The sequence below is a fragment of the Urtica dioica genome, chromosome 4, assembly GCF_054948205.1.
Source record: "Urtica dioica subsp. dioica isolate 48M chromosome 4, U.dioica_male_clone48M_v1_H2, whole genome shotgun sequence".
Taxonomy (NCBI): Eukaryota; Viridiplantae; Streptophyta; class Magnoliopsida; order Rosales; family Urticaceae; genus Urtica; species Urtica dioica.
Window position 1 is genome coordinate 34,563,818 of NC_142759.1, and position 71,502 is coordinate 34,635,319.

At 50.5% G+C, this 71,502-nt stretch overlaps 1 protein-coding gene and 1 long non-coding RNA gene across 5 annotated transcripts; both read left to right on the forward strand.

Annotated features, from left to right (window-relative positions):
- Positions 1 to 30,848: 30,848 nt before the first annotated feature.
- LOC149401509 (uncharacterized) lies at positions 30,849 to 36,740 on the forward strand. 3 transcript variants are annotated; one of them, XR_016296428.1, is made up of 4 exons: positions 30,849 to 31,308; positions 32,650 to 32,773; positions 33,830 to 36,037; positions 36,345 to 36,740. XR_016296428.1 is itself a non-coding variant. In XM_089611233.1 (2 exons), exon 2 carries the CDS (start codon positions 34,381 to 34,383, stop codon positions 34,972 to 34,974), a length of 594 nt encoding a protein of 197 aa, XP_089467359.1. In that variant the 5' UTR covers positions 30,849 to 31,308; positions 33,830 to 34,380; the 3' UTR covers positions 34,975 to 36,032. The 3 variants fall into 3 exon arrangements, 1 of the variants encoding a protein (XP_089467359.1); XR_016296429.1 differs by having other exon boundaries at positions 36,361 to 36,740; XM_089611233.1 differs by lacking the exons at positions 32,650 to 32,773; positions 36,345 to 36,740 and having other exon boundaries at positions 33,830 to 36,032.
- A 2,897-nt stretch (positions 36,741 to 39,637) lies between these two features.
- Positions 39,638 to 43,369, forward strand: LOC149401510 (uncharacterized). Of its 2 annotated transcripts, XR_016296706.1 has the most exons (3): positions 40,209 to 40,757; positions 42,088 to 42,211; positions 43,268 to 43,369. It is a non-coding gene; the product is annotated as an uncharacterized LOC149401510 (long non-coding RNA). The 2 variants fall into 2 exon arrangements; XR_016296707.1 differs by lacking the exons at positions 42,088 to 42,211; positions 43,268 to 43,369 and adding an exon at positions 41,065 to 41,460 and having other exon boundaries at positions 39,638 to 40,757.
- Positions 43,370 to 71,502: the final 28,133 nt, after the last annotated feature.

Sequence of the window (71,502 nt, forward strand, 5' to 3'; positions counted from 1 at the left end):
GGCCCAGTTCACTCGGCCATTGGCCGAGGCAAAGTTTCAGTCGGCCAATGGCCGACCCAAGGGTCTCACTCGGCCATTGGCCGAGGCAAAGCTTCAGCCGGCCAATGGCCGGCCCAGTTCACTCGGCCATTGGCCGAGGCAAGGCTTCAGTCGGCCAATGGCCGACCCAAGGGTCTCCCTCGGCCATTGGCCGAGGCAAAGCTTCAGCCGGCCAATGGCCGGCCCAGTTCACTCGGCCATTGGCCGAGGCAAAGCTTCAGTCGGCCAATGGCCGACCCATGGGTCTCACTCGGCCATTGGCCGAGGCAAAGCTTCAGCCGGCCAATGGCCGGCCCAGTTCACTCGGCCATTGACCGAGACAAAGCTTCAGTCGGCCAATGGCCGACCCAACATGCTCACTCGGCCATTGGCCGGCCCAACCCTTCAGCCGGCCAATGGCCGACCCAACCTTGCTCACTCGGCCAAGGGGTCTTCAAACCACCCCTTGGCTGCCTATAAATACAAGGGTCCTTCCCTTGACCCAGGTAATCCGAATTTGAGTACTGAAACGCTGTCGAACTCGTACCTCGCTCGTTTCTCTCAAGTCTCGACCCCTAAACACTAAACCCTCTACAAACCGCCTCAATCCTACTAATGTTGAGCGTCGGAGAGGTAAACAGAGGCAACCCCTCTGTTTCCCCTTTGTAGTTCACACCTTTCTGTTCACATTTCAGGTGCTTGGACGAGATAGAGACCATCTACAGCTAAGGGACGGCTTGGGATACCAAGCCCGACACGCTCGAGTCGAGACGAGACCACTTGGTCCGGCCTTGGGTCTAACCGTCTACGACTCCTAAATCGTTGTCCGAAAAATTGCGACAACACTCTACATGACTCCTCGAGTTGAGTTCACTTCTCGAGTTGAGTCTCGAGTCTACGAGTCGACTAACTAGTCCTTGTGCTGACTCTACACATGACTCCTCGAGTTGAGTTCACTCCTCGAGTTGAGTCCCGAGTCCACGAGTCGACTAACTAGTCCTCGTGCAGACACTATACATGACTCCTCGAGTTGAGTTCACTCCTCGAGTTGAGCTCCGAATCCAAGAGTCGACTAACTAGTCCTCGTGCTGACTCTACACCTGACTCGTCGAGTGGAGTTCACTCCTCGATTTGAGTCCCGAGTCCACGAGTCGACCGATAAGTCCTCGTGCCGACTCTACATGACTCCTCGAGTTGAGTTCACTCCTCGAGTTGAGTCCCGAGTCCATGAGTCGACTAACTAGTCCTCGTGCTGACTCTACACATGACTCCTCGAGTTGAGTTCATTCCTCGAGTTGAAGTCCGAGTCCACGAGTCGACTAACTACTCCTCGTGCCGACTCCACATGACTCCTCGAGTTGAGTTCATTCCTCGAGTTGAAGTCCGAGTTCACGAGTCAACTAACTACTCCTCGTGCCGACTTTACATGACTCCTCGAGTTGAGTTCACTCGTCGTGTTGAATCTTGAGTCCACGAGTTGACTAAGTAGTCCTCATGTTGACTCTACACATGACTCCTCGAGTAGAGTTCACTCCTCGAGTTGAGTCCCGAGTCCACGAGTCGACCGATAATTCCTCGTGCCGACTCTACACATGACTCCTCGAGTTGAGTTCACACTCCTCGAGTTGAGTCCCGAGTCCAAGAGTCGACTAACTAGTCCTCGTGCTGACTCTACACATGATTCCTCGAATTGAGTTCACTCCTCGAGTTGAGTCCCGAGTCCACGAGTCGACCGATAAGTCCTCGTGCCGACTCTACATGACTCCTAGAGTTGAGTTCACTTCTCGAGTTGAGTCCCGAGTCCACGACTCGACCGATAAGTCCTCGTGCCGACTCTACATGACTCCTCAAGTTGACTTCACCTCTCGAGTTGAGTCACGAGTCCACGAGTCGACTAACTAGTCCTTGTGCTGACTCTACACACGACTCCTCGAGTTGAGTCCCGAGTCCACAAGTCGACTAACTAGTCCTCGTGCTAACTCTACATATGATTCCTCGAATTGAGTTCACTCCTCGAGTTGAGTCCCGAGTCCAGGAGTCGACCGATAAGTCCTCGTGCCGACTCTACATGACTCCTCGAGTTGAGTTCACTCCTCGAGTTGAGTCCCGAGTCCACGAGTCGACCGATAAGCCCTCGTGCCGACTCTACATGACTCCTCGAGTTGAGTTCACTCCTCGAGTTGAGTCCCGAGTCTACGAGTCGACTAACTAGTCCTTGTGCTGACTCTACACATGACTCCTCGAGTTGAGTTCACTCCTCGAGTTGAGTCCCGAGTCCACGAGTCGACTAACTAGTCCTCGTGCTGACTCTATACATGACTCCTCGAGTTGAGTTCACTCCTCGAGTTGAGTCCCGAATCCAAGAGTCGACTAACTAGTCCTCGTGCTGACTCTACGCCTGACTCGTCGAGTGGAGTTCACTCCTCGATTTGAGTCCCGAGTCCACGAGTCGACCGATAAGTCCTCATGCCGTATCTACATGACTCCTCGAGTTGAGTTCACTCCTCGAGTTGAGTCCCGAGTCCATGAGTTGACTAACTAGTCCTCGTGCTGACTCTACACATGACTCCTCGAGTTGAGTTCATTCCTCGAGTTGAAGTCCGAGTCCACGAGTCGACTAACTACTCCTCGTGCCGACTCCACATGACTCCTCGAGTTGAGTTCATTCCTCGAGTTGAAGTCCGAGCTCACGAGTCAACTAACTACTCCTCGTGCCGACTCTACATGACTCCTCGAGTTGAGTTCACTCCTCGAGTTGAATCTTGAGTCCACGAGTTGACTAACTAGTCCTCGTGTTGACTCTACACATGACTCCTTGAGTAGAGTTCACTCCTCGAGTTGAGTCCCGAGTCCACGAGTCGACCGATAATTCCTCGTGCCGACTCTACACATGACTCCTCGAGTTGAGTTCACACTCCTCGAGTTGAGTCCCGAGTCCAAGAGTCGACTAATTAGTCCTCGTGCTGACTCTACACATGATTCCTCGAATTGAGTTCACTCCTCGAGTTGAGTCCCGAGTCCACGAGTCGACCGATAAGTCCTCGTGCCGACTCTACATGACTCCTAGAGTTGAGTTCACTTCTCGAGTTGAGTCCCGAGTCCACGACTCGACCGATAAGTCCTCGTGCCGACTCTACATGACTCCTCGAGTTGACTTCACCTCTCGAGTTGAGTCACGAGTCCACGAGTCGACTAACTAGTCCTTGTGCTGACTCTACACACGACTCCTCGAGTTGAGTCCCGAGTCCACAAGTCGACTAACTAGTCCTCGTGCTGACTCTACACATGACTCCTCGAGTTGAGTTCACTCCTCGAGTTGAGTCCTTAGTCCACGAGTCGACCGATAAGTCCTCGCGCCGACTCTACACGTAACTCCTCGAGTTAATTTCACTCCTCGAATTGAGATCCGAGTCCACGAGTCGACTGATAAGTCCTCGTGCCGACGCTACACATGACTCCTCAAGTCGAGCCTATTCCTCAAGTTGAGCCCTAAAACCCACGAATCGACTTGAAATTCCTCGTGCCGACTCTACAGGACTCCTCGAATTGAGTCCCGAGTCCACGAGTCGACCGATATGTCGTCGTGCCGACTCTACATGAGTCCTCGAGTTTAGTTCACTCCTCGACTTGAGTCCCGAGTCCACGAGTCGACTAACTAGTCCTTGTGCTGACTCTACACATGATTCCTCGAGTTGAGTTCACTCTTCGAGTTGAGTCCCGAGTCGACGAGTCGACCGATAAGTCCTCGTGCCGACTCTACACGAGTCCTCCAGTTGAGTTCACTCCTCGAGTTGAGTCCCGAGTCCACGAGTCGACCGATGAGCCCTCGTGCCGACTATACATGACTCCTCGAGTTGAGTCCCGAGAACACGAGTCGACTAACTAGTCCTTGTGCTGACTCTACACATGACTCCTCGAGTTGAGTTCATTCCTCGAGTTGAAAGTCCGAGTCCACGAGTCGACTAACTACTCTTCGTGCCGACTCCACATGACTCCTCGAGGTGAGTTCATTCCTCGATTTGAAGTCCGAGTTCACGAGTCGACTAACTACTCCTCGTGCCGACTCTACACGACTCCTCGAGTTGAGTTCACTCCTCGAGTTGAGTCCCCAGTCCACGAGTCGACTAACTAGTCCTCGTGTTGACTCTACACATGACTCCTCAAGTAGAGTTCACTCCTCGAGTTGAGTTCCGAGTCCACGAGTCGACCGATAATTCCTCGTGACGACTCTACACATGACTCCTCAAGTTGAGTTCACTCCTCGAGTTGAGTCTCGAGTCCACGAGTCGACTAACTAGTCTTCGTGCTGAATCTACACCTGACTCCTCGAGTTGAGTTGACTCCTCGATTTGAGTCCCGAGTCCACGAGTCGACATATAAGTCCTCGTGCTGACTCTACCTGACTCCTCGAATTGAGTTCACTGCTCGAGTTGTGTCCCGAGTCCACGAGTCGACTAACTAGTCCTCGTGCTAACTCTACACATGACTCCTCGAGTTGAGTTCATTCCTCGAGTTGAAATCCGAGTCCACGAGTCGACTAACTACTCCTCGTGCCGACTCCACATGACTCCTCGAGTTGAGTTCATTCCTCGAGTTGAAGTCCGAGTTCACGAGTCGACTAACTACTCCTCGTGCCGACTCTACATGACTCCTCGAGTTGAGTTCACTCCTCGAGTTGAGTCCCGAGTCTAAGAGTCAACTTACTAGTCCTCGTGTTGACTCTACACATGACTCCTCGACTAGAGTTCACTCCTCGAGTTGAGTCCCGAATCCACGAGTCGACCGATAATTCCTCGTGCCGACTCTACACATGACTCCTCGAGTTGAGTTCACACTCCTCGAGTTGAGTCCCGAGTCCAAGAGTCGACTAACTAGTCCTCGTGCTGACTCTACACATGACTCCTCGAGTTGAGTCCCGAGTCGACTAACTAGTCCTCGTGCTGACTCTATACATGACTCCTCGAGTTGAGTTCACTCCTCGAGTTGAGTCCCGAGTCCATGAGTCGACTAACTAGTCCTCGTGCTGACTCTACACCTGACTCCTCGAGTTTCGTTCACTCCTCGAGTTGAGTCCCGAGTCCACGAGTCAACCGATAAGTCCTCATGCCGACTCTACATGACTCCTCGAGTTGAGTTTACCCCTCGAGTTGAGTCCCGAGTCCACGAATCAACTAACTAAGCCTCGTGCTGAGTCTACACATGACTCCTCGAGTTGAGTTCATTCCTCGAGTTTAATTCCGAGTCCACGAGTCGACTAACTACTCCTCGTGCCGACTCCACATGACTCCTAGAATTGAGTTCATTCCTGGAGTTGAAGTCCGAGTTCACGAGTCGCCTAACTACTCCTCGTGCCGACTCTACATGACTCCTCGAGTTGAGTTCACTCCACGTGTTGAGTCCCGAGTCCACGAGTCAACTAACTAGTCCTCGTGTTGACTCTACACATGACTCCTCGAGCAGAGTTCAGTCCTCGAGTTGAGTCCCGAGTCCACGAGTCGACCGATAATTCCTCGTGCCGACTCTACACAATACTCCTCGAGTTGAGGTCACTCCTCGAGTTGAGTCCCGAGTCCACGAGAAGACTAACTAGTCCACGTGCTGACTCTACATATGATTCCTCGAATTGAGTTCACTCCTCGAGTTGAGTCCCGAGCCCACGAGTCGACCGATAAGTCCTCGTGCCGACTCTACATGACTCCTCGAGTTGGGTTCACTCCTCAAGTTGAGTCCCGAGTCCACGAGTCGACCGATAAGCCCTTGTGCCGACTCTACATGACTCCTCGAGTTGAGTTCATTCCTTGAGTTGTGTCCCGAGTCTACGAGTCGACTAACTAGTCCTTGTGCTGACTCTACACATGACTCCTCGAGATGAGTTCACTCCTCGATTTGAGTCCCGAGTCCACGAGTCGACCGATAAGTCCTCGTGCCGACTCTACATGACTCCTCGAGTTGAGTTCACTGCTCGAGTTGTGTCCCGAGTCCACGGGTCGACTAACTAGTCCTCGTGCTAACTCTACACATGACTCCTCGGGTTGAGTTCATTCCTCGAGTTGAAATCCGAGTCCACTAGTCGACTAACTATTCCTCGTGCCGATTCCACATGACTCCTCGGGTTGAGTTCATTCCTCGAGTTGAAGTCCGAGTTCACGAGTCGAATAACTACTCCTCGTGCCGACTCTACATGACTCCTCGAGTTGAGTTCACTCCTCGAGTTGAGTCCCGAGTCCAAGAGTCAACTAACTAGTCCTCGTGTTGACTCTACACATGACTCCTCGACTAGAGTTCACTCCTCGAGTTGAGTCCCGAATCCACGAGTCGACCGATAATTCCTCGTGCCGACTTTACACATGACTCCTCGAGTTGAGTTCACTCCTCGTGTTTAGTCCCGAGTCCACGAGTCAACTAACTAGTCCTCGTGTTGACTCTACACATGACTCCTCGAGCAGAGTTCACTCCTCGAGTTGTGTCCCGAGTCCACGAGTCGACCGATAATTCCTCGTGCCGACTCTACATGACTCTTCGAGTTGAGTTCACTCCTCAAGTTGAGTCCCGAGTCCACGAGTCGACCGATAAGCCTTCGTGCCGACTCTACATGACTCCTCGAGTTGAGTTCACTCCTCGAGTTGAGTCCCGAGTCTACGAGTCGACTAACTAGTCCTTATGCTGACTCTACACATGACTCCTCGAGTTGAGTTCACTCCTCGAGTTGAGTCCCGAGAACACGAGTCGACTAACTAGTCCTCGTGCTGACTCTACACATGACTCCTCGACTAGAGTTCACTCCTCGAGTTGAGTCCCGAATCCACGAGTCGACCGATAATTCCTCGTGCCGACTCTACACATGACTCCTCGAGTTGAGTTCACACTCCTCGAGTTGAGTCCCGAGTCCAATAGTCGACTAACTAGTCCTCGTGCTGACTCTACACATGACTCCTCGAGTTGAGTTCACTCTTCGAGTTGAGTCCCGAGTCGACTAACTAGTCCTCGTGCTGACTCTATACATGACTCCTCGAGTTGAGTTCACTCCTCGAGTTGACTCCCGAGTCCATGAGTCGACTAACTAGTCCTCGTGCTGACTCTACACCTGACTCCTCGAGTTTCGTTCACTCCTCGAGTTGAGTCCCGAGTCCACGAGTCGACCGATAAGTTCTCATGCCGACTCTACATGACTCCTCGAGTTGAGTTTACCCCTCGAGTTGAGTCCCGAGTCCACGAATCAACTAACTAAGACTCGTGCTGACTCTACACATGACTCCTCGAGTTGAGTTCATTCCTCGAGTTGAATTCCGAGTCCACGAGTCGACTAACTACTCCTCGTGCCGACTCCACATGACTCCTCGAATTGAGTTCATTCCTGGAGTTGAAGTCCGAGTTCACGAGTCGCCTAACTACTCCTCGTGCCGACTCTACATGACTCCTCGAGTTGAGTTCACTCCTCGTGTTGAGTCCCGAGTCCACGAGTCAACTAACTAGTCCTCGTGTTGACTCTACACATGACTCCTCGAGCAGAGTTCAGTCCTCGAGTTGAGTCCCGAGTCCACGAGTCGACCGATAATTCCTCGTGCCGACTCTACACAATACTCCTCGAGTTGAGGTCACTCCTCGAGTTGAGTCCCGAGTCCACGAGAAGACTAACTAGTCCACGTGCTGACTCTACATATGATTCCTCGAATTGAGTTCACTCCTCGAGTTGAGTCCCGAGCCCACGAGTCGACCGATAAGTCCTCGTGCCGACTCTACATGACTCCTCGAGTTGGGTTCACTCCTCAAGTTGAGTCCCGAGTCCACGAGTCGACCGATAAGCCCTTGTGCCGACTCTACATGACTCCTCGAGTTGAGTTCATTCCTCGAGTTGTGTCCCGAGTCTACGAGTCGACTAACTAGTCCTTGTGCTGACTCTACACATGACTCCTCGATATGAGTTCACTCCTCGATTTGAGTCCCGAGTCCACGAGTCGACCGATAAGTCCTCGAGCCGACTCTACATGACTCCTCGAGTTGAGTTCACTGCTCGAGTTGTGTCCCGAGTCCACGGGTCGACTAACTAGTCCTCGTGCTAACTCTACACATGACTCCTCGGGTTGAGTTCATTCCTCGAGTTGAAATCCGAGTCCACGAGTCAACTAACTACTCCTCGTGCCGATTCCACATGACTCCTCGAGTTGAGTTCATTCCTCGAGTTGAAGTCCGAGTTCACGAGTCGAATAACTACTCCTCGTGCCGACTCTACATGACTCCTCGAGTTGAGTTCACTCCTCGAGTTGAGTCCCGAGTCCAAGAGTCAACTAACTAGTCCTCGTGTTGACTCTACACATGACTCCTCGACTAGAGTTCACTCCTCGAGTTGAGTCCCGAATCCACGAGTCGACCGATAATTCCTCGTGCCGACTTTACACATGACTCCTCGAGTTGAGTTCACTCCTCGTGTTTAGTCCCGAGTCCACGAGTCAACTAACTAGTCCTCGTGTTGACTCTACACATGACTCCTCGAGCAGAGTTCACTCCTCGAGTTGTGTCCCGAGTCCACGAGTCGACCGATAATTCCTCGTGCCGACTCTACATGACTCTTCGAGTTGAGTTCACTCCTCAAGTTGAGTCCCGAGTCCACGAGTCGACCGATAAGCCTTCGTGCCGACTCTACATGACTCCTCGAGTTGAGTTCACTCCTCGAGTTGAGTCCCGAGTCTACGAGTCGACTAACTAGTCCTTATGCTGACTCTACACATGACTCCTCGAGTTGAGTTCACTCCTCGAGTTGAGTCCCGAGAACACGAGTCGACTAACTAGTCCTCGTGCTGACTCTACACATGACTCCTCGACTAGAGTTCACTCCTCGAGTTGAGTCCCGAATCCACGAGTCGACCGATAATTCCTCGTGCCGACTCTACACATGACTCCTCGAGTTGAGTTCACACTCCTCGAGTTGAGTCCCGAGTCCAATAGTCGACTAACTAGTCCTCGTGCTGACTCTACACATGACTCCTCGAGTTGAGTTCACTCTTCGAGTTGAGTCCCGAGTCGACTAACTAGTCCTCGTGCTGACTCTATACATGACTCCTCGAGTTGAGTTCACTCCTCGAGTTGACTCCCGAGTCCATGAGTCGACTAACTAGTCCTCGTGCTGACTCTACACCTGACTCCTCGAGTTTCGTTCACTCCTCGAGTTGAGTCCCGAGTCCACGAGTCGACCGATAAGTTCTCATGCCGACTCTACATGACTCCTCGAGTTGAGTTTACCCCTCGAGTTGAGTCCCGAGTCCACGAATCAACTAACTAAGACTCGTGCTGACTCTACACATGACTCCTCGAGTTGAGTTCATTCCTCGAGTTGAATTCCGAGTCCACGAGTCGACTAACTACTCCTCGTGCCGACTCCACATGACTCCTCGAATTGAGTTCATTCCTGGAGTTGAAGTCCGAGTTCACGAGTCGCCTAACTACTCCTCGTGCCGACTCTACATGACTCCTCGAGTTGAGTTCACTCCTCGTGTTGAGTCCCGAGTCCACGAGTCAACTAACTAGTCCTCGTGTTGACTCTACACATGACTCCTCGAGCAGAGTTCAGTCCTCGAGTTGAGTCCCGAGTCCACGAGTCGACCGATAATTCCTCGTGCCGACTCTACACAATACTCCTCGAGTTGAGGTCACTCCTCGAGTTGAGTCCCGAGTCCACGAGAAGACTAACTAGTCCACGTGCTGACTCTACATATGATTCCTCGAATTGAGTTCACTCCTCGAGTTGAGTCCCGAGCCCACGAGTCGACCGATAAGTCCTCATGCCGACTCTACATGACTCCTCGAGTTGGGTTCACTCCTCAAGTTGAGTCCCGAGTCCACGAGTCGACCGATAAGCCCTTGTGCCGACTCTACATGACTCCTCGAGTTGAGTTCATTCCTCGAGTTGTGTCCCGAGTCTACGAGTCGACTAACTAGTCCTTGTGCTGACTCTACACATGACTCCTCGATATGAGTTCACTCCTCGATTTGAGTCCCGAGTCCACGAGTCGACCGATAAGTCCTCGAGCCGACTCTACATGACTCCTCGAGTTGAGTTCACTGCTCGAGTTGTGTCCCGAGTCCACGGGTCGACTAACTAGTCCTCGTGCTAACTCTACACATGACTCCTCGGGTTGAGTTCATTCCTCGAGTTGAAATCCGAGTCCACGAGTCAACTAACTACTCCTCGTGCCGATTCCACATGACTCCTCGAGTTGAGTTCATTCCTCGAGTTGAAGTCCGAGTTCACGAGTCGAATAACTACTCCTCGTGCCGACTCTACATGACTCCTCGAGTTGAGTTCACTCCTCGAGTTGATTCCCGAGTCCAAGAGTCAACTAACTAGTCCTCGTGTTGACTCTACACATGACTCCTCGACTAGAGTTCACTCCTCGAGTTGAGTCCCGAATCCACGAGTCGACCGATAATTCCTCGTGCCGACTTTACACATGACTCCTCGAGTTGAGTTCACTCCTCGTGTTTAGTCCCGAGTCCACGAGTCAACTAACTAGTCCTCGTGTTGACTCTACACATGACTCCTCGAGCAGAGTTCACTCCTCGAGTTGTGTCCCGAGTCCACGAGTCGACCGATAAGTCCTCGTGCCGACTCTACATGACTCCTAGAGTTGAGTTCACTTCTCGAGTTGTGTCCCGAGTCCACGAGTCGACCGATAAGTCCTCGTGCCGACTCTACATGACTCCTTGAGTTGAGTTCACTCCTCAAGTTGAGTCCTGAGTCCACGAGTCGACTAACTAGTCCTTGTGCTGACTCTACACATGACTCCTCAAGCTGAGTTCACTCCTCGAGTTGAGTCCCGCGTCCAAGAGTCGGCTAACTAGTCTTCGTGCTGCCTCTACACGTGACTCCTCGAGATGAGTTCACTCCTCGATTTGAGTCCTGAGTCCACGAGTCAACCGATAAGTCCTCGTGCCGAATCTACATGACTCCTTGAGTTGAGTTCACTCCTCGAGTTGAGTCCCGAGTCCACGAGTCGACTAACTAGTCCTTGTGCTGACTCTATACATGACTCCTCGAGTTGAGTTCACTCCTCGAGTTGAGTCCCGCGTTCAAGAGTCGGCTAACTAGTCTTCGTGCTGACTCTACACCTGACTCCTCGAGATGAGTTCACTCCTTGATTTGATTCCCGAGTCCACGAGTCGACCGATAAGTCCTCGTGCCGACTCTACATGACTCCTTGAGTTGAGTTCACTCCTCGAGTTGAGTCCCGAGTCCACGAGTCGACTGACTAGTCCTCGTGCTGACTCTACACATGACTCCTCGAGTTGAGTTCATTCCTAGAGTTGAAGTCCGAGTCCAAGACTCGACTAACTACTCCTCGTGCCGACTCGACATGACTCCTCGAGTTGAGTTCATTCCTCGACTTGAAGTCCGAGTTCACGAGTCAACTAACTACTCCTCGTACTGACTCTACATGACTCCTCGAGTTGAGTTCACTCCTCGAGTTGAGTCCCGAGTCCACGAGTCGACTAACTAGTCCTCGTGTTGACTCTACACATGACTCCTCGAGTAGAGTTCACTCCTCGAGTTGAGTCCCGAGTCCACGAGTCGACCGATAATTCCTCGTGCCGACTCTACACATGACTCCTCGAGTTGAGTTCACACTCCTCGAGTTGAGTCCCGAGTCCAAGAGTCGACTAACTAGTCCTCGTGCTGACTCTACACATGATTCCTCGAATTGAGTTCACTCCTCGAGTTGAGTCCCGAGTCCACGAGTCGACCGATAAGTCCTCGTGCCGACTCTACATGACTCCTAGAGTTGAGTTCACTTCTCGAGTTGTGTCCCGAGTCCACGAGTCGACCGATAAGTCCTCGTGCCGACTCTACATGACTCCTTGAGTTGAGGTCACTCCTCAAGTTGAGTCCTGAGTCCACGAGTCGACTAACTAGTCCTTGTGCTGACTCTACACATGACTCCTCAAGTTGAGTTCACTCCTCGAGTTGAGTCCCGCGTCCAAGAGTCGGCTAACTAGTCTTCGTGCTGACTCTACACCTGACTCCTCGAGATGAGTTCACTCCTCGATTTGAGTCCTGAGTCCACGAGTCGACCGATAAGTCCTCGTGCCGACTCTACATGACTCCTTGAGTTGAGTTCACTCCTCGAGTTGAGTCCCGAGTCCATGAGTCGACTAACTAGTCCTCGTGCTGACTCTACACATGACTCCTCGAGTTGAGTTCATTCCTCGAGATGAAGTCCGAGTCCACGAGTCGACTAACTACTCCTCGTGCCGACTCCACATGACTCCTCGAGTTGAGTTCATTCCTCGATTTGAAGTCCGAGTTCACGAGTCAACTAACTACTCCTCGTGCTGACTCTACATGACTCCTCGAGTTGAGTTCACTCCTCGAGTTGAGTTCACTCCTCGAGTTGAGTCCCGAGTCCACGAGTCGACTAACTAGTCCTCGTGTTGACTCTACACATCACTCCTCGAGTAGAGTTCACTCCTCGAGTTGAGTCCCGAGTCCACGAGTCGGCCGATAATTCCTCGTGCCGACTCTACACATGACTCCTCGAGTTGAGTTCACACTCCTCGAGTTGAGTCCTGAGTCCAAGAGTCGACTAACTAGTCCTCGTGCTGACTCTACACATGATTCCTCGTATTGAGTTCACTCCTCGAGTTGAGTCCCGAGTCCACGAGTCGACCGATGAGTCCTCGTGCCGACTCTACATGACTCCTAGAGTTGAGTTCACTTCTCGAGTTGTGTCCCGAGTCCACGAGTCGACCGATAAGTCCTCGTGCCGGCTCTACATGACTCCTCGAGTTGAGTCTTGAGTCCACGAGTCGACTAACTAGTCCTTGTGCTGACTCTACACACTACTCCTCGAGTTGAGTCCCGAGTCCACGAGTCGACTAACTAGTCCTCGTGCTAACTATACACATGACTCCTCGAGTTGAGTCCTTAGTCCGCGAGTCGATCGATAAGTCCTCGCGCCGACTCTACAGTAACTCCTCGAGTTAATTTCACTCCTCGAACAGAGATCCGAGTCCACGAGTGGACTGATAAGTCCTCGTGCCGACGCTACACATGACTCCTCAAGTCGAGCCTATTCCTCAAGTTGAGCCCTAAAACCCACGAATCGAATTGAAATTCCTCGTGCCGACTCTACATGACTCCTCGAGTTGAGTTCAGTCCTCGAGTCGACCGATAAGACATCGTGCCGACTATACATGACTCCTCGAGTTGAGTTCACTCCTCGAATTGAGTCCCGAGTCCACGAGTCGACTAACTAGTCCTTGTGCTGACTCTACACATGACTCCTCGAGTTAAGTTCACTCCTCGAGTTGAGTCCCGCGTCCACGAGTCGACTAACTAGTCCTCGTGCTGACTCTACACATGACTCCTCGAGTTGAGTTCACTCCTCGAGTTGAGTCCCGAGTCCATGAGTCGACTGATAAGTCCTCGTACCGACTCTACATCACTCCTTGAGTTGAGTTCACTCCTTGAGTTGAGTCCCGAGTCCATGAGTCGACCGATATGTCCTCGTGGCGACTCTACATGACTCATTGAGTTGAGTTCACTCCTCGACTTGAGTCCAGAGTCCACGAGTCGACTAACTAGTCCTTGTGCTGACTCTACACATGACTCCTCGAGTTGAGTTCACTCTTCGAGTTGAGTCCCGAGTCCACGAGTTGACTAACTAGTCCTCGTCCTGACTCTACACATGACTCCTCGAGTTGAGTTCACTCCTCGAGTTGAGTTCACTCCTCGAGTTGAGTCCCGAGTCCACGAGTCGACCGATAAGTCCTCGTGCCGATTCTACATGAGTCCTCGAGTTGAGTTCACTCCTCGAGTTGAGTCCCGAGTCCACGAGTCGACTACCTAGTCCTCGTGCTGACTCTACACATGACTCCTCGAGTTGAGTTCATTCCTCGAGTTGAAGTCCGAGTCCACGAGTCGACTAACTACTCTTCGTGCCGACTCCACATGACTCCTCGAGTTGAGTTCATTCCTCGAGTTGAAGTCCGAGTTCACGAGTCGACTAACTACTCCTCGTGCCGACTCTACATGACTCCTCGAGTTGAATCCCCAGTCCACGAGTCGACTAACTAGTCCTCGTGTTGACTCTACACATGACTCCTCGAGTAGAGTTCACTCCTCGAGTTGAGTTCCGAGTCCACGAGTCGACCGATAATTCCTCGTGCCGACTCTACACATGACTCCTCGAGTTGAGTTCACTCCTCGAGTTGAGTCCCGAGTCCAAGAGTCGACTAACTAGCCCTCGTGCTGACTCTACACCCGACTCCTCGAGTTGAGTTCACTCCTCGATTTGAGTCCCGAGTCCACGAGTCGACCGATAAGTCCTCGTGCCGACTCTACATGACTCCTCGAGTTGAGTTCACTCCTCGAGTTGTGTCCCGAGTCCACAAGTCGACTAACTAGTCCTCGTGCTGACTCTACACATGACTCCTCGAGTTGAGTTCATTCCTCGAGTTGAAATCCGAGTCCACGGGTCGACTAACTACTCCTCGTGCCGACTCCACAGGACTCCTCGAGTTGAGTTCATTCCTCGAGTTGAAGTCCGAGTTCACGAGTCGACTAACTACTCCTCGTGCCGACTCTACATGACTCCTCGAGTTTAGTTCACTCCTCGAGTTGAGTCCCGAGTCCACGAGTCAACTAACTAGTCCTCGTGTTGACTCTACACATGACTCCTCGACTAGAGTTCACTCCTCGAGTTGAGTCCCGAGTCCACGAGTCGACCGATAATTTCTCGTGCTGACTCTACACATGACTCCTCGAGTTGAGTTCTGTTGGAATCGATCTAGGGTTTGAGAAAATAATTAACGCTTCGGTAAGCGGCGGAATTTTAAAAATTTTCTTTTACAAGTAAAACAGTTTTTACTAACCTTGACAAGTGCAAGTACATGTAATTAAAAACCAATATGAGCTAAGAGTTTACTAACCTTTCTTGAAGCTTGAACTTTGAAGAAGCTTTTGGAAAGTTCGCAACGCTTGTCTCCCCTCGCAGCACGTCTCTCTTTCTTTCCTCGGCACCTCGAGCATGTTGGAATTGATCTAGGGTTTAAGAAAAAGATTAAACGCTTCGGGAAGCGGCGGAATTTTAAAAAATTTATTTTCAAGTAAAAACAGTTTTTACTAACCTAGACAAAGAGCAAGTACATGTAATTAAAACCTATTATGAGTATAGAAGTTTACTAACCTTTCTTGAAGCTTGAACTTTGTAGAAGCTTTTGGAAAGTTTGCAACGCTCGTCTCCTCGCAGCAAGTCTCTCTTTCTTTCCTCGGCACCTCGAGCAACCACGAAAGTTTCTATCACTAAATCACTCGAAAAGAAGGAATCAGTGAGTGGGCAATTTTAAACACTACGACTTAAGAACGAGTCTCGAAGTCGCAGAGCTAAACACTAGGTCGAGTGAGGACCTAGGTGCCAAGACAAGAAAATATCGAAAATAAACTAGAGAGAGAGAGAGAGGATTTTCGGCCAAGTTCTAGAGAGAGAGTCTCTCAAATCTCTTAAACTTGGATGAATGAAATGTGAGGAATGAGGCTCCTATTTATAGGAGGAGGATTTCCTTCAAAAGGTAGTTTCCTCTTTTCCTATTGCCTTGCACGTCCAACATGCCTCATGAAGGCTTAGGATTTGTTTCCTCATTTGATTTCCTCTTAGTTGGCCGAAAATGCACTTTCCTTCTTAAGGAAATTTGTTTCCCCTTTTTCTTTTGGCAAGTATCTTTATACATCAATGCACAAAATAAACTCTCTTTCCCACTATGGCATGAAAGAAATTCAGCCTTATTTTCCTTGGGTTGGACGAAATTTGAGCTTCTAGAAGGAGCTTCTAGATGTTTCTTCATTTGTTCATGACAACATAAGAAAAGCTCATTAAGAATTTTCAAGTAAAATTCTATGAAATGAAATTAATCCTCAAGGCCCAATTACACTAATATGGCTGAGTAATATTTATTTCATTTGTCATCATATGACAATGTCAAAAAAATTTATTGACATTTTTTTCGTCCTATGTCCAAAAAGACAAAAATACCCTTTTGACAATTTTCGTAAAACTGTCTCGTTCTTGTTTTGACTTAGCTTTCAGTTTAACTATTCCTACTCGATGTGATTTGTGACAGTGACCTCATGGACCCAAATGAACAAAGCTTGATCTAAACACTTGGACTCAAAAGTTCACAAACCTTTTCCAAGTTTAGCTTAATGCCAACTGACTCCACTAAAGAGTTGACACTGAAAATCTCTCGGTTCAAATGAATTTATTTTCTACTCAAGAATTCACCTAATTATAATGAGCGGATCCACTGAATATTATCTATGTTTACCCTTCATGAATGTCATCAACTAGTCGGGATTTACTAAATTACCATTTTACCCTTCTAGCTGTTATTTCCTCAACACCTTTGTCGCTTGTGAATAAGTTAGAAACAATGTATTGACGAGGAGCTAACAAGTCACATTGTTTCATCCAAAAAAGTCAGGACTCAATTTGGACACTGGCCAGTTCATTTATTCACACTCCAAGGAACAAAGCATGAGGTGACATACATTGCATTTCAGCAATCTTGTACATGAATTCCATATCTATGAGAACTTCACAAAGTTACTCATGACAGACTCACAACTTAGTACTTCACCAATAGGCCTTGTTCGGAATCACATAGTGAGTCCGAACTTTGACTTTCTCAAATGAGAATACTAAAAATGAGAATACTAAGGTGTGAAATGGCATGTCTCATTTCAGGATTAAGGTAAGCATGATGCAATTCATACATAGTGACTTCGAGACATAAGAGGTTAAATGGTTTGTTCTTATATTGTCTCTATAAGTGCACTGGTCAATTCAGTACCTTCGGAAGATACCTAGAAGAACTATAGAGTCCCCAACTCTCAATGCCTCATAACCAGACATCATAGATTCTTCTAACAATCATACTGAGGTCAATAGTCCTTTGACCCTAAGATTGCGAATATATCGTTTTAAGCAAACTACGAAGAGTTTGTTCATGCAAATATACATTTGTCTCTTCGTAAGTTGTTAAGTTTGTTTATGGACTAAAAGACTAAGGTTTTATCATAAAGCTTCAAACAAAGAAAGAATGAATGAACGTTTCAACTTTATTAATGAATAGATAGGCAATTACAAGCAAGAGTCTTCATGAGACTTTATTACATCAAATGTACAAAATAAAGACTACAACTCTTCTTGTGGGCACCATTGACAACAAACTCCCACTTGACTCAAAGAAGGTGTGTGTAGTCCTTCATGCCTAATCCCTCACGATGTTGGTCGAAGACCTTGTTCGCTAGGGCCTTGGTGAATGGATCTGTGAGGTTGTCCACCGTTGAGATCTTCTTCACTTCCACGTCTCCGCGCTGCATGATCTCTCGAATCAAATGGTATTTCCTATCAATATGCTTAGAGCGCTTATGGCTTCTAGGTTCCTTTGAGTTAGCGACAGCCCCACTATTATCACAATAAAGGGTCACGGGCTCGTCGACGTTTGGAACAACTTCCAAATACTTAAGGAACTTTTTAAGCCATACAGCCTCTTTGGATGCTTCACAAGCAGCCACATATTCTGCTTCCATTGTGGAGTCAGCAATGCAAGATTGCTTAATACTTCTCCACACAACAGCTCCACCATTAAGGATGAACACAGATCCCGAAGTGGATTTCCTGGAATCCTTATCCGCTTGAAAATCGGAGTCGGTATATCCCGTCATAGTCAGGTCAATACCTGAGTATGTAAGCATCAAGTTCCTAGTTCTTCGAAGATACTTAAGAACATGCTTAACAGCAATCCAGTGCTCGGGTCCAGGGTTGGATTGGAAACGGCTAACTACGCCAACGGCGAAACATATATCAGGTCTAGTGCAAAGCATAGCATACATGAGGCTTCCTGCGGCAGAGGCGTAAGGAATCTTCCTCATGTCTTCAATCTCTTGTGCAGTCTTGGGAGACTGGTCCTTAGAGAGTGAAACTCCATGCCTAAAGGGTGTTTGACCCCTCTTGCAGTCTTGCATCGAGAATCGATCCATCACCTTATCAATATAAGATGGTTGAGAGAGCGACAGGGTCCGGTTTTTCCTATCTCGAAAGATTTGGATTCCCAGAATGTATGCGGCTTCTCCTACATCCTTCATATCGAATTGCTTTGCCAGCCAGACCTTAACCTCAGATAACTTACCCACGTCATTACCAATGAGTAGTATATCATTGACATATAGTACCAGAAACACAACTGTTGTCGGTCCGTCTCGGACCGACGGGGACTAAGGCGTCACTACGACCCACGCGACCGATGCAAGGCCTCGAGGGGCGAACCCTTGCCTCGGCCTTTGGCCGGCCCAAACCAATGGCCGGGCCGAGGGTCAGTCGGCCATGTCCAAGGCCGGCCCTCCTCCATGGCCGGCTCTCCATGGCCGGCACTCCAAGGCCGGCCCTCCTCCATGGCCGGCCGGCTCTCCAAGGCCGGCACTCCAAGGCCGGCCCTCGCCCAAGGTCGGCCCTCCATGGCCGGCACTCCGAGGCCGGCCCTCCTCCATGGCCGGCCGGCTCTCCATGGCCGGCACTCCAAGGCCGGCCCTCCTCCATGGCCGGCTCTCCAAGGCCGGCCCTCCTCCAAGGCCGGCTCAACCTTGTTCACTCGGCCAAGGGGTCTTCAAACCACCCCTTGGCTGCCTATAAATATGAGGGTCTCTCCCTTGACCCAGGTAATCCGAATTTGAGTACTGAAACGCTGTCGAACTCGTACCTCGCTCGTTTCTCTCAAGTCTCGACCACTAAACACTAAACCCTCTACAAACCACCTCAATCCTACTAATGTTGAGCGTCGGAGAGGTAAACAGAGGCAACCCCTCTGTTTCCCCTTTGTAGTTCACACCTTCTTTGCTTGCTTTTCAGGTGCCTGAACGAGACAGATACCACAGACAGCTGAGGGACGGCTTGGGATACCAAGCCCGACACGCTCGAGTCGAGACGAGACCACTTGGTCCGGCCTTGGGTCTAACCGTCTACGACTCCTAAATCGTTGTCTGAAAAACTGCGACAACATTTTGGCGCTAGAAGGAGGGGATCTCTCGACCTTGACGACGCATTCCCTCTACCAGTTTTTTCCTTTATTCTCACGACTCTCGAGAGATGAGTCACATTCCCACTACCTCCGCGGGTACCCGAGCGACGAGCTCGAGGTACGGTCTCCGACTCCTCGCACACCGTCTTGAGGGGCAACCTCGCGATAGCGAGAGCCAGCCCCAAGACCCGGTAAACGACCCCGAGGCCGAGCTCCGAGAGGACACGGCCCGGCGGCTCGCGGAGCTTCTTGACCGTCCCGGCGTTGACAGATCCCTCATCGCCGGTCTCCTCGGCTACGACGTCGAGGATCGATCTGCTCAAGATTACTCCGACCCCGAATACGTGGAGGAGTCGAGGACCAACGAGGCCACCCCTAGCCTCGCTCAAGCGCGACCCGAGAGGGCCAACGGTGCGTTGGCCGATCCTTTGTACCCGGTGCGACAACAGGCACGGTCACAGTCCCGGGGACTCGCCCCTTCGGTTTCAAGGGGTGGCCGGACACGGCCCCTCGCCGAGGAGAGAGCGACTCTGGTCGACGATGGAGCCGATAGCCGAAGCGCTCACCGGACGACCGACCAAGGGCGACCTCGCCTCGTCGCGCGCCAAGCGTGGACCTTAGAGAGCGCTTGACGGCGCAGAGAAACTCCCGAGGGGAGGATCTCCGCCAAAGGCTAAATTCTCGAAGGGACGCGCTCCCCGCCGCAACTCTTGGCCGACCTCAGGCCAATGTCATGGACCAAGCATCCAACGAACGCCAACCGGTGACTCCCGTGGCCCCGACGGTCGGCCCTGCTAACGGGCTTGACGTGGTCACGATGATTTAGAGCCTCCAGAATCAAATCATCGAGATGAGGGAGTCAGGGAGGCAAAGGCCGTACGGAGGGATCGAGGAGTCATACTCTCCCTTCGCCGCACAAGTCCTCGCGCAGCCATGCGTGGGAAACTTTAAGTTACCGTCCATTCCCCCCTATGATGGACGTACGGACCCCCACTTCCACGTCCAACACTATGAGACGTGGATGACGATGCAAGGGCAGACGGACGCCACCCTCTGCCAAGCCTTCAGCCTGACCCTCACAGGGTCGGGCTTTGAGTGGTTCCGGAGTTTGAGGCCTGGAAGCATCCCGTCCTTCCGAGCCTTGCGAGAGGCTTTTCTCGCTCGCTTTGCCACGCTTGTGGCACAAAAGAAATCGAAGACCCACCTCCTTTCCATTCGACAGGGGAGAGATGAGACATTGAGACAATACCTCGCTCGCTTCACCGAGGAGTCTCACAAAGTCGAGGGCTTCGACGACAAGGACGCCATCACGGCGATCACCGAGGGAGTTCGCACGAGCGACTTCCTCAAGTCCATTGTCGGGCAAGTCCCGCGAGACATGGCGGAGCTGATGACGAGAGCCCGCACACATATGGGAATCGAGGACTATCTCGATGGCCGCGATGGCCGAAAGTCAGGGTGACAAGGTAGTCGCCACCGCGAAGAACAGGACGAAGATCGTCCCGACCCTCGGAGGAAGAGGAGCAGGGGAGGCCGGGCCCCTAACGGTCGCCCCCTCTCCGATCCAAGATCATCGCACGTTGATAGCTTCCGAGCGTTATCAACGTACACCCCACTGAACACTCCGCAAGAGCGGATCCTAGCTCTACACCGCGACAAGCTAGGAAGTCCGGCTCCCCTTGCGAAGGACCCCGCGAAGAGGGATCGAAATAAGTTCTGTGAGTACCACCAGGATCACGGGCATCTGACGTCCGAGTGCTACCATCTTAGGCGTCAGATCGAGGCCCTGATTCAAGACGGGAAATTAAAAGAGTATGTCCTGAGAACGGTCGGGGCGACCACGGCAGACGAAGGCCGTCCACGGCAGGGAAGGAAGGGTCCGGCGACGGTGACTGTCATGGACCAGGCAGCGATTGAAGAGCCGGAGAGCTCACAGCTGCATGTCGTGAACTAAGCCCGTCCCTTTTTCTCATTATGTCATTTTATTTCCGGTTTTAAGACAATCTCGAATTTCAATAAGGCCAATGGCCCAGGGATGTAATTTTTGACTATTTGTGCATGATAATTGCATCACATTTCACCTCGGAGTCTTTTATCTTGCTGCATTACAATTTCTAGTCTCCTCTACAAGTACACGAGAAACTCGGGGGGCTAATGGGAAACAATGCTAAAAAAAAAAAGAAACAAAAAAGACGTGCGAATCGATTATGCCTTCGTGGGCAAATCGAGAACATAAGACGCGCACAAAACAAAAAAGACGTGCAAATCGATTATGCCTTCGTTGGCAAATCGAGAACATAAGACGCGCACAACACGACTAAGACGTGCAAATCGATTATGCCTTCGGTGGCAAATTGAGAACATAAGACGCGCACAACAAAACAAAGACGCGCAAATCGATTATGCCTTCGTGGGCAAATCGAGAACATAAGACGCGCACAAAACAAAAAAGACGTGCAAATCGATTATGCCTTCGTTGGCAAATCGAGAACATAAGACGCGCACAACAAGACTAAGACGTGCAAATCGATTATGCCTTCGATGGCAAATCGAGAACATAAGACGCGCACAACAACAAAACAAAGACGCGCAAATCGATTATGCCTTCGTGGGCAAATCGAGAAAACAAGACGCGCGCAAGACAACAAAGACGCGCAAATCGATTATGCCTTCGTGGGCAAATCGAGAAAACAAGACGCGCGCAAGACAACAAAGACGTGCAAATCGGTTGTGCCTTCGTTGGCAAGTCAAGAAAATAAGACGCGCACAACACAATAAGGCCGTGCTAATCAATCACGCCCTCATTGGTAGATCGAGAAAATGAGCCACGCACGATCAACCCGAAACAAAAAGTCGTCCCTCGCGACGCGTGAAGACCATTCCTCATGACGCAAACCCAATCCATATGAAAGCGTGGATTTTGAGTTTCCACTCGATCTACGCTCGACCAGAAACTCGGGGGGCTAATGTTGTCGGTCCGTCTCGGACCGACGGGGACTAATGCGTCACTACGACCCACGCGACCGATGCAAGGCCTCGAGGGGCGAACCCTTGCCTCGACCTTTGGCCGGCCCAAACCAATGGCCGGGCCAAGGGTCGGCCGGCCAGTGGCCGGCCATATGTCTGACCGGCCTGTCGCCGGCCCAAAGGTCAGTCGGCCATGTCCAAGGCCGGCCCTCCTCCATGGCCGGCCGGCTCTCCAAGGCCGGCACTCCAAGGCCGGCCCTCGCCCAAGGCCGGCCCTCCATGGCCGGCACTCCGAGGCCGGCCCTCCTCCATGGCCGGCCGGCTCTCCATGGCCAGCACTCCAAGGCCGGCCCTCCTCCATGGCCGGCTCTCCAAGGCCGGCCCTCCTCCAAGGCCGGCCCAACCTTGTTCACTCGGCCAAGGGGTCTTCAAACCACCCCTTGCCTGCCTATAAATATGAGGGTCTCTCCCTTGACCCAGGTAATCCGAATTTGAGTACTGAAACGCTGTCGAACTCGTACCTCGCTCGTTTCTCTCAAGTCTCGACCACTAAACACTAAACCCTCTACAAACCACCTCAATCCTACTAATGTTGAGCGTCGGAGAGGTAAACAGAGGCAACCCCTCTGTTTCCCCTTTGTAGTTCACACCTTCTTTGCTTGCTTTTCAGGTGCCTGAACGAGACAGATACCACAGACAGCTGAGGGACGGCTTGGGATACCAAGCCCGACACGCTCGAGTCGAGACGAGACCACTTGGTCCGGCCTTGGGTCTAACCGTCTACGACTCCTAAATCGTTGTCCGAAAAACTGCGACAACAACAACTTTGCCTTCGTGTATTAACTTGTAAACACAAGGCTCATCTATTGACTGTTCAAAGCCGAAGCTCTTTACAGTTTCATCGAATCTAATATTCCATGACCTAGATGCTTGCTTTAGTCCATAAATGGATTTAAGCAACTCACAAACCTTGGTCTCTTGACCTTTATCCACGAAACCGTCTGGTTGAGCCATGTAAATGCGCTCGTCAAGATTGCCATTCAGAAAGGCTGTCTTGACATCCATTTGCCAGATCTCATAGTCGAGAGCTGCAGCTATGGATAGGAGTATGCGGATGGATTTAAGCATCGCGACTGGCGAGAAGGTTTCTTCATAGTCAATCCCTTCTTGTTGGGTATAACCCTTCGCCACAAGTCGTGCTTTGAACGTCTCGACGTTCCCATCAGGACCCCTTTTCTTCTTGTATATCCACTTACACCCTACGGGTTTAATCCCTTCAGGATGGTCTACAAGTTTCCAGACTTTGTTGACATACATCGAGTGCATTTCAACTTTCATGGCGTCAAGCCAAAGGTTTGATTCAGAACAAGCCATCGCTTGGCTATAGGAAACAGGGTCATCCATGTCGGAGACGGCTACAAGAGAGTCTCCATAAGACATGTACCTGTCAGGCTTTTGAGTAGCCCTCCCACTACGTCGAAGTACTACTTGACGAGATTCTGATGAGTTAGGTTGTGTTTCAGTTGGGGTAAGAACAGTTCTTACAGATGAGGTAGAAGCTTCCTCACCCAACTTTTCTTCAAGCACAATTTTGCTTCTAGGTTTTGCATCTTTCATAAAGTCCTCCTCGAGGAAACGAGCATTCGTGCTAACGAAAGTCTTATCGTCCTCGGGACTATAGAAAGTAAAACCTTTGGTTTCCTTCGGATATCCTACAAACAGGCACAATTCTGACCTACTAGCCAACTTGCTAGTCTTTTGCCTCAGCATGTGTGCAGGGCAACCCCAAATTCGGATGCGGCCAAGATTCACTTTACGGCCAGTCCATCGTTCATAAGGAGTACCAGGAACCGTTTTGGACGGAACTTGGTTCAGAATGTAGGTGGCTGTTTCGAGGGCATATCCCCAAAAGGAAGGAGGGAGTGATGAGTAACTAATCATTGATCTAACCATCTCCATAAGAGTTCGGTTTCTTCTCTCTGACACTCCATTTTGTTGAGGTGTGCCAGGTGCGGTAAGCTGAGAAGCAATACCTTCTTCTTTAAGAAAGGCATCGAACTCTCCAGACATATACTCACCACCTCGATCAGATCGAAGGGTTTTGATCACTTTGCCAGTTTGCTTTTCCACTAAAGCCCTAAAGACCTTAAATACGTTAAAGGTCTCAGATTTGTGTTTGAGCAAATAGACAAACCCATATCTTGAGTAATCATCAGTGAAGGTAACGAAGTATTCGTATCCTCCACGTGCCTGTTGGTTGAGCGGACCGCATACATCAGAATGTATTAGTTCCAGCAACTCAGTGGCTCTTCGACCCTTATCGGAGAAAGGTCGCTTAGTCATTTTTCCTTCTATACAGGATTCACAAGTAGGTAGTGAACCTATTGCAGAGGCTTGGAGTGGACCATCCCTCACAAGTCTCTTAATCCTATCTAGACTGATATGACCAAGTCTTAAGTGCCAGAGGTATGTTGATTTTGTTAGATCGTAGGATTCAGAAAGTTTGATCCTCTTTGGCTCCCTAATTAGATCGTTATCTATTTCGGTGTCTAAAAGAGAAGGTTGAGTGGGATAGATGTAAAAAAGACCATTCTTCATACATGCATCAGTGACAAAAGAATTAGAAAAAGAAATACGAATTCCATTCTTTATAAACTTTAAATAATAATCTTGCTCGAAAAGTTGAGCAACAGATACTAGGTTTTTCCCAAAGGAAGGAACATAATAAACATTATTCAAATTTAAAGTTCGATCTTCAAAAGATAGCGTCACGGATCCCACAGCCTTCGCAGACACTACGCTCTCATCACCCCACTTGAAGCAGAAGTCGCCATCCTCTAAGCTTTTGCTTTTCCTAAAACCAGTCAACGAGCAGCAAATATGGTTAGTAGCAGCGGAGTCAATAATCCACGATGATACATTATCAGCTACTAAACAAGCTTCAGTAACAAGTACAATACCTTTTACTTTGGTTTTGAGGTAGGCAGGACAGTTCCTACGCCAGTGACCAGGCTCATTGCAGTGGTGGCACTTGTCTTTAGACTTGTCCACCTTCGGAACCTTTGGCGCCTTCTTCTTCGTTTCAACCTTAGGTTGGTTCTTCTTCTCGGCATTGCGAGGTCTCTTCTTAGATCCAGAGGTGGAGGCAGTAGCATGTACTTCTCCTTGAGCCCTCTTTTTCTTAGTGAGTGCCTCAGCGGTTTGAAGTTCCTTCATGAGCTCGGTAACAGTGTACTCTAGCTTGTTCATGGAATAATTCAACTTGAAGGTATCAAAGGTTTCGGGGAGAGTTTCCAAGATCATATCTATTTTAGTCTCCCCATCAATCTCAGATCCAAGAATCTCCATTTCGTTTAGATAGCTAATGATCAGCATCATATGATCTCTAACGGGAGTTCCAGCCTTCATACGACAGCTCATGAATTGTCGGACCGCTTGTTGCCTAGCTTGACGTCCTTGCCCTCCAAACATCTCATGGAGATTGTAGAGCATATCAGTGGCAGTTTCATAATCACGATGTTGTTGTTGCAACACATTGTTCATCGATGCCAAAATATAGCATCTCGCAATCTCATCGGATCGAAGCCAGGCCGCCAGGGCGTCTTTCTCCTCTTGCGTCGAATCTTCATTCGTTTGAGGACAGGGGGTGGTGAGAACCCATTTGTGCTTGTCGACAGTAAAGACTATGTCGAGGTTACGTTTCCAGTCGACGTAATTGTCGCCTTCGAGTTTATTCGAGGAAAGAATTGTAGAGAGAGGGTTGAGAGACATATTGCCTATAAAAGTTGAAACAAGTTTATGATTAGTCTTTGGTTTAGGATTTAAGTTTTATTAAGACTTTTGTAAAATCCAAAGGTGTTATAAACCAAACGATAATTTACTCCCTCAAGAGAAGGCCGCAAAAAATCTCCATTTATAAGTAAATGACACATCATTAATGCTAAGCCAAGATGTCAATACATCTATTTTGACTAGCCACCTTTTAAATTGGTTTGATCACTCACATCCTTTCGCAGAGCCTCAAGGGAGGATTACTAGGGATTGAGCCTAAGTGTGTAACAACCACTTAGTCCAAAAGATCAGCTTTGAAAAACAATCCCCCAAGGGGAGGCCTTGTCATCATTGCATCACTCTCGGACGTAGCTCATTGAGCAATGATTGAAGCAATAACGCCTTGGAGTACTCACATTTAAGTGAGGGTCGCAAGAGCGGCTCTTAGTCCCACGTTATTGCATCTTTCATTAGTGTTGGGGATCACGGGTTACAAACAACGAATATAACCCTCCCACTTAGTTTTTGGAGATGGTTCATCGACTCTTATGAGTTCAGAAACAAATTTCCTAGTTAGAGAGCGACAGAGCGGACAACTAGAAGAGAATCCTAGATCGACATGTTCAGAGCAGTATTAGTGCATAAAGGCACAAGGTACATACTCGATCTTTTCCTATTTTCTATTTTGGGAAAGTGCGTGAGGGAAGTGTGAACTTCAACTCACTCGAACACTTGAAAGTTTAAGATTACACATCTTTTTATTTTTCGGCTTGTCTACAAGGAGACCTCCCACTCAAAATTTCAAGAGCATATAGATTTTGAACATATGTGATATAGATATAGTTTTGAAAACATTTTGAAAATTTATTTGATTTGGATGACAAAATATTTTCAAGTTTGAAAGTGAAAACGGTTTTTCAAAATTCAAACTAGTTTTGTAAAAATTCAATTTCAATTAATCTTTCAAAAATCAAAACTTTTAATCTTACACATCATGTTTATAATCATATGAAAAACATTTTTGCTCAAGAAAGTTTTCTCGTTAGAGTTCTATAACTCATGGTAGTGGGGTTTGAAAATCCGGATTTCTAAAAAACTGGAGTTTCAGACAGCCGCGCACCTCGGAGTAAAATCGCCATATCTGATGTCCTTTTCAGCCGAAACCGGTGGCATTGGACAGAGGACAGACAGAGCTTTAATTTGATTCAAGAATCATTAAATTTAGATTTATGACCAGAGAGTTATGCCACTTTTAATGCGGGTTTACTCCAGCTCGAAGAAAAAGAAATAAATTAAAGCTTGGTCCTATATAGGTGCGAAAAAGAATCAAGTGTAACGGAACGTTTTAAGATGTTGTTTAAAGCTTTTATTTGTGTTTTATTAGCAGGGTAATAACATAGAATAAAAGAAATAACAACAAGCATAAAACGAATACGGTAAATAAAAGAAACTAGAAAGACAAAGTAACTAGTCACAAAATTTACCGAAATTTCTCAAACCTTTAAAACACGTTTTTCAATATAAAAAATTAAAAACTTTTAGAACTGATTCTAATGTGTTTTAAAAACATCCCAAACTCATAGAAAATCAACATGCTTTTTAATTTAAAGACATGAGCAATAAATTAAAAAAAATCTAAGATAACAATTCTAACTTGTCACAAAATTAGTAAACTTTCGAAAACGATTTTCAAGCTCATAATTTTAAAAAACTTGTACATGCTAATCTTTGACCATAGCTCTGATATCATTTGCTAGAATCGATCTAGGGTTTGAGAAAATAATTAACGCTTCGGTAAGCGGCGGAATTTATAAAATTTTCTTTTACAAGTAAAACAGTTTTTACTAACCTAGACAAGTGCAAGTACATGTAATTAAAAACCAATATGAGCTAAGAGTTTACTAACCTTTCTTGAAGCTTGAACTTTGAAGAAGCTTTTGGAAAGTTCGCAACGCTCGTCTCCCCTAGCAGCACGTCTCTCTTTCTTTCCTTGGCACCTCGAGCAACCACGAAAGTTTCTATCACTAAATCACTTGAAAAGAAGGAATCAGTGAGTGGGCACTTTTAAACGCTACGACTTAAGAACGAGTCTCGAAGGCGCAGAGCTAAACACTAGGTCGAGTGAGGACCTAGGTGCATAGACAAGAAAAAATCGAAAATAAACTAGAGAGAGAGAGACAGGAGTTCGGCAAACAATGTCTAGAGAGATAGTCTCTCAATCTGTAACTTATGTTGAATGAATAAAATGAAGGAAATGAGGGTCCTATTTATAGGAGAGGGGTTGGCCTTGGAAAGAAGTAGTTTCCTCTTATTTTCCAAGCCTTTATGAGCAATCTTTTATTACCCATACCTATCAAAATAGGCGCCCATCTCATACAATCCACAAGGGATTAGTTTCCTCTTTTGTTTCCCTTCTTGGTTGCCTTGTTTCCTCATAGAGGAAATTTGTTTCCTCTTTTTCTTTTGACAAGTATCTTGATACATTTATGCACAAAATATTCTCTTTCTCTTGGGTATTTTGGGCGCCCATCTCTCATCTAGAAGGAGCTTCTAGAAGCTTCTTCATTTGTTCATGACAACATGAGAAAAACCCATTAAGAATTTTCAATAAAATTCTTATGAAATGAAATTAATCCACAAGGCCCAATAAACAAGTTATGGCCGAGTGACATTAAGTCATCAAATGAACTTGTCAAAAAATTTATTGACATTCATTTCATCCTTTGTCTCAAAAGACAAAAATACCCTTTTAACTATTTTCGTTCTTGTTTTGACTTAGCTTCCAGTTTAACTATTCCTATCGATGTGATTCGTGACAGTGACCTCATGGACCCAAATGAACAAAGCTTGAGCTAAACACTTGGACTCAAAAGTTCACAAACCTTTTCCAAGTTTAGCTTAATGCCAACTGACTCCACTAAAGAGCTGACACTGAAAATCTCTCGGTTCAAATGAATTTATTTTCTACTCAAGAATTCGACCTAATTATGATGAGCGGATCCACTGAATATTATATATGTTTACCCTTCATGAATGTCATCAGCTAGTCGGGATTTACTAAATTACCATTTTACCCTTCTAGCTGTTATTTCCTCAACTCCTTTGTCGCTTGTGAATAAGTTAGAAACAATGTATTGACGAGGAGCTAACAAGTCACATTGTTTCATCCAAAAGAGTCAGGACTCAATTTGGACACTGGCCAGTTCATTTATTCACACTCCAAGGAACAAAGCATGAGGTGACATACAGGGGCCGGCCCAAACCAAGGGCCAACCATGGCCGGTACGAGGTCGGTACGAGGTCTTGAACGGCGAGGCCCTGACCCAAGCAGGGGCCGGCCCAAACCAAGGGCCAACCATGCAGCCGGCCCAAGGTTTGCCTCGGCCAATGGCCGGCCCAAGGTTTGCCTCGGCCATTGGCCGGCCCTAAGGCTTGCCTCGGCCAATGGCCGGCCCAAGGTTTGCCTCGGCCAATGGCCGGCCCAAGGTTTGCCTCGGCCACTGGTCGGCCCAAGGCTTGCCTCGGCCATTGGCCGGCCCTAAGGCTTGCCTCGGCCAATGGCCGGCCCAAGGTTTGCGTCGGCCATTCGCCGGCCCTAAGGCTTGCCTCGGCCAATGGCTGGCCCAAGGTTTGCCTCGACCATTGGCCGGCCCTAAGGCTTGCCTCGGCCATTGGCCGGTCCAAGGCTTGCCTCGGCCATTGGCCGGCCCAAGGCTTGCCTCGGCCAATTGCCGGCTCTAGAGCCTTACCTCGGCCATTGGCCGGCTCTAGAGCCTTGCCTCGGCCATTGGCCGGCTCTAGAGCCTTGCCTCGGCCAATGGCCAGCTCTAGAGCATTGCCTCGGCCAATGGCCGGCTCTAGAGCATTGCCTCGGCCAATGGCCGGCTCTAGAGCCTTGCCTCGGCCATTGGCCGGCTCTAGAGCCTTGCCTCGGCCATTGGCCGGCTCTAGAGCCTCGCCTCGGCGAATGGCCGGCTCTAGAGCCTTCCCTCGGCCAATGGCCGGCTCTAGAGCCTTCCCTCGGCCATTGGCCGACCCAAACTTGTTCACTCGGCCAAGGGGTCTTCAAACCACCCCTTGGCTGCCTATAAATATAGGGGCCGCTCCCCTAGTCCAGGTAATCCATCCTTGAGCACTGAAACGCTGCTGAACTCGTACCTCGCTCGTTTCTCTCAAGCTTTGGCCTCTAAACACCCCTAAAACCTCTATACTCCACCTCAATCACACTAATGTTGAGCGTCGGAGAGGTAAACAGGGGCACCCCCCCTGTTTCCCCTTTGTAGTTCATGTGTTCTCTACTCATTTTCAGGTACTCTGACGAACTCAAGGGACATCCACAGCTAAGGGACGACTCGGGATACCGGGTCCGACACGCTCGAGTCAAGACGAGACCACTTGGTCCGGCCTTGGGTCTAACCGTCTTTGGCTCCTAAATAGTTGTACGAAAAAAAGCGACAACATTTTGGCGCTAGAAGGAGGGGATCTCTCGACCTTGACGACGCATCCCCTCTACCAGTCTTCTTCTCACTTCTACGACTCTCGAGAGATGAGTCGTAGCCCCGCCACCTCCGTGGGCGCCCGAGCGACTAGCTCGAGGCGCGACCTCCAAAGCTCCGCGCACCGTCTCGAAGGGCAACCTCGTGATAACGAGAGTGTAAGGACAAGTTTCTGCGTCACTCGTATTTGGAGATAATAAGCGAGTTTCCGTTGTTACAACTAAATTCTCGAGTGGGTTATATTTCAATGGATTTATCGAATTAATTTTAAATATGTTAAGGTTATGGAAATCTCGGAATGAGTAAAGGAATTATCGAGTTTATCTCGATTAGTAAATTAATTCCGAGGAAATATTCCGGAAATTAATTTAAGAAACAAATTCTCAAGGAAGAGAATTAATTCCGAGAAACCTTAAATATATTTTAATTAATCGAGAACGAACGAGAAAATTCTCGGTTCGAATCATATAATTATAATCCGTCCGGTGATGGATTTAATTAAATAATTATATGAAAATGACGTGGTTGTAACAATTTTTAAGGGACCCATTTGAAAGGAAACAAGAAAAATAGGTTGGTTTGTAATTAATGGGATAAGGATGAGCATTGCCATGTCATCAATCAAAGATTTGGATAATATCAAGTGATGTTTATCACTTAGCCGAATAAAATCAAACCCACCAGCCCAAGGAAGAGAAAAGACACGGGAAAAAAAAAGAAAGAAGAAGGAGAAGAGAACCCGAGGGAGAGAGAGAGCCGAGAGAAGGGAGAGCAAGAGAGAGAGAGCGGTCGAGCGAGCGAGAGAGAGAAAGAGATTGAGGGAGTGAGCTCGCGGAGGAGGAGATCGGCCGACAGCAAGTCACCGAGGCCGAGACTCGCCACAGGACGCACGCGCGGCCGAGAAGGAACCAGCGCCGCCGCGAGCAAGCCGAGGACGCCGGAGCAGAGAAATTCGCCGGAGAAGGAGTAGAGAGAGACAGCGACGGAGAAGGTAAGCTCGATTTTGAGTTTCTGTCCCTCTACGGTTCGGATTTGAGGAAGATTATATATCTAGGGTTTGGAGATTTGGGGATTTTACATGGGTTGAGGTTTAACTCCGAAATTGATGTGTGGGTCTTAGATTCAAGTTATAATTGAAGAATCGTTACTTAATTTCGGGATTTATGAGATGATTTGGATGAGTTTGGATTTGGAATTGTTTAAGCCGTGTGATATTGTTATTGTTGCGATATTGTTGCTGACTGTGTACGTGTAAGGTTGTTTTGAAGTTTTGTTATAGAGTTGTTAAGTCGTTTTCTTTTGTTGCGAGTTGTGTCGAGTGTTAGACTCGGTCTAGGTGGGCGGCACAGGTCTCGGGGCAGCGGTTCGGGACGGCGAGGGCGCTGTCCAAGAGTGTCGGAGCTGCTGCGCGAGTGACGACGGAGCGGGGCTGGTCAGCGAGGTTCATCGGCTCGGTTGGGACGAGCTGTTGGGCCGGGGACGGCAGCGACATTGTGGCGGCTCTCGGGGGGGCTGTTCACAGCTGTCGGGTTTCGTTCGGAGACTCGCGAAGTCTCGGTTTAGTGTTAGAAAGTCGAGAAATTTCCCGAGTCTCGACTCTAGTCGCGAACCGTTTTTTTTAGTTTATGTGTCGTGATGTATAAGTACTATTATGTTTTTACGGTTCACTAATTATTATATTGTTCAAGTAGTATCGTTTGAGTTATCCTACGTTATTATTAGTATGTTATCGTTACTAAACTCGTTGATGATTCAATCAAATTAGTTAGTATACTTATCTTCATTATGTATTAAAAATCGAGTTCGACTATAAGCTCGACTCTTTTAATTTGGAAAAAGAATATCAACGAGAAATGTTTTATTTACGTTCTCAAATACTTATAACTTATCAATAAAGAGACAAGTCATAAAATATTTTCTAAAATACATTTGAGAAGTATCGTTTTGAGTTATTTTCATATAGCTTACGTATGCTATAGATTGTTAGTAAGAGTTTCTTTATACGTTCTTTTCTTTTAGTTTCGACCTTCGGGAACCTATCCTAAGCAATGGGTTTTGTCCCGTCAAAAGAATAGGTGGTCGAATAGCGGGGCGTTTCTTAGCCTAGATCAGGGAAGTTGTTAAGGCCTTGTTCTTAGGCGTCGATTCTTTTTAGTCTCTGTTCTGTCATGTATTCCCTGATGTTTGTTTTTTTAGACGCTCTGAGTAGCGTGACTAGGAGGACGTTTTGAATACGTTCCTTATGAGCTTTCTTTTAGTAGAAGTGTGTACGTTAGTAGATCAATGGACGAGATACTGAGTATGCTCAATGTTCGATCTTTCTCTTCCATAGATACGTCCAGATTGCTATAAGGATTAGCAGGAGAAGCTTACGAGGACTGGGTTATACGTGAAGTTAAGAAGAACCCTTTTATCTGGAAGAGAAGATCTCAGGATTCGAAAGAATCGTTATCCGGGTAAGTGGATTATAGGCACCTACAATATCAAGAAATATTATATATATCTTTATATATATACATATATTGTACGTGCATTTTCTATATGCTTTCTAGTAAGCAAGAGTAAGATAAGCCAGAAGATAACTCACTATCAAGATTAAGGGCTTTAAGCCACTAACGAATTGGGAAACGGAATTAGTCCGGCTAACTAAAAATGGCTAGAGGATCTAGGAACCCGAGCCTTTGTTACGTGTTTAGTTAGTTTTCCTTCCAAGAGATCCAGTCCTAGTAAACTGGGTTATGAGAGACTCTAGTTAAGACTTGTATTCAAAAGCGAGGATATTATGATAGGATCTTTGGGAGTCGCATCTCAAGATCTTATAAGTCACGAGTTAATAAGCGAAAAGAATATATGTTAAGATCGGGATTGAACCCGAACTAAGCAGTCTCTCATGTTAAGTTAATTAAAGAGAAAACACAGAATGGTACCGCCTCCGACATATACCCCTTGTTAGCAGGTACCTATTATGCTTCGTGCTGGTACCACATGGGGATTAGGCAGGAGACTGTGCACCCTCCTGTCTGGCGCCAATAAGATATGTGTCGTGCGGATATCATTAAGGGATCCCGAGCAGGAAATGTATTGTATGATGGGAATTGCCGGGACCTAAGCTGGCATATTCTCAAGTAAGAGGAGTTACCGGGACCTAAGCTGGTAATTCCATAGTTATGATTAAAGCAAGTATGTTTATGATGTGAATCACCGAGACCTAAGCTGGTGAATTCTTAAGTAAGGGGGATCTCTCGGGACCTAAGCTGAGTGATTCCTAAGCAGATGAATCTATCGGGACCTAAGCCGATTGGTTCTTAAGTAAGATGAATCTGTCGGGACCTAAGCCGATTGATTCTCAAGTAAGGTGGATTTATCGGGACCTAAGCCGATACTTCCGCAAGTTATTAAAAGATATGATCTCATGTTATGTATTGTTTATGTGTGATGTGCATTGTGCATTAGATATGTAGATATCCGCTTACTGAGTCTTTCGACTCACAGTTATTATCTTGATATTGTAGATAAAGGAAAGGCCAAAGAAGACTGAGCAGAGCATCAGCGAAACCGGTAAGTAAGTAGGCGTGTGTATGTACGGCTGCCGACCTGTGGCTAAGTCAAGGGCGAATGAGTCTATTTTGTTTTTAAAAGACGAGTCTTTTGTTTGTAAAGTTTTAAATAGTATGTTTTAAGAAAAAGGAAAAATTCGCCCATATTTTTTAGACGTTTATGTAAATATTTTAAAAGTTTTTCTAGAAAATGTTTTCTGGAAGCGCTTCCACCAAAGTTTTTATGAATTTTATTTATGTCAAGTAAGATACGAAGATCTCTGTCGCGGCTCGTGGGCGAGCTAAGGCTCGCGGGTCGTGACAGAATTTTTGGTATCAGAGCCCAGGTTGAGCCGTTTCTGTAGACTTGTGGTCGTACATACACTAACTTACTTACTTATAAGTCAGCTGATGTTTAAGATAGCCTTATCTATAATATCTTGTTGAGTCTTTGTGAAAGATAGCGGTTACATTAGGATAACCGTATGCTTACCCAATCCTACTCTTAGGTGAAGTAAGGATTAAGAATGGGACCTAAGAAGCGAACGCAGACAGATCTTTCACAAGAAATGATTGAGATTAGCAGGGCTTTAGAGCGTCAAGTAGAAGATGCTCGTCGAAGGGATGCTCAAATAGAAGAGCAGAACAGGTTGATCACGCAACTTATTGCGCGAATGAATGAGCAGCAACCTCCACAGGGACAACAAGACCCTGAACCCCAGGCGCATCGACCAGAACAACCTGGAGGACAAGGTGAGCACGTGCCAAATATGAATAGGAATCCAGATGGTCAGAATGTACAAGCGCCACCACAAGCTCAAGCTATGGCGCCAGATGAGGTTCCGCTGTTCCAGATTCCGATAATGGCACCGACTGTCGGGGAGCCTGTATATGAGCGTTTTCGTAAGCAGAAACCACCGACTTTCGATGGAAATGCTGATCCTTCCCTAGCGGAGAATTGGATTAAAAGGATCCAACAGATCTTCACGTACATGCAACTTACAGATGCTGAGAGGGTTGCTTGTGCTGTGAACCAGCTGGAACTTGAAGCTCGAAGCTGGTGGGAGGTAATCGCAGTTTATGATGAAGGGAATTCCTGGTTAGTTATATCTAACCGTTAGCAAGTGACTATTTCAAGTCACTAGTGTAGTTTGAGTATGATACGTGTGTGGACTTTAAGACCAGAATCAGTTTGTTATTCATCAAGCGATGACACGTTTAGAAAAAGGTATATCCTCTCTTGTTTTCTGAACATGGAAAATTATCTGGAAGCTCGATAGTGTGATGCAGAAGGAGTACCCTGCTTTTCTTTAAGTTTCGAGGACGAAACTAACTTAAGGGGGTAGGGATTGTAAGGACAAGTTTCTGCGTCACTCGTATTTGGAGATAATAAGCGAGTTTCCGTTGTTACAACTAAATTCTCGAGTGGGTTATATTTCAATGGATTTATCGAATTAATTTTAAATATGTTAAGGTTATGGAAATCTCGGAATGAGTAAAGGAATTATCGAGTTTATCTCGATTAGTAAATTAATTCCGAGGAAATATTCCGGAAATTAATTTAAGAAACAAATTCTCAAGGAAGAGAATTAATTCCGAGAAACCTTAAATATATTTTAATTAATCGAGAACGAACGAGAAAATTCTCGGTTCGAATCATATAATTATAATCCGTCCGGTGATGGATTTAATTAAATAATTATATGAAAATGACGTGGTTGTAACAATTTTTAAGGGACCCATTTGAAAGGAAACAAGAAAAATAGGTTGGTTTGTAATTAATGGGATAAGGATGAGCATTGCCATGTCATCAATCAAAGATTTGGATAATATCAAGTGATGTTTATCACTTAGCCGAATAAAATCAAACCCACCAGCCCAAGGAAGAGAAAAGACACGGGAAAAAAAAAGAAAGAAGAAGGAGAAGAGAACCCGAGGGAGAGAGAGAGCCGAGAGAAGGGAGAGCAAGAGAGAGAGAGCGGTCGAGCGAGCGAGAGAGAGAAAGAGATTGAGGGAGTGAGCTCGCGGAGGAGGAGATCGGCCGACAGCAAGTCACCGAGGCCGAGACTCGCCACAGGACGCACGCGCGGCCGAGAAGGAACCAGCGCCGCCGCGAGCAAGCCGAGGACGCCGGAGCAGAGAAATTCGCCGGAGAAGGAGTAGAGAGAGACAGCGACGGAGAAGGTAAGCTCGATTTTGAGTTTCTGTCCCTCTACGGTTCGGATTTGAGGAAGATTATATATCTAGGGTTTGGAGATTTGGGGATTTTACATGGGTTGAGGTTTAACTCCGAAATTGATGTGTGGGTCTTAGATTCAAGTTATAATTGAAGAATCGTTACTTAATTTCGGGATTTATGAGATGATTTGGATGAGTTTGGATTTGGAATTGTGATATTGTTATTGTTGCGATATTGTTGCTGACTGTGTACGTGTAAGGTTGTTTTGAAGTTTTGTTATAGAGTTGTTAAGTCGTTTTCTTTTGTTGCGAGTTGTGTCGAGTGTTAGACTCGGTCTAGGTGGGCGGCACAGGTCTCGGGGCAGCGGTTCGGGACGGCGAGGGCGCTGTCCAAGAGTGTCGGAGCTGCTGCGCGAGTGACGACGGAGCGGGGCTGGTCAGCGAGGTTCATCGGCTCGGTTGGGACGAGCTGTTGGGCCGGGGACGGCAGCGACATTGTGGCGGCTCTCGGGGGGGCTGTTCACAGCTGTCGGGTTTCGTTCGGAGACTCGCGAAGTCTCGGTTTAGTGTTAGAAAGTCGAGAAATTTCCCGAGTCTCGACTCTAGTCGCGAACCGTTTTTTTTAGTTTATGTGTCGTGATGTATAAGTACTATTATGTTTTTACGGTTCACTAATTATTATATTGTTCAAGTAGTCTCGTTTGAGTTATCCTACGTTATTATTAGTATGTTATCGTTACTAAACTCGTTGATGATTCAATCAAATTAGTTAGTATACTTATCTTCATTATGTATTAAAAATCGAGTTCGACTATAAGCTCGACTCTTTTAATTTGGAAAAAGAATATCAACGAGAAATGTTTTATTTACGTTCTCAAATACTTATAACTTATCAATAAAGAGACAAGTCATAAAATATTTTCTAAAATACATTTGAGAAGTATCGTTTTGAGTTATTTTCATATAGCTTACGTATGCTATAGATTGTTAGTAAGAGTTTCTTTATACGTTCTTTTCTTTTAGTTTCGACCTTCGGGAACCTATCCTAAGCAATGGGTTTTGTCCCGTCAAAAGAATAGGTGGTCGAATAGCGGGGCGTTTCTTAGCCTAGATCAGGGAAGTTGTTAAGGCCTTGTTCTTAGGCGTCGATTCCTTTTAGTCTCTGTTCTGTCATGTATTCCCTGATGTTTGTTTTTTTAGACGCTCTGAGTAGCGTGACTAGGAGGACGTTTTGAATACGTTCCTTATGAGCTTTCTTTTAGTAGAAGTGTGTACGTTAGTAGATCAATGGACGAGATACTGAGTATGCTCAATGTTCGATCTTTCTCTTCCATAGATACGTCCAGATTGCTATAAGGATTAGCAGGAGAAGCTTACGAGGACTGGGTTATACGTGAAGTTAAGAAGAACCCTTTTATCTGGAAGAGAAGATCTCAGGATTCGAAAGAATCGTTATCCGGGTAAGTGGATTATAGGCACCTACAATATCAAGAAATATTATATATATCTTTATATATATACATATATTGTACGTGCATTTTCTATATGCTTTCTAGTAAGCAAGAGTAAGATAAGCCAGAAGATAACTCACTATCAAGATTAAGGGCTTTAAGCCACTAACGAATTGGGAAACGGAATTAGTCCGGCTAACTAAAAATGGCTAGAGGATCTAGGAACCTGAGCCTTTGTTACGTGTTTAGTTAGTTTTCCTTCCAAGAGATCCAGTCCTAGTTAACTGGGTTATGAGAGACTCTAGTTAAGACTTGTATTCAAAAGCGAGGATATTATGATAGGATCTTTGGGAGTCGCATCTCAAGATCTTATAAGTCACGAGTTAATAAGCGAAAAGAATATATGTTAAGATCGGGATTGAACCCGAACTAAGCAGTCTCTCATGTTAAGTTAATTAAAGAGAAAACACAGAATGGTACCGCCTCCGACATATACCCCTTGTTAGCAGGTACCTATTATGCTTCGTGCTGGTACCACATGGGGATTAGGCAGGAGACTGTGCACCCTCCTGTCTGGCGCCAATAAGACATGTGTCGTGCGGATATCATTAAGGGATCCCGAGCAGGAAATGTATTGTATGATGGGAATTGCCGGGACCTAAGCTGGCATATTCTCAAGTAAGAGGAGTTACCGGGACCTAAGCTGGTAATTCCATAGTTATGATTAAAGCAAGTATGTTTATGATGTGAATCACCGAGACCTAAGCTGGTGAATTCTTAAGTAAGGGGGATCTCTCGGGACCTAAGCTGAGTGATTCCTAAGCAGATGAATCTATCGGGACCTAAGCCGATTGGTTCTTAAGTAAGATGAATCTGTCGGGACCTAAGCCGATTGATTCTCAAGTAAGGTGGATTTATCGGGACCTAAGCCGATACTTCCGCAAGTTATTAAAAGATATGATCTCATGTTATGTATTGTTTATGTGTGATGTGCATTGTGCATTAGATATGTAGATATCCGCTTACTGAGTCTTTCGACTCACAGTTATTATCTTGATATCGTAGATAAAGGAAAGGCCAAAGAAGACTGAGCAGAGCATCAGCGAAACCGGTAAGTAAGTAGGCGTGTGTATGTACGGCTGCCGACCTGTGGCTAAGTCAAGGGCGAATGAGTCTATTTTGTTTTTAAAAGACGAGTCTTTTGTTTGTAAAGTTTTAAATAGTATGTTTTAAGAAAAAGGAAATATTCGCCCATATTTTTGAGACGTTTATGTAAATATTTTAAAAGTTTTTCTAGAAAATGTTTTCTGGAAGCGCTTCCACCAAAGTTTTTATGAATTTTATTTATGTCAAGTAAGATACGAAGATCTCTGTCGCGGCTCGTGGGCGAGCTAAGGCTCGCGGGTCGTGACAGAATTTTTGGTATCAGAGCCCAGGTTGAGCCGTTTCTGTAGACTTGTGGTCGTACATACACTAACTTACTTACTTATAAGTCAGCTGATGTTTAAGATAGCCTTATCTATAATATCTTGTTGAGTCTTTGTGAAAGATAGCGGTTACATTAGGATAACCGTATGCTTACCCAATCCTACTCTTAGGTGAAGTAAGGATTAAGAATGGGACCTAAGAAGCGAACGCAGACAGATCTTTCACAAGAAATGATTGAGATTAGCAGGGCTTTAGAGCGTCAAGTAGAAGATGCTCGTCAAAGGGATGCTCAAATAGAAGAGCAGAACAGGTTGATCACGCAACTTATTGCGCGAATGAATGAGCAGCAACCTCCACAGGGACAACAAGACCCTGAACCCCAGGCGCATCGACCAGAACAACCTGGAGGACAAGGTGAGCACGTGCCAAATATGAATAGGAATCCAGATGGTCAGAATGTACAAGCGCCACCACAAGCTCAAGCTATGGCGCCAGATGAGGTTCCGCTGTTCCAGATTCCGATAATGGCACCGACTGTCGGGGAGCCTGTATATGAGCGTTTTCGTAAGCAGAAACCACCGACTTTCGATGGAAATGCTGATCCTTCCCTAGCGGAGAATTGGATTAAAAGGATCCAACAGATCTTCACGTACATGCAACTTACAGATGCTGAGAGGGTTGCTTGTGATGTGAACCAGCTGGAACTTGAAGCTCGAAGCTGGTGGGAGGTAATCGCAGTTTATGATGAAGGGAATTCCTGGTTAGTTATATCTAACCGTTAGCAAGTGACTATTTCAAGTCACTAGTGTAGTTTGAGTATGATACGTGTGTGGACTTTAAGACCAGAATCAGTTTGTTATTCATCAAGCGATGACACGTTTAGAAAAAGGTATATCCTCTCTTGTTTTCTGAACATGGAAAATTATCTGGAAGCTCGATAGTGTGATGCAGAAGGAGTACCCTGCTTTTCTTTAAGTTTCGAGGACGAAACTAACTTAAGGGGGTAGGGATTGTAAGGACAAGTTTCTGCGTCACTCGTATTTGGAGATAATAAGCGAGTTTCCGTTGTTACAACTAAATTCTCGAGTGGGTTATATTTCAATGGATTTATCGAATTAATTTTAAATATGTTAAGGTTATGGAAATCTCGGAATGAGTAAAGGAATTATCGAGTTTATCTCGATTAGTAAATTAATTCCGAGGAAATATTCCGGAAATTAATTTAAGAAACAAATTCTCAAGGAATAGAATTAATTCCGAGAAACCTTAAATATATTTTAATTAATCGAGAACGAACGAGAAAATTCTCGGTTCGAATCATATAATTATAATCCGTTCGGTGATGGATTTAATTAAATAATTATATGAAAAGGACGTGGTTGTAACAATTTTTAAGGGACCCATTTGAAAGGAAACAAGAAAAATAGGTTGGTTTGTAATTAATGGGATAAGGATGAGCATTGCCATGTCATCAATCAAAGATTTGGATAATATCAAGTGATGTTTATCACTTAGCCGAATAAAATCAAACCCACCAGCCCAAGGAAGAGAAAAGACACGGGAAAAAAAAAAAGAAAGAAGAAGTAGAAGAGAACCCGAGGGAGAGAGAGAGCCGAGAGAAGGGAGAGCAAGAGAGAGAGAGCGGTCGAGCGAGCGAGAGAGAGAAAGAGATTGAGGGAGTGAGCTCGCGGAGGAGGAGATCGGCCGACAGCAAGTCACCGAGGCCGAGACTCGCCACAGGACGCACGCGCGGCCGAGAAGGAACCAGCGCCGCCGCGAGCAAGCCGAGGACGCCGGAGCAGAGAAATTCGCCGGAGAAGGAGTAGAGAGAGACAGCGACGGAGAAGGTAAGCTCGATTTTGAGTTTCTGTCCCTCTACGGTTCGGATTTGAGGAAGATTATATATCTAGGGTTTGGAGATTTGGGGATTTTACATGGGTTGAGGTTTAACTCCGAAATTGATGTGTGGGTCTTAGATTCAAGTTATAATTGAAGAATCGTTACTTAATTTCGGGATTTATGAGATGATTTGGATGAGTTTGGATTTGGAATTGTGATATTGTTATTGTTGCGATATTGTTGCTGACTGTGTACGTGTAAGGTTGTTTTGAAGTTTTGTTATAGAGTTGTTAAGTCGTTTTCTTTTGTTGCGAGTTGTGTCGAGTGTTAGACTCGGTCTAGGTGGGCGGCACAGGTCTCGGGGCAGCGGTTCGGGACGGCGAGGGCGCTGTCCAAGAGTGTCGGAGCTGCTGCGCGAGTGACGACGGAGCGGGGCTGGTCAGCGAGGTTCATCGGCTCGGTTGGGACGAGCTGTTGGGCCGGGGACGGCAGCGACATTGTGGCGGCTCTCGGGGGGGCTGTTCACAGCTGTCGGGTTTCGTTCGGAGACTCGCGAAGTCTCGGTTTAGTGTTAGAAAGTCGAGAAATTTCCCGAGTCTCGACTCTAGTCGCGAACCGTTTTTTTTAGTTTATGTGTCGTGATGTATAAGTACTATTATGTTTTTACGGTTCACTAATTATTATATTGTTCAAGTAGTCTCGTTTGAGTTATTCTACGTTATTATTAGTATGTTATCGTTACTAAACTCGTTGATGATTCAATCAAATTAGTTAGTATACTTATCTTCATTATGTATTAAAAATCGAGTTCGACTATAAGCTCGACTCTTTTAATTTGGAAAAAGAATATCAACGAGAAATGTTTTATTTACGTTCTCAAATACTTATAACTTATCAATAAAGAGACAAGTCATAAAATATTTTCTAAAATACATTTGAGAAGTATCGTTTTGAGTTATTTTCATATAGCTTACGTATGCTATAGATTGTTAGTAAGAGTTTCTTTATACGTTCTTTTCTTTTAGTTTCGACCTTCGGGAACCTATCCTAAGCAATGGGTTTTGTCCCGTCAAAAGAATAGGTGGTCGAATAGCGGGGCGTTTCTTAGCCTAGATCAGGGAAGTTGTTAAGGCCTTGTTCTTAGGCGTCGATTCTTTTTAGTCTCTGTTCTGTCATGTATTCCCTGATGTTTGTTTTTTTAGACGCTCTGAGTAGCGTGACTAGGAGAACGTTTTGAATACGTTCCTTATGAGCTTTCTTTTAGTAGAAGTGTGTACGTTAGTAGATCAATGGACGAGATACTGAGTATGCTCAATGTTCGATCTTTCTCTTCCATAGATACGTCCAGATTGCTATAAGGATTAGCAGGAGAAGCTTACGAGGACTGGGTTATACGTGAAGTTAAGAAGAACCCTTTTATCTGGAAGAGAAGATCTCAGGATTCGAAAGAATCGTTATCCGGGTAAGTGGATTATAGGCACCTACAATATCAAGAAATATTATATATATCTTTATATATATACATATATTGTACGTGCATTTTCTATATGCTTTCTAGTAAGCAAGAGTAAGATAAGCCAGAAGATAACTCACTATCAAGATTAAGGGCTTTAAGCCACTAACGAATTGGGAAACGGAATTAGTCCGGCTAACTAAAAATGGCTAGAGGATCTAGGAACCCGAGCCTTTGTTACGTGTTTAGTTAGTTTTCCTTCCAAGAGATCCAGTCCTAGTAAACTGGGTTATGAGAGACTCTAGTTAAGACTTGTATTCAAAAGCGAGGATATTATGATAGGATCTTTGGGAGTCGCATCTCAAGATCTTATAAGTCACGAGTTAATAAGCGAAAAGAATATATGTTAAGATCGGGATTGAACCCGAACTAAGCAGTCTCTCATGTTAAGTTAATTAAAGAGAAAACACAGAATGGTACCGCCTCCGACATATACCCCTTGTTAGCAGGTACCTATTATGCTTCGTGCTGGTACCACATGGGGATTAGGCAGGAGACTGTGCACCCTCCTGTCTGGCGCCAATAAGACATGTGTCGTGCGGATATCATTAAGGGATCCCGAGCAGGAAATGTATTGTATGATGGGAATTGCCGGGACCTAAGCTGGCATATTCTCAAGTAAGAGGAGTTACCGGGACCTAAGCTGGTAATTCCATAGTTATGATTAAAGCAAGTATGTTTATGATGTGAATCACCGAGACCTAAGCTGGTGAATTCTTAAGTAAGGGGGATCTCTCGGGACCTAAGCTGAGTGATTCCTAAGCAGATGAATCTATCGGGACCTAAGCCGATTGGTTCTTAAGTAAGATGAATCTGTCGGGACCTAAGCCGATTGATTCTCAAGTAAGGTGGATTTATCGGGACCTAAGCCGATACTTCCGCAAGTTATTAAAAGATATGATCTCATGTTATGTATTGTTTATGTGTGATGTGCATTGTGCATTAGATATGTAGATATCCGCTTACTGAGTCTTTCGACTCACAGTTATTATCTTGATATTGTAGATAAAGGAAAGGCCAAAGAAGACTGAGCAGAGCATCAGCGAAACCGGTAAGTAAGTAGGCGTGTGTATGTACGGCTGCCGACCTGTGGCTAAGTCAAGGGCAAATGAGTCTATTTTGTTTTTAAAAGACGAGTCTTTTGTTTGTAAAGTTTTAAATAGTATGTTTTAAGAAAAAGGAAAAATTCGCCCATATTTTTGAGACGTTTATGTAAATATTTTAAAAGTTTTTCTAGAAAATGTTTTCTGGAAGCGCTTCCACCAAAGTTTTTATGAATTTTATTTATGTCAAGTAAGATACGAAGATCTCTGTCGCGGCTCGTGGGCGAGCTAAGGCTCGCGGGTCGTGACAGAGAGCCAGCCCCAAGACCTGGCGAATGACCCCGAGGCCGCAGTCCGAGAGGACACGCCTCGAAGGCTCGCCGAGCTCCTAGACCGCCCCGGCGTCACCGGCGCGCTCATCGCCGACCTCCTCGACTCCAACAATGTCGATGACATCAACCACGAGACCAACCTCGACCACGTTATTCACGAAAGTGGACACACGCGCACGCCTCCAAGGGGACACCCTCGGGCGGCCGCGTCGAAACGTCAACTTTCTGAGGAGCACGCGCACGCGCCCTCGAGGGGACACCCTCGGGCGACCACGTCAAGGCTCCAAAGCTCACGCAATACCCGAGAACGCTCGGTCTCGACGTCCCGAAAGGGACGCTCCAAGCTCTCCATCCGCGTCCAAAACCCTCGTCAAGGTGACAACGTCGATGGTCGCGGCCTCCATCAAGGGCGTCGCCTGAATGACGCACCCTTAACAAGGGTAATAGGGACGGCCTCCGGAGACTTGAGAGACCGCCTCAGTTCTCAAAGAGAGAATCACGGGTTCGACTTGAGAGAAAAGCTCAACGCCCGACGCGAGACCGCGATCATCTTGGGGCAGCAACCACCCAACATTGATCGAGCACTCGGCCAAGAGCGTGCAGCCACGCTTGTGATACCGGCCGTTGGTCCCGAGTAACGAAGGAAAAGGCGCCGGAAGGGTCAACTCCCTAATGACCACCCTTCTCCAGCCCCGAAGCGATCCTTCGTCCCGCTCAACACAACGCCCGACCGGATCCTGAGCTTACGCCGCGATGAGCTGGGAAGCCCCGCTCCACTCACAAAGGACCCCGCGAAGCTAGATCGAAGTAGGTTATGCGAATACCACAAAGATCACGGGCACGTGACGATCGAATGCAAGCAGCTTAAGAAGCGAATTGATTCCCTGATTCGAGGTGGGAATCTCAGGGAATTCGTCACATCTACTAGCAAGCCATGATGGTCGCGACTTGGACATTCACGCCCGAACTCGATCGGCTTCATGGTCACTTTCATTTCGAAAATGTAATTTCCTTTTTTCAAAGAAGGCCAAGTGCCATGACAAACTGTAACGACCCCATTATTGCAATAAAGAGTTATTCTACACATGACAACTTCTTGACACACACTATTGTATACCTCCAACACAAGAGTTTCTTGGCCTTCGTCTCACAAACGCAAGAAACTCGGGGGGCTAACAGGGATCAATGCTCAATAAAAAACAACTCAACAACAACTCAAAAAATATATAATAATAAAGTCTCAAGGGGCCGATGCTTAGGCCGGAGGTCCCAAAGAAAGACTTCTCACATGACTCCTTGAGATGCGTTCATCCCTCGAGTCGAGCTTCGAGTCCGCGAGGTGATCGATACTCCTCACGACGACTCTTCACGAAACTCCCCGTGCAGGCTCTACGTGAGTCCTCGAGTCGAGTTCGAGTCCACGAGTCGATTGATACTCCTCGTGCAGGCTCTACGATGTCTCCTCGAGATGAGTTAATTCCTCGAGTCGAGCTCCGAGTCCGCGAGTCGACTGATACTCCTCGTGCCAACTCTTCCCATGACTCCTCGAGATGAGTTCATTCCTCGAGTCGAGTTCGAGTCGACGAGTCGACAAGCTACGCCTTGCGCCGACCCCACATGGCTCCTAGAGATGAGTTCATTCTTCGAGTCAAGTTCGAACCCACGAGTCGGTCGATAATCCTCGTGCTGATTCTTCACGAAACTCCTCGTGCAGGCTCTACGTGAGTCCTCGAGTGGAGTTCGAGTCCAGGAGTCGATTGATACTCCTCGTGCAGGCTCTACGATGTCTCCTCGAGATGAGTTAATTCCTCGAGTCGAGCTCCGAGCCCGCGAGTCGACCGATACTCCTCGTGCCGACTCTTCACATGTCTCCTCGAGACGAGTTCATTCCTCGAGTCGAGCTCCGAGCCCGCGAGTCGCCTGATACTCCTCGCGTCGACTCTTCATGAAACTCCTCGTGCAGGCTACATAAGCCCTCGAGTCGAGTTCGAGTCCACGAGTCGACTAATACTCCTCGTGCCGACTCGTCACATGTCTCCTCGAGATGCGTTCATTGCTCGAGTCGAGTTCGAGTCCACGAGTCAATTGATACTCCTTGTGCAGGCTCTACGATGTCTCCTCGAGATGAGTTAATTCCTCGAGTCGAGCTCCGAACCCACGAGTCGACCGATAATCCTCGTGCTGATTCTTCACGAAACTCCTCGTGCAGGCTCTACGTGAGTCCTCGAGTAGAGTTCGAGTCCACGAGTCGATTGATACTCCTCGTGCAGGCTCTACGATGTCTCCTCGAGATGAGTTAATTCCTCGAGTCAAGCTCCGAGCCCGCGAGTCGACCGATACTCCTCGTGCCGACTCTTCACATGTCTCCTCGAGACGAGTTCATTCCTCGAGTCGAGCTCCGAGCCCGCGAGTCGACCGATACTCCTCACGCCGACTCTTCATGAAACTCCTCGTGCAGGCTACATAAGCCCTCGAGTCGAGTTCGAGTCCACGAGTCGACTAATACTCCTCGTGCCGACTCGTCACATGTCTCCTCGAGATGCGTTCATTCCTCGAGTCGAGTTCGAGTCCACGACTCGATTGATACTCCTCGTGCAGGCTCTATGATGTCTCCTCGAGATGAGTTAATTCCTCGAGTCGAGCTCCGAGCCCGCGAGTCGACCGATACTCCTCGTGCCGACTCTTCATATGTCTCCTCGAGACGAGTTCATTCCTCGAGTCGAGCTCCGAGCCCGCGAGTCGACCGATACTCCTCGCGCCGACTCTTCATGTCTCCTCGTGCAGGCTACATAAGCCCTCGAGTCGAGTTCGAGTCCACGAGTCGACTAATACTCCTCGTGCCGACTCGTCACATGTCTCCTCGAGATGCGTTCATTCCTCGAGTCGAGTTCGAGTCCACGAGTCGATTGATACTCCTCGTGCAGGCTCTACGATGTCTCCTCGAGATAAATTCATTCCTCGAGTCGAGCTCCGAGTCCGCGAGTCGACCGATACTCCTCGCGCCGACTCTTCATGTCTCCTCGTGCAGGCTACATAAGCCCTCGAGTCGAGTTCGAGTCCACGAGTCGACTAATACTCCTCGTGCCGACTCGTCACATGTCTCCTCGAGATGCGTTCATTCCTCGAGTCAAGTTCGAGTCCACGAGTCGATTGATACTCCTCGTGCAGGCTCTACGATGTCTCCTTGAGATAAATTCATTCCTCGAGTCGAGCTCCGAGTCAGCGAGTCGACCGATACTCCTCGCGACGACTCTTTACAAAACTCCTCGTGCAGGCTCTACGTGAGTCCTCGAGTCGAGTTCGAGTCCACGAGTCGATTGATAGTCCTCGTGCAGGCTCTACGATGTCTCCTCGAGATAAATTCACTCCTCGAGTCGAGCTCCGAGTCCGCGAGTCGGCCGACACTCCTCGCGACGACTCTTCACGAAAATCCTCGCCCTGACTCTCCACGTAACTCCTTGTGCATGCGCTACGAGAGCCCTCGAGTTGAGTCCCGAGTCCACGAGCCGACTAACCACTCCTCGTGCAGGCTCTACGAAAGCCCTCGAGTTGAGTCCCAAGTCAACAAATCAACTAACTACTCCTCGTGCAGGCTCTACATGAGTCCTCGAGCTGAGTCTCAAGTCCGCGCTCGCCGCCCAGCTCGTCGGCCGATAGGCAACGAGTTACGAATGGGTTCAAGGCTTGCGTCCGCAGGGCGTATCTGGTCTAGCCAGCGTCCACGGGAAACCTCGCCACACAAATGTGGCATCGCGCTCGCCGCCCAGCTCGTCGGCCGATAGGCAACGAGTTACAAATGGGTTCAAGGCTTGCGTCCGCCAGGGCGTATCTGGTCAAGCCAGCGTCCACGGGAAACCTGGCCACACAAATGTGGCGTCGCGCTCGCCGCCCAGCTCGTCGGCCGATAGGCAACGAGTTACAAATGGGTTCAAGGCTTGCGTCCGCAGGGCGTATCTGGTCTAGCCAGCGTCCACGGGAAACCTCGCCACACAAATGTGGCATCGCGCTCGCCGCCCAGCTCGTCGGCCGATAGGTAACGAGTTACAAATGGGTTCAAGGCCTGCGTCCGGAGGGCGTATCTGGTCTAGCCGGCGTCCACGGGAAACCTCGCCACACAAATGTGGCATCGCGCTCGCCGCCCAGCTCGTAGGCCGATAGGCAGCGAGTTACAAATGGGTTCAAGGTCTGCGTCCACAACAGAGACGTGCAAATCGATTATGCCTTCGGTGGCAAATCGAGAAAACAAGACGCGCACAAGACAACAAAGACGTGCAAATCGGTTATGCCTTCGTTGGCAAGTCGAGAAAATAAGACGCACACGACACAATAAAGCCGTGCTAATCGATCACGCCCTCATTGGCAAATCGAGAAAATAAGCCACGCACGATCAACCCGAAACCAAAAGTCGTCCCTCGCGACGCCCAAAGGCCGTCCCTCGCGACGCGCGAAGGCCACTCCTCATGACACAAACCCGAGAGCGTTCATCCCGCATCCGTATAAAGGCGTAGATTTTGAGTTTCCACTCGATCTACGCTCGATCGGAAACTCGGGGGGCTAATGTTGTCGGCCCGTCTAGGGCCGACGAGGACAAAGGTATTTCCTCGACCCTCGTGGCCGGTACGAGGTCTTGAACGGCGAGGCCCTGACCCAACTAGGGGCCGGCCCAAACCAAGGGCCAACCATGCAGCCGGCCCAAGGTTTGCCTCGGCCAATGGCCGGCCCAAGGTTTGCCTCGGCCATTGGCCGGCCCTAAGGCTTGCCTCGGCCAATGGCCGGCCCAAGGTTTGCCTCGGCCAATGGCCGGCCCAAGGTTTGCCTCGGCCACTGGCCGGCCCAAGGCTTGCCTCGGCCATTGGCCGGCCCTAAGGCTTGCCTCGGCCAATGGCCGGCCCAAGGTTTGCCTCGGCCATTGGCCGGCCCTAAGGCTTGCCTCGGCCAATGGCCGGCCCAAGGTTTTCCTCGGCCATTGGCCGGCCCTAAGGCTTGCCTCGGCCATTGGCCGGTCCAAGGCTTGCCTCGGCCATTGGCCGGCCCAAGGCTTGCCTCGGCCAATGGCCGGCTCTAGAGCCTTGCCTCGGCCATTGGCCGGCTCTAGAGCCTTGCCTCGGCCATTGGCCGGCTCTAGAGCCTTAGAGCATTGCCTCGGCCAATGGCCGGCTCTAGAGCATTGCCTCGGCCAATGGCCGGCTCTAGAGCCTTGCCTCGGCCATTGGTCGGCTCTAGAGCCTTGCCTCGGCCAATGGCCGGCTCTAGAGCCTTCCCTCGGCCATTGGCCAACCCAAACTTGTTCACTCGGCCAAGGGGTCTTCAAACCACCCCTTGGCTGACTATAAATATAGGGGCCGCTCCCCTAGTCCAGGTAATCCATCCTTGAGCACTGAAACGCTGCCGAACTCGTACCTCGCTCGTTTCTCTCAAGCTTTGGCCTCTAAACACCCCTAAAACCTCTATACTCCACCTCAATCACACTAATATTGAGCGTCGGAGAGGTAAACAGGGGCACCCCCCCCCTGTTTCCCCTTTGTAGTTCACGTGTTCTCTACTCCTTTTCAGGTACTCTGACGAACTCAAGGGACATCCACAGCTAAGGGACGACTCGGGATACCGGGACCGACACGCTCGAGTCAAGACGAGACCACTTGGTCCGGCCTTGGGTCTAACCGTCTTTGGCTCCTAAATAGTTGTCCGAAAAACAGCGACAACATTGTCTCTAGAAGTGCACTGGTCAATTCAGTATCTTCGGAAGATACCTAGAAGAACTATAGAGTCCCCAACTCTCAATGCCTCATAACCAGACATCATAGATTCTTCTAACAATCATACTGAGGTAAATAGTCCTTTGACCCTAAGATTGCGAATATATCGTTTTAAGCAAACTACGAAGAGTTTGTTCATGCAAATCTACATTTGTCTCTTCGTAAGTTGTTAAGTTTGTTTATGGACTAAAAGACTAAGGTTTTATCATAAAGCTTCAAACAAAGAAAGAATGAATGAACGTTTCAACTTTATTAATGAATAGATAGGCAATTACAAGCAAGAGTCTTCATGAGACTTTATTACATCAAATGTACAAAATAAAGACTACAACTCTTCTTGTGGGCACCATTGACAACAAGTTCACACTCCTCGAGTTGAGTCCCGAGTCCAAGAGTCGACTAACTAGTCCTCGTGCTGACACTACACATGACTCCTCGAGCTGAGTTCACTCTTCGAGTTGAGTCCCGAGTCGACTAACTAGTCCTCGTGCTGACTCTATACATCATTCCTCTAGTTGAGTTCACTCCTCGAGTTGAGTCCTGAGTCCAAAAGTCGACTAACTAGTCCTTGTGCTGACTCTACACCGGACTCCTCGAGTTTCGTTCACTCCTCGAGTTGAGTCCCGAGTCCACGAGTCGATCGATAAGTCCTCGTGCCGACTCTACATGACTCCTCGAGTTGAGTTCACTCCACGAGTTGAGTCCCGAGTCCACGAATCGACTAACTAATCCTCGTGCTGACTCTACACATGACTCCTCGAGTTGAGTTCATTCCTTGAGTTGAAGTCTGAGTCCACTAGTCGACTAACTACTCCTCGTGTCGACTCCACATGACTCCTCGAGGTGAGTTCATTCCTGGAGTTGAAGTCCGAGTTCACGAGTCGACTAACTACTCCTCGTGCCCACTCTACATGACTCCTCGAGTTGAGTTCACTCCTCGTGTGGAGTCCCGAGTCCACGAGTCAAGTAACTAGTCCTCGTGTTGACTCTACACATGACTCCTCGAGCAGAGTTCACTCCTTGAGTAGAGTCCCGAGTCCACAAGTCGACCGATAATTCCTCGTACCGACTCTACACAATACTCCTCGAGTAGAGTTCACTCCTCGAGTTGAGTCCCGAGTCCATGAGAAGACTAACTAGTCCTCGTGCTGACTCTACATATGATTCCTCGAATTGAGTTCACTCCTCGAGTTGAGTCCCGAGTCCACGAGTCAACCGATAAGTCCTCGTGCCGACTCTACATGACTCCTCGAGTTGAGTCCCGAGTCCACAAGTCGACCGATAAGCCCTCGTGCTGACTCTACATGACTCCTCGAGTTGAGTTCACTCCTCGAGTTGAGTCCCGAGTCGGCGAGTCGACTAACTAATCCTCGTGCTGACTCTACATGTTAGCGGTCCATCTCGGTCCGGTAGATCGACGACGGCCACGCTGGCGGCCGTCCTGAGCCCGGCGCTCCAAGGCCGGCCCTCCTCGGCCGGCGCTCCAAGGCCGGCCCTCCTCGGCCGGCGCTCCAAGGCCGGCCCTCCTCGGCCGGCGCTCCAAGACCGGCCCTCCTCGGCCGGCGCTCCAAGGCCGGCCCTCCTCGGCCGGCGCTCCAGGACCGGCCCTCCTCGGCCGGCGCTCCAAGGCCGGCCCTCCTCGGCCGGCGCTCCAAGGCCGGCCCTCCTCGGCCGGCGCTCCAAGGCCGGCCCTCCTCGGCCGGCGCTCCAAGGCCGGCCCTCCTCGGCCGGCGCTCCAAGACCGGCCCTCCTCGGCCGGCGCTCCAAGGCCGGCCCTCCTCGGCCGGCGCTCCAGGGCCGGCCCTCCTCGGCCGGCGCTCCAAGGCCGGCCCTCCTCGGCCGGCGCTCCAAGGCCGGCCCTCCTCGGCCGGCGCTCCAAGGCCGGCCCTCCTCGGTCGGCGCTCCAAGGCCGGCCCTCCCCGGCCGGCGCTCCAAGGCCGGCCTTCCAAGACCGGCCCTCGGCTAAGGGGTTCCTCAAACACCTCTTGGCCGCCTATAAATAAGAGGGTCTCTCCCTCGACCCAGGGAATCCGAATTTGAGTACTGAAACGCTGCCGAACTCACAACTCGCTCGTTTCTCTCAACTCTCGACCCCTAAACACTAAACCTCTACCAACCACCTCAATCCTACTAATGTTGAGCGTCGGAGAGGTAAACAGAGGCAACCCCTCTGTTTCCCCTTTGTAGTTCACACCTTTTCGCTTGTGTTTCAGGCGCTTGGACGAGATAGACATTACAGACAGCTAAGGGACGACTTGAGATATCAAGTCCGACACGCTCGAGCCGGAGTGAGACCACTTGGTCCGGCCTTGGGTCTAACCATTTCCGGTTCCTAAATCGTTGTCCGAAAAACTGCGACAACATTTTGGCGCTAGAAGGAGGGGATCTCTCGACCTTGACGACGCATTCCCTCTACCAGTTTTCTCCCTTTTGTTCTCACGACTCTCGAGAGATGAGTCATATTCCCACTACCTCCGCGGGTACCCGAGCGACGGGCTCGAGGTATGGTCTTCGGCACCTCGCACATCGTCTTGAAGGGCAACCTCGCGATAGCGAGAGCCAGCCCCAAGACCCGATGGTTGACCCCGAGGCCGCGCTCCGAGAGGACACGGCCCGGCGGCTTGCGGAGCTCCTTGACCGCCCCGGCGTCGACGGTTCGCTCATAGCCGACCTCCTCGGCTATGACGTTGAGGATAGGTCCGCCAAAGACTACTCTGACTCCGAATATGTGGGGGAGTCGAGGACCAACGAGGCAACGCCTAGCCTCGCCCCTTCACGGCCCGAGAGGCCCAACGACGCTTTGGCCGGACCATCGCACATAGTGCGGCAGCAGGCACGGTCACATTCCCGGGGACTCGCCCCCTCGGTTTCAAGAGGTGGCCGGACACGGCCCCTCGCCGAGGAGAGAGCGACTCTGGTAGATGATGGGGCCGACAGCCGAAGCGCCCGCCGGACGGCCCGACCAAGAGCGACCTCACCTCGCCCCGCGCCGAGTGCGGACCTTAGAGAGCGCTTGACGGCGCAGAGAAACTCCCGAGGGGAGGATCTCCGCCAAAGGCTAAACTCTCGAAGGGACGCCCTCCCCGCCGCAACTCTCGACCGGCCGCAGGCCAATGTCGTGGACCAAGCGTCCAACGAACGCCAACCGGTGACTCCCGTGGCCCCGACGATCGGCGCCGCTAACGGGCTCGACATGGTCACAATGATTCAAAGCCTCCAGAATCAAATCATCGAAATGAGGGAGTCGGGGAGGCAAAGGCCGTACGGAGGGATCGAGGAGTCATACTCTCCCTTCGCCGCGCAAATCCTCGCGCAACCATGCGTGGGGAACTTCAAGTTACCGTCCATTCCTCCCTACGATGGACGTACGGACCCCCACTTCCACGTCCAACACTATGAGACGTGGATGGCTATGCAGGGGCAGGCGGACGCCACCCTCTGCCAAGCCTTCAGCCTGACCCTCACAGGCTCGGGGTTTGAGTGGTTCCGAAGCTTGAGGCCGGGAAGCATCCCGTCTTTCCGGGCCTTGCGAGAGGCTTTTCTCGCCCGATTCGCCACCCTCGTGGCGCAAAAGAAGCCAAAGACCCACCTCCTCTCTATCCGACAAGGAAGAGACGAGACGTTGAGACAATACCTCGCTCGCTTCACCGAGGAGTCTCACAAGGTCGAAGGCTTCGATGACAGGGACGCCATCACGGCGATCACCGAGGGAGTGCGCACGAGCGACTTCCTGAAATCTATTGTTGGCCAAGTCCCGCGCGACATGGCGGAGCTGATGACAAGAGCCCGCACATACATGGGAGTCGAGGACTATCTCGATGGCCGAGATGGCCGAAAGGCAGGAGGGCAGGGGAGTCGCCGCCGCGACGATCGAGACGAAGATCGTCCCGACCCCTGAAAGAGGAGGAACAAGGGAAGCCAGGCCCCTAACGGCCGTTCCCTCCCCGGGCCGAAGCCATCGCATGTCGACAGCTTCCGGAGGTTCTCGCCATTCACTCCTCTGAACACTCCGCCGGAGCAAATCCTAGCTCTGCACCGTGACAAGTTGGGGAGCCCGACCCCGCTCACGAAGGATCCCGCCAAGAGGGATCAAAGCAAGTACTGTGATTACCATCAAGATCACGGGCACTTGACATCCGAATGCTATCAACTTAAGCGTCAGATTGAGGCCCTGATTCAAGATGGGAAGCTGAAAGAGTATGTCCTAAGAACTATCGGGACGGCCGCGGCGCACGGAGGTCGCCCGCGGCAAGGGAAGAAAGGTCCGGCGACGGTGACTGTCACAGACCGCGCGACAAACGAAGAGCCGGAGAGCTCGCAACTTCACGTCGTGGGTGCAATCTTGGGTGGCCCGGAGTTCGGGGATTCGGCTACACAAAGGAAGAAGTACGTGCGCGAAGTTTCCCAAGGGAAAATAGCGCACTACATCAACCATACGTACGAGGTCCCTCCTCCGGCCCCCTTCGAGTCCATGTTCTTCACCGGACAGGAAGCAACGCGAGTTCTCCATCCACACAACGACGCGATAGTCGTCTCCGCCCCGGTCGCCAACAACCTCGTCCGGAGAATCCTGATCGACAATGGGAGCTCCGCCGACATAATCTTCAAATCGGCGTTGGACAGGATGAAACTATCCGGGGTAAGACCGACCCCGATCTCAACCCCACTCTTCGGCTTCTCCGGGGAGAGGGTTATGACGGAGGGAACTATCGACCTCCCGGTTACCTTCGGTACGCCGGGGGGGCTCGAGGTTACCCACATCGTGTCGTTCCTGGTGGTGGATCAGCCCTCAGCTTACAACATCATCGTCGGTCGCCCGACTCTCAATCGGTTGAAGGCCATAACATCCACGTACCACCTGATGATGAAGTTCCCGACCGATAAAGGGATCGCCGTGATGTTGGGAGACCAATCCATGGCGAGGATGTGCTACATCCAGGGCGTGGATGGAAAAGGGAAAGCGAAGGTGGTGAGCACCGTCTTCCAACTCGGAGACAAATTCCCGTGCAAGTTAGAGGAAGGAGGCACCTTCGGAGAGCTAGACCAAAGGGACGAAGTCGAGCGTCGGAAGGTGGAGACACCGGACGACCTCGTTCCCGTCGTGTTGGACGACGCCAAACCTGACCAAGTGGTCAAGATAGGCGCCCAACTCCCGTCTGAGACCCGAATCGAGCTCGCCGCTTTCCTCCGAGAACACAAAGATGTCTTTGCGTGGACACACGCCGACATGCCGGGGATCGACCCCGAGATCATGGTTCATCGTCTCAACGACGACAAGAGAGTGGCCGAGCGCGTTCAACCGCGACAGGCGTTCAGTGGGGAGAGGTACCAAGCCATTGGTGAAGAAGTTGACAAACTTCTCGCCGCCAACTTCATCAGGGAGGCGGAGCACCCCAAGTGGGTGTCCAATGTGGTAATGGTCAAGAAGCCAAACGGGAAGTGGCGGATCTGTATCGACTACAAAGATCTCAACAAAGCCTGCCCGAAAGACAGCTTCCCTCTCCCGAGGATCGAGCAGCTCGTGGACGCCACTGCGGGCCACGAACTGCTAAGCTTCATGGACGCCTACTCAGGCTACAACCAGATCCACATGCACGAGCCGGATCAAATTAAAACCACCTTTGTTACGAACCGCGGACTTTACTGTTACAAGGTCATGCCCTTTGGCCTCAAAAACGCGGGAGCAACGTATCAAAGATTGGTGAACCGCATGTTCGCCAATCAAATTGGCAAAACTATGGAGGTCTACGTGGATGACATGCTTGTCAAAAGCCTCAAAGCCCGCGACCACGTCCGAGACCTTAGGGAAATGTTCACGATTCTGCGGCGTTACAAGATGAAGCTTAACCCCAACAAGTGCGCTTTCGGGGTCGAGTCTGGAAAGTTTCTGGGCTACATGGTGAGCCGCCGCGGGATCGAGGCCAATCCTGAGAAAATTAGGGCGATCTTAGAGATGAGGTCGCCACAAAAGGTCAAAGAAGTTCAAAGCTTGACGGGAAGGATCGCCGCCCTGACGCGATTTGTTTCCAAAGCCACTGATAGGTGCCAACCGTTCTTCAAGGCACTGAAGAAGACCGATGGGTTCGTGTGGACGGAGGAGTGCGAGGAAGCATTCCGCGATATGAAAGCCTATTTCACCTCCCCCCCGTTCCTCGCGAAGCCAAAGAACGGCGAAACCCTGTACCTCTACCTCGCGGTTTCCGATAGGGCCGTGAGCGCGGTCCTCATACGCGAAGAAGACAAGGTGCAATGGCCAGTCTACTACGTTAGCAAGGCGCTCCTCGACGCTGAAACCCGATACCCCGAGATCGAAAGACTGTCCCTCGCCCTCGTCATGAGCGCGAGAAAGCTCCGGCCCTACTTCCAGGCGCACCCCATCGTGGTCCGCTCGGGGCATCCCATCGAGAAGGCCCTTCAAAAAGGGACCTCTTCTCGAATGGCGATATGGTCCCAAGAGCTGGGCGAATACGGGGTCGAGTTCCAACCGAGAACCGCCATTAAGGGTCAGGCCCTCGCCGACTTCATCGCCGAGTTCACCAGCGCGCCCCCAACCAATGAGGGCGACGAAGGGAGTAAGACCACGGAAGACAAGGAGGACGACCATAGCGAGTCGTCAAGGAAGAGAACCAACGACCCGATAGGGCCGGTTTGGGATTTACACGTGGATGGCGCGTCAAACGCCCGGGGGGCTGGCGCCGGCGTTGTGCTCACAAATCCCGATAGGGAAAAGTTGAGGTACGCCCTGCGGTTCGAGTTCAAGGCTTCCAACAACGAGGCAGAGTACGAGGCTCTGATTGTTGGCTTGGAGCTAGCGAACAAGTTGGGCGCCCAAAACCTACGCATCCATTGCGACTCGCAATTGATCGTGAATCAGGTTAAGGGCGACTACGCCGCAAAGGAGCCACACATGATCGCCTACTTGTCCAAGGCCCAAAAGAACTTGGAGGCCCTGTCGTGGTTCGAGATCGTCCAGGTCCCTCGAGAGGCGAACGTCGACGCCGACGCCCTAGCTCGCCTCGCGTCCGGGATAGACGAGGAAGGCGAGGGCAGCGTCCCAATCGAAGTGTTGACCCGACCCTACGTCTCGAGAGGCGACGTGGGGGTCATTGACGAGACTCCGCCTCCCTCATGGATGACCCCGCTCGTGGAATTCCTTAAACGAGGAGTCATCCCCGAGGATAAAGAAGAAGCTAGAAAGCTGAGAAGCCTAGCCCCGAAGTACACAATGAGGGAGGACAGTTTGTTCAAGAGAGGCTACTCCATGCCCCTTCTCCGTTGCTTGACCGAGGTGGAGGCGAGAAAAGCACTCCACGAGGTGCACGAGGGGGTGTGCGGTAACCACGCCGCCGGGCAGTCTTTGGCATTAAAGTTGCTAAGACTTGGATATTTCTGGCCAACCTTGAAAAAGGACTCCCACGAGTGGGCCAAGAAATGTGACAAGTGCCAAAGGTTCGCCCACATTCCGCGCCAAGCACCGGCCCCTTTGTGTCCGATTATCGTGCCACGACCTTTCGCGAAGTGGGGAATCGACCTCATCGGCGAGCTACCTACGGCCCCGAGACAATACAAGCACGCGATCGTGGCTATCGATTACTTCACGAAGTGGGTAGAGGCTGAACCGCTAGCAAAGATCACCGAGGCGAACACGACAAGCTTCATTTGGAGAAACATTATCTGCCGCTTCGGGATCCCTGCGTCAATTGTAACCGACAACAGAAAACAATTCGACAACGCGCGCCTCCGGGAAATGTGCGAACAGCTTGGCATTAGCAAGACTTTCTCCTCTCCCCGCCATCCCCAAGCCAACGGTCAGGTCGAGGCGGTGAATAAGACGATCAAGGAGAACCTGAAGAAGAAGCTGGAGGCAAGAAAGGGGGCTTGGGCTGACGAACTCCCCATGGTCTTATGGGCATACCGCACCACCGCCCGAAACGCGACCGGCGAAACCCCTTTCGCTCTCGCGTTCGGCGTCGAGGCTGTGGTACCCGTCGAGATCAAGTTGCCAACCTTGCGCATCGAGGAGTACGACGAAGCCGCCAACGATGACGCGATCAGGCTCGAGCTAGACCTCATAGACGAAAGGAGGGCGGACGCACTTACCCGGCTTGCCGCGCAGAAGAGGAAGGTCGAGAAGTACTACAACTCGAAGATCAAGCTGCGGAAGTTCGCCGACGGAAGCCTCGTCCTTCGAAGGGTGTTCCAAAACACCAAAGTGCAAGGTGCGGGAGTCCTAGGCCCCACCTGGGAAGGCCCGTACCGTGTGCGCCGAGCCATCCACAATGGCACGTACGAGCTCGAGAACATGGAGGGACTCGTGTTCACGCACCCGTGGAATGCGGAGCATCTCCGGCAATATTATCAATAAATGTTCACTCGTCCATTTTCACGCTTTGTCGTTTTCGTGTAACTTTCGATTCTAGCAAAGTCAATTTTAAATTTCAAGTTTGGCCAAAGGCCTGGGATGTAATTTTTGAACCATTTCGATAATTTAATAAATTACATTTCACTTCAATACACTTGGTATCTTAGTTTCTAGCCTCCTCTACGAGCACCCAAGAAACTCGGGGGGCTAAGGAGGATATTTCCATGCGCCAAACGGCAACAAAACACCCATAAATCGGATCCACGCTCCGGACCTCCGAATTCGTACCCTCCCCGCGCGACGCTCTCGCACGGGTTGCCGAGAGATAGCGAAACGCCGATGAGTTGGATCCGCGCACCGGACCTCCGGCCTCGCACGTCTTTTGCTACGACCCTCTCGTGCACCGATGCACCTTGCGCACCGATAGGCGACAAGTCATCGATGGATCACGTCCGCGCACCGGATTGTCGATCTCGGCAGTCAAAACCCAAAACGTGACACGCGTACCAACGAGTACCGCGCTCACTGGGAGCTGCAAACCCGTCCGGATACGCACGCCGATAGGTAGCGTACTCGCCGGAGGATGAGCGCGACGGCCGCCCAGCTCGCACGCGCCGATAGGCAGCGAGTCACAAATGGATGGCCGGAAATCACACCTCTTGGATGAAACTGGTCTAGCCTGCGTCCGCGGGGAACTTCGCCGCCAAGCGCGGCAGTAAGCCGTGCCAACCGGTTACGCTAAACATAGTAAGCCGGGCTCGTAAGACACGCACCAATCAAACTGCGCAAATCGATTACGCTGAGCGTAGCAAGTCGAGAAAATAAGACGCACGATGAAAAGAAAGCTTCAATCAAGGCAAAACAATGTTGCGTAAACAACCCGATAAGAAAAATACGAAAGTACGACACAAACATAGCAAGAATCCGAAAGAAAGCATAAAGCAAGCGCTAAACAAGTGCGCGAAAAAACCAAAGAGAACTCGATCACTCCGAACCATAATCGACCTGCTCTTCGTCGTCCTCAAGGTGGGGGGCGCCCGACCCGCCAACGGTTCCTCCGCCGGATTGACAGTTTGACGACTGGGCGGCCTCCGTAGGGACTTCGGGAGGCAGGTCGTCTTCCGGCAGCTCGTCCTCCAAGGGAGGAAACATGGCGTCGAAGAAGGAAAATGTGATCCCTCGAGACGCGTTCTCCTCCGCGGTCGCGTCTTTGACCCGCATGGCCACCTCGTAACGGGCCACCTCTAGCGAGAGATCCCAGTCCTCCTCCAGCTCTGTCTTCGATCGCACGGCGTCGTCCTTCTCCTCGATGAGGGTCTGCACCTCTGCCCGCAGGGTCTCCCTCTCCCTCTCGGCCCTGACCCGGGAGATCTCGCTTGCCGACAGTCGGGCGTGGACGATGTTCAGCTCTTCATCTCGGCTCGAGAGGGCCGCCTGGAGTTTCTTGGTCTCCCCTAAGAAAGTCTCGGCCGCCTACTCAGCCTTCTCCCGAGACGCCTTCTCGGCCGCCGCCTTCTCACGAGCTCGCCTTAGTTCTTCCTCAAGCGCTTGGAACTCTTGGACGGGGCGGGCCCCCGCCAAGGCAGCGGCATGGGCGGCCGCTGTATCCTCCTTGTCTTTTTCCATGATCTGCATGCGGCGCAACAGATCCCGGAGAATGCGGTCGCTCCGTTCTTGGCGTGCGAGCATCTGTGGAAACAAAAAACGTACATGTAATCGAAATAAGCACAACAAATCGCAAATGAGGAAAACAAGCGAGTCATACCTTTCGAGCGTCGCCAATCCCGCTTTGGAAATGCTCAAGGTCGCTCACCGTCAGGAGACTCTTGAAATCCCGTAGTGAGGTTTCAAGGATCCCCTGAGAGCATCGGGCCCTCAGCTCCGCCGCCTCCGCCAGGAGCATCGACTCCATGCCATCTGGCGCCGCCGACGTATGAGCGCGCTTGTGGCCGGAGGACGAGCCGGGAAGGATCGTCGACGACGGTCGCTTGTTCGAGGAGTTCGCCTCGGTCCTCGCCCGTGTTGGAAGCCCCCTATGGTGGGCCTCAGCTTGTGGTTGAGCCGCGACCACGGCCTCGGCGTCGGGCGCCACCCTCGGTGCCTGCGTGCGTGGTCGGTGTCGCCGGGTCATCGTATCTGAAAAAGACGAAGAGATGACAGGTTAGAGTGCAATACAATGGATTATACACTAACTAGAAGCTTGTGTGCGATTGGTACCCCCCACGTCAGGGGGAGGAGCAGACGAGCCCCCCGCCTCTGATTCGGGGTCCTCCGTAGCCTCCGCGGCGAAGCCCGAGCTCGGAAGGGCGTCGTCTCCAGGCGGGAACCACCCAGTCCTTGCCATTAGGTCTGGGGACTCGAAGTGCGGTCCTTGTCGCCTTGATTCCGGGAGCGCCCTGATCACCGCATGAAGCTCAGAGCTTTCGATGTCGCCCGTAGGTGGAAAATCAGCCGCAAGACCAAAGAAGAGAGGCGCGACCCCGAAGGCTGATTCGGATACCCATATCCAAGGATATCGGTGCTTTGAGTTAACGTTGCTGACAATAACGAAGCGCTTGCGATGTAGCGCTTGGTAGAAGCCCGGCTTCCCCGGCACCCCTCGTATCGTCATGAGGTCCTGGATGTCGTCGGCAGTGACAACCCTCTTCTTCGCCCGATAAAGCATCATGTGGCACGCTGCGACCACCCGGTAGAAGGCCGGAGACATCTGTAAGGCGTGCACCCCCAGTCGAACTAGTAGCTCCTGGATAACCGGCTGGAAAGGCAACCTTAGCCCGCCACGGAGGCTCGCCTCGTGGACCGCGGCGTACCCCCTTCGAGGGCGGGACGGTAGATCGTCGGGCAACGGTCTGAGGATTGACACAGAGTCCGGGATGCTGTAGCGCTTCCTGAGGCTCTTGAAGCTGACGATGGAGATCAGGCTCGGGACATCGACGCCCGAGCAGTCAAAGTCACCCCGCACGGCTGACTCCCCTACCGGGAAGGCCGAGGTCCGCGTTTCCTCCTGCGCAGTAGAGGAAAGTCCCCTCGCCGCGGGTGCTGCACGGCGGCTCGACGAGTCGCCGGAGTGTCCGGAGTCCGGGGCGGTGCCCGGGCGCTCGACCGGCTGCCGGCCGGCCGGGTCACTGTCATCGGGCCGGCACGTCCTGTGGCCGGCGACGCCCTCGCCTGCGTGCGCGTCAAGACCGAGGACCCAGCCCGCCTCCTGGCTGGGTGGCTCCTCGACGCGCGGTCCCGGCGACGTCCGGCCCTCGGCGCACGCGCCGGGCCCGTCGGCCCGGCCCAGCTCTCGGCCGGTCAAGTCTCCGGCGTTGGTGGCTTGCCCGGGCGTCCCGGCGTTCAGCCCAGGCGCGTCCTGCCCGCCGGCCCGGCCCAGCTCGCGGGTTGCTGGGTCCTCCTCGCGCGCCTGTCGCCCAGCGGCCCTGTCCGGCGTTCGGCCGGTTGGGCCCTCCTCGCGCACGTCGGCCCGGCCCGACTCCCGGCCGGCTGCAATCTCAGCCCCTAGGCCCGGCCCATTGGGTCCTAGGGTTTGCAGGGCCACTAGGGGGGCCGCCTCCCCCTCTCCGGCATTGGACGGCCGGCGCTCCTCCTGTCCGGCGCCGGCGGCCCCTCCTGCAGCGTCGGCCGCCGCCGGCGGCGCCCCCCCGACGTAGGCGCGCTCCGGCCCGGCTGGGGCCGACCCGCCTGGGCTCCCACGGCCGCCGGCCACCTGCAGCGCAGCCCCACCCGAGGGGGTGGGGTCCTCCCTGATGCCAACGCCGCCCCGGGCGGCGCTCCTCTGCGCCGGCGCGTCCTCGCCGGCGTCGGCCTCGCCAGACGCGTCGCCCGCGTCCCCCACGGCCGGCTCGGTACCCCCGGGGCGAGGGGCGTCTCCCCCAGGTCTGGCTTCGCCCAAGACGGCGCCGACTCGGCCGGGCCCGGCCTCCTCCACCCCGGCGTCGGCCTCCTCGGCCTGGTCGGCGTGCTCCCCGGTCGGGATCGTCGCGCGCGGCTCCTCTGGCGCGATCCCGGGGCTGGGCCCAACGCCGACGGCGCCGACCCAGCCAGGCGCGACTCCCCCGGCGTTGGCGGCGGCCTGCGCAGCGCCGCCGGTCTCCTGGGTGGCCGCCCCCGCGTGCGCGGCCTCCATGGCGCGTCCCTCGGCCAAGCCGGCCTCGTGCTGGTCGGCCCGGCCGTCCCCGGCGGCTGATGTCATCAGGCCGGCGCTCTCCTGCCGACGCTGGCCGTCTCCGGCACTCGCGCCCTCACCCTCGTCGGCCAGCCACGCTTCAACCAGCGAAAAATCCTCTCCGGTCATCTCAATAGCGTTGAACGAACGCGATGAGTGTCGAGTGTTGGGTGGGGTTGATGGTGGCGAAAATTGAGCCCAAAAAGCATCCAAATCCACGTGGTTTTCCTCAAACAAATCATGTAAGCCATCGTCAACGGTCCCACATCCCGGGTCAATGGGGTCCATGGCGCGAATAACGAAGCGAGCACGTTCGACAAAAAATATAAAAATAAAAACAACATGAAAGGACGTCGGAGCATACCTCTTGACGGCGGGCTTCTCCGATGGGCCAACGTCGGACTTTGAGTTTACCACACGATTTACAATCGGTGATAAGCTCGGGGGGCTAATGTTACCGGTCCGTCTCGGTCCGGTAGATCGACGACGGCCACGCTGGCGGCCGTCCTGAGCCCGGCGCTCCAAGGCCGGCCCTCCTCGGCCGGTGCTCCAAGGCCGGCCCTCCTCGGCCGGCGCTCCAGGACCGGCCCTCCTCGGCCGGCGCTCCAGGACCGGCCCTCCTCGGCCGGCGCTCCAAGGCCGGCCCTCCTCGGCCGGCGCTCCAAGGCCGGCCCTCCTCGGCCGGCGCTCCAAGGCCGGCCCTCCTCGGCCGGCGCTCCAAGACCGGCCCTCCTCGGCCGGCGCTCCAAGGCCGGCCCTCCTCGGCCGGCGCTCCAGGGCCGGCCCTCCTCGGCCGGCGCTCCAAGGCCGGCCCTCCTCGGCCGGCGCTCCAAGGCCGGCCCTCCTCGGCCGGCGCTCCAAGGCCGGCCCTCCTCGGCCGGCGCTCCAAGGCCGGCCCTCCCCGGCCGGCGCTCCAAGGCCGGCCTTCCAAGACCGGCCCTCGGCCAAGGGGTTCCTCAAACACCTCTTGGCCGCCTATAAATAAGAGGGTCTCTCCCTCGACCCAGGGAATCCGAATTTGAGTACTAAAACGCTGCCGAACTCACAACTCGCTCGTTTCTCTCAACTCTCGACCCCTAAACACTAAACCTCTACCAACCACCTCAATCCTACTAATGTTGAGCGTCGGAGAGGTAAACAGAGGCAACCCCTCTGTTTCCCCTTTGTAGTTCACACCTTTTCGCTTGTGTTTCAGGCGCTTGGATGAGATAGACATTACAGACAGCTAAGGGACGACTTGAGATATCAAGTCCGACACGCTCGAGCCGGAGTGAGACCACTTGGTCCGGCCTTGGGTCTAACCATTTCCGGTTCCTAAATCGTTGTCCGAAAAACTGCGACAACACTACACATGACTCCTCGAATTGAGTTCACTCCTCGAGTTGAGTCCCGAGTCCACGAGTCGACCGATAAGTCCTCGTGCCGACTCTACATGACTCCTAGAGTTGAGTTCACTTCTCGAGTTGAGTACCGAATCCATGAGTCGACCGATAAGTCTTCGTGCTGACTCTACATGACTCCTCGAGTTGACTTCACTCCTCGAGTTGAGTCCCGAGTCCACGAGTCGACTAACTAGTCCTTGTGCTGACTCTACACATGACTCCTCGAGTTGAGTCCCGAGTCGACGAGTCGACTAACTAGTCCTCGTGCTGACTCTACACATGATTCCTCGAATTGAGTTCACTCCTCGAGTTGAGTCCCGAGTCCACGAGTCGACCAATAAGTCCTCGTGCCGACTCTACATGACTCCTAGAGTTGAGTTCACTTCTCGAGTCGAGTCCTGAATCCACAAGTCGACCGATAAGTCCTCGTGCTAACTCTACATGACTGCTCGAGTTGACTTCACTCCTCGAGTTGAGTCCCGAGTCCACGAGTCGACTAACTAGTCCATGTGCTGACTCTACACATGACTCCTCGAGTTGAGTCCCGAGTCCACGAGTCGACTAACTAGTCCTCGTGCTGACTCTACATATGACTCCTCGAGTTGAGTTCACTCCTCGAGTTGAGTCCTTAGTCCACGAGTCGACCGATAAGTCCTCGCGCCGACTCTACACGTAACTCCTCGAGTTAATTTCACTCCTCGATGTGAGATCCGAGTCCACGAGTCGACTGATAAGTCCTCGTGCCGATGCTACACATGACTCCTCAAGTCGAGCCTATTCCTCAAGTTGAGCTCTAAAACCCACGAATCGACTTGAAATTCCTCGTGCCGACTCTACACGACTCCTCGAGTTGAGTCCCGAGTCCACGAGTCGACCGATAAGTCCTCGTGCTGACTATACATGAGTCCTCAAGTTGAGTTCACTCCTCGAGTTGAGTCCCGAGTCCACGAGTCGACTACCTAGTCCTCGTGCTGACTCTACACATGACTCCTCGAGTTGAGTTCTCTCCTCGATTTGAGTCCCGAGTCCACGAGTCGACCGATAAGTCCTCGTGCCGACTCTACATGACTCCTCGAGTTGAGTTCACTCCTCGAGTTGTGTCCCGAGTCCACGAGTCGACTAACTAGTCCTCGTGCTGACTCTACACATGACTCCTCGAGTTGAGTTCATTCCTCGAGTTGAAATCCGAGTCCACGAGTCGACTAACTACTCCTCGTGCGTACTCCACATGACTCCTCGAGTTGAGTTCATTCCTCGAGTTGAAGTCCGAGTTCACGAGTCGACTAACTACTCCTCGTGCCGACTCTACATGACTCCTCGAGTTTAGTTCACTTCTCGAGTTGAGTCCCGAGTCCACGAGTCAACTAACTAGTCCTCGTGTTGACTCTACACATGACTCCTCAACTAGAGTTCACTCCTCGAGTTGAGTCCCGAGTCCACGAGTCGACCGATAATTCCTCGTGCTGACTCTACACATGACTCCTCAAGTTGAGTTCACACTCCTCGAGTTGAGTCCCGAGTCCAAGAGTCGACCGGTAATTCCTCGTGCCGACTCTACACATGACTCCTCGAGTTGAGTTCACTCCTTGAGTTGAGTCCCGAGTCCAAGAGTCGACTAACTAGTCGTCGTGCTGACTCTACACCTGACTCCTCGAGTTGAGTTCTCTCCTCGATTTGAGTCCCGAGTCCACGAGTCGACCGATAAGTCCTCGTGCCGACTCTACATGACTCCTCGAGTTGAGTTCACTCCTCGAGTTGTGTCCCGAGTCCACGAGTCGACTAACTAGTTCTCGTGCTGACTCTACACATGACTCCTCGAGTTGAGTTCATTCCTCGAGTTGAAATCCGAGTCCACGAGTCGACTAACTACTCCTCGTGCGTACTCCACATGACTCCTCGAGTTGAGTTCATTCCTCGAGTTGAAGTCCGAGTTCACGAGTCGACTAACTACTCCTCGTTGCGACTCTACATGACTCCTCGAGTTTAGTTCACTTCTCGAGTTGAGTCCCGAGTCCACGAGTCAACTAACTAGTCCTCGTGTTGACTCTACACATGACTCCTCAACTAGAGTTCACTCCTCGAGTTGAGTCCCGAGTCCACGAGTCGACCGATAATTCCTCGTGCTGACTCTACACATGACTCCTCAAGTTGAGTTCACACTCCTCGAGTTGAGTCCCGAGTCCAAGAGTCGACTAACTAGTCCTCATGCTGACTCTAAACATGACTCCTCGAGTTGAGTTCACTCTTCGAGTTGAGTCCCGAGTCGACTAACTAGTCCTCGTGCTGACTCTATACATGATTCCTCGAGTTGAGTCCCGAGTCCACGAGTCGACTAACTAGTCCTCGTGCTGACTCTACACCGGACTCCTCGAGTTTCGTTCACTACTCGAGTTGAGTCCCGAGTCCACGAGTCGACCGGTAAGTCCTCGTGCCGACTCTACATGACTCCTCGAGTTGAGTTCACTCCACGAGTTGAGCCCCGAGTCCATGAATCGACTAACTAAGCCTCGTGCTGACTCTACACATGACTCATCGAGTTGAGTTCATTCCTTGTGTTGAAGTCTGAGTCCACTAGTAGACTAACTACTCCTCGTGCCGACTCCACATGACTCCTCGAGTTGAGTTCATTCCTGGAGTTGAAGTCCGAGTTCACGAGTCGACTAACTACTCCTCGTGCCGACTCTACATGACTCCTCGAGTTGAGTTCACTCCTCGTGTGGAGTCCCGAGTCCACGAGTCAACTAACTAGTCCTCGTGTTGACTCTACACATGACTCCTCGAGCAGAGTTCACTCCTTGAGTTGAGTCCCGAGTCCACGAGTCGACCGATAATTCCTCGTGCCGACTCTACACAATATTCCTCGAGTTGAGTTCACTCCTCGAGTTGAGTCTCGAGTCCACGAGAAGACTAACTAGTCCTCGTGCTGACTTTAAATATGATTCCTCGAATTGAGTTCACTCCTCGAGTTGAGTCCCGAGTCCACGAGTCGACCGATAAGTCCTCGTGCCGACTCTACGTGACTCCTCAAGTTGAGTCCCGAGTCCACAAGTCCACCGATAAGCCCTCGTGCCGACTCTACATGAGTCCTCGAGTTGAGTTCACTTCTCGAGTTGAGTCTCGAGTCTACGAGTCGACTAACTAGTCCTTATGCTGACTCTACACACGACTCCTCGAGTTGAGATCACTCCTCGAGTTGAGTCCCGAGTCCACGAGTCGACTAACTAGTCCTCGTGCTGACTCTACACATGACTCCTCGAATTGAGTTCACTCCTCGAGTTGAGTCCCGAGTCCACGATTCGACCAATAAGTCCTCGTGCCGACTCTACATGACTCCTAGAGTTGAGTTCACTTCTCGAGTTGAGTCCCGAATCCACGAGTCGACCGATATGTCCTCGTGCTGACTCTACATGACTACTCGAGTTGACTTCACTCCTCGAGTTGAGTCCCGAGTCCACGAGTCGACTAACTAGTCCTTGTGCTGACTCTACACATGACTCCTCAAGTTGAGTCTCGAGTCCAGGAGTCGACTAACTAGTCATCTTGCTGACTCTACACATGATTCCTCGAATTGAGTTCACTCCTCGAGTTGTGTCCCGAGTCCACGAGTCGACCGATAAGTCCTCGTGCCGACTCTACATGACTCCTAGAGTTGAGTTCACTTCTGGAGTTGAGTCCCGAATCCACGAGTCGACCGATAAGTCCTCGTGTTGACTCTACATGACTCCTCGAGTTGACTTCACTCCTTGAGTTGAGTCCCGAGTCCACGAGTCGACTAACTAGTCCTTGTGGTGACTCTACACATCACTCCTCGAGTTGAGTCCTTAGTCCACGAGTCGACCGATAAGTCCTCGCGCCGACTCTACACGTAACTCCTCCAGTTAATTTCACTCCTCGATGTGAGATCCGAGTCCACGAGCCGACTGATAAGTCCTCGTGCCGACGCTACACATGACTCCTCAAGTCGAGCCTATTCCTCAAGTTGAGCTCTAAAACCCACGAATCGACTTGAAATTCCTCGTGCCGACTCTACATGACTCCTCGAGATGAGTCCCGAGTCCACGAGTCGACCGATAAGTCCTCGTGCCGACTCTACATGACTCCTCGAGTTGAGTTCACTCCTCGAGTTGAGTCCCGAGTCCACGAGTCGACTAACTAGTCCTTGTGTTGACTCTACACATGACTCCTCGAGTAGAGTTCACTCCTCGAGTTGAGTCCCGAGTCCACGAGTCGACCGATAATTCATCGTGCCGACTCTACACATGAGTCCTCGAGTTGAGTTCACACTCCTCGAGTTGAGTCCCGAGTCCAAGAGTCGACTAACTAGTCCTTGTTCTGACTCTACACATGATTCCTCGAATTGAGTTCACTCCTCGAGTTGAGTCCCGAGTCCACGAGTCGACCGATAAGTCCTCGTGCCGACTCTACATGACTTCTAGAGTTGAGTTCACTTCTCGAGTCGAGTTCCGAGTCCACGAGTCGACTAACTAGTCCTCGTGCTGACTCTACACATGACTCCTCGAGTTGAGTTTATTCCTCGAGTTGAAGTCTGAGTAAACGAGTCAACTAACTACTCCTCGTGCCGACTCCACATGACTCCTCGAGTTGAGTTTATTCCTCGAGTTGAAGTCCGAGTTCACGAGTCAACTAACTGCTCCTCGTGCCGAATCTGCATGACTCCTCGAGTTGAGTTCACTCCTCGAGTTGAGTCCCGAGTCCACGAGTCGACTAACTAGTCCTAGTGTTGACTCTACACATGACTCCTCGAGTAGAGTTCACTCCTCGAGTTGTGTCCCGAGTCCACGAGTCGACCGATAAGTCATCGTGCCGACTCTACACATGACTCCTCGAGTGGAGTCCCGAGTCCAAGAGTCGACTAACTAGTCCTCGTTCTGACTCTACACATGATTCCTCGAATTGAGTTCACTCCTCGAGTTGAGTCCCGAGTCCACGAGTCGACCGATAAGTCCTCGTGCCGACTCTACATGACTTCTAGAGTTGAGTTCACTTCTCGAGTCGAGTTCCGAGTCCACGAGTCGACCGATAAGTCCTCGTTCTGACTCTACATGACTCCTCGAGTTGACTTCACTCCTCGAGTTGAGTCCCAAGTCCACGAGTCGACTAACCAGTCCTTGTGCTGACTCTACACATGACTCCTCGAGTTGAGTCCCGAGTCCACGAGTCGACTAACTAGTCCTCGTGCTGACTCTACACATGACTCCTCGAGTTGAGTTCACTCCTCGAGTTGAGTCCTTAGTCAACGAGTCGACCGATAAGTCCTCGGGCCGACTCTACACGTAACTCTTCGAGTTAATTTCACTCCTCATTGTGAGATCCAAGTCCACGAGTCGACTGATAAGTCCTCGTGCCGACGCTACACATGACTCCTCAAGTCGAGCCTATTCCTCAAGTTGAGCTCTAAAACCCACGAATCGACTTGAAATTCCTCGTCCCGACTCTACACGACTCCTCGAGTTGAGTCCCGAGTCCACGAGTTGACCGATATGTCCTCGTGCCAACTCTACATGACTCCTCGAGTTGAGTTCACTCCTCGAGTTGAGTCCCGAGTCCACGAGTCGACTAACTAGTCCTCGTGCTGACTCTACACATGACTCCTCGAGTTGAGTTCATTCCTCGAGTTGAAGTCCGAGTCAACGAGTCAACTAACTACTCCTCGTGCCGTATCCACATGACTCCTCGAGTTGAGTTCATTCCTCGAGTTGAAGTCCGAGTTCACGAGTCATCTAACTGCTCCTCGTGCCGAATCTACATGACTCCTCGAGTTGAGTCCCGAGTCCACGAGTCGACTAACTAGTCCTAGTGTTGACTCTACACATGACTCCTCGAGTAGAGTTCACTCCTCGAGTTGAGTCCCTAGTCCACGAGTCGACCGATAATTCATCGTGCCGACTCTACACATGACTCCTCGAGTTGAGTTCACACTCCTCGAGTTGAGTCCCGAGTCCAAGAGTCGACTAACTAGTCCTCGTTCTGACTCTACACACGATTCCTCGAATTGAGTTCACTCCTCGAGTTGAGTCCCGAGTCCACGACTCGACCGATAAGTCCTCGTGCCGACTCTACATGACTTCTAGAGTTGAGTTCACTTCTCGAGTCGAGTTCCGAGTCCACGAGTCGACCGATAAGTCCTCGTGCTGACTCTACATGACTCATCGAGTTGACTTCACTCCTCGAGTTGAGTCCCGAGTCCACGAGTCGACAAACCAGTCCTTGTGCTGACTCTACACATGACTCCTCGAGTTGAGTCCCGAGTCCACGAGTCGATTAACTAGTCCTCGTGCTGACTCTACACATGACTCCTCGAGTTAAGTTCACTCCTCGAGTTGAGTCCTTAGTCCACGAGTCGACCGATAAGTCCTCGGGCCGACTCTACACGTAAGTCTTCAAGTTAATTTCACTCCTCATTGTGAGATCCAAGTCCACAAGTCGACTGATAAGTCCTCGTGCCGACGCTACACATGACTACTCAAGTCGAGCCTATTCCTAAAGTTGAGCTCTAAAACCCACGAATCGACTTGAAATTCCTCGTGCCGACTCTACACGACTCCTCGAGTTGAGTCCCGAGTCCACGAGTTGACCGATATGTCCTCGTGCCAACTCTACATGACTCCTCAAGTTGAGTTCACTCCTCGAGTTGAGTCCCGAGTCCACGAGTCGACTAACTAGTCCTCGTGCTGACTCTACACATGACTCCTCGAGTTGAGTTCATTCCTCGAGTTGAAGTCCGATTCAACGAGTCAACTAACTACTCCTCGTGCCGACTCCACATGACTCCTCGAGTTGAGTTCATTCCTCGAGTTGATGTCCGAGTTTACGAGTCAACTAACTGCTCCTCGTGCCGAATCTACATGACTCCTCGAGTTGAGTTCACTCCTCGAGTTGAGTCCCGAGTCCACGAGTCGACTAACTAGTCCTAGTGTTAACTCTACACATGACTCCTCGAGTAGAGTTCACTCCTCGAGTTGAGTCCCGAGTCCACGAGTCGACCGATAATTCATCGTGCCGACTCTACACATGACTCCTCGAGTTGAGTTCACACTCCTCGAGTTGAGTCGCGAGTCCAAGAGTCGACTAACTAGTCCTCGTTCTGACTCTACACATGATTCCTCGAATTGAGTTCACTCCTCAAGTTGAGTCCCGAGTCCACGAGTCGAACGATAAGTCCTCGTGCCGACTCAACATGACTTCTAGAGTTGAGTTCACTTCTCAAGTCGAGTTCCGAGTCCACGAGTCGACCGATAAGTCCTCGTGCTGACTCTACATGACTCCTCGAGTTGACTTCACTCCTCGAGTTGAGTCCCGAGTCCCGAGTCCACGAGTCGACTAACCAGTCCTTGTGCTGACTCTACACATGACTCCTCGAGTTGAGTCCCGAGTCCACGAGTCGACTAACTAGTCCTCGTGCTGACTCTACACATGACTCCTCGAGTTGAGTTCACTCCTCGAGTTGAGTCCTTAGTCCACGAGTCGACTGATAAGTCCTCGGGCCGACTCTACACGTAACTCTTCGAGTTAATTTCACTCCTCATCGTGAGATCCAAGTCCACGAGTCGACTGATAAGTCCTCGTGCCGACGCTACACATGACTCCTCAAGTCGAGCCTATTCCTCAAGTTGAGCTCTAAAACCCACGAATCGACTTGAAATTCGTCGTGCCGACTCTACACGACTCCTCGAGTTGAGTCCCGAGTCCACGAGTTGACCGATATGTCCTCGTGCCAACTCTACATGACTCCTCGAGTTGAGTTCACTCCTCGAGTTGAGTCCCGAGTCCACGAGTTGACTAACTAGTCCTCGTGCTGACTCTACACATGACTCCTCGAGTTGAGTTCATTCCTCGAGTTGAAGTCCGAGTTGTTGTCAATGGTGCCCACAAGAAGAGTAGTAGTGTCTATTTATGTGCATTTGATGTCATATAGTCTTACGAAGACTCTTGCTTGTAATTGCTTATTCATTAATAAAAAGTTGAAACGTTCATTCAATCTTCTTTGTTTGAAGCTTTATGATAAAACCTTAGTCTTTTAGTCCATAAACAAACTTAACAACTTACGAAGAGACAAATGTAGATTTGCATGAACAAACTCTTCGTAGTTTGCTTAAAACGATATATTCGCAATCTTAGGGTCAAAGGACTATTGACCTCAGTATGATTGTTAGAAGAATCTATGATGTCTGGTTAT

Coding starts and splice junctions, on each gene's coding strand:
- LOC149401509 (XM_089611233.1), top strand. CDS start 34,381: ATGGGACCTAAGAAGCGAACGCAGACAGATCTTTCACAAGAAATGATT.